Source organism: Rutidosis leptorrhynchoides, chromosome 8, assembly GCF_046630445.1.
Source record: "Rutidosis leptorrhynchoides isolate AG116_Rl617_1_P2 chromosome 8, CSIRO_AGI_Rlap_v1, whole genome shotgun sequence".
Classification (NCBI taxonomy): Eukaryota; Viridiplantae; Streptophyta; class Magnoliopsida; order Asterales; family Asteraceae; genus Rutidosis; species Rutidosis leptorrhynchoides.
This window is the reverse complement of record NC_092340.1, coordinates 294,974,922-295,035,869: the sequence shown is the minus strand read 5'-3', so window position 1 is coordinate 295,035,869 and position 60,948 is coordinate 294,974,922. Positions and strand designations below refer to the sequence as shown.

General features: G+C 33.4%; 4 protein-coding genes across 8 annotated transcripts; 2 read left to right on the top strand and 2 right to left on the bottom strand.

Moving 5' to 3' along the window:
• Positions 1-2,155: 2,155 nt before the first annotated feature.
• LOC139862953 (uncharacterized) lies at positions 2,156-6,845 on the bottom strand. Of its 3 annotated transcripts, none has more exons than XR_011764335.1 (4): positions 6,663-6,845; positions 5,988-6,070; positions 5,626-5,722; positions 2,156-2,502 (listed from the first exon to the last, which is right to left on the bottom strand). XR_011764335.1 is itself a non-coding variant. In XM_071851582.1 (3 exons), exons 1-3 carry the CDS (start codon positions 6,739-6,741, stop codon positions 5,690-5,692), a joined length of 195 nt encoding a protein of 64 aa, XP_071707683.1. In that variant the 5' UTR covers positions 6,742-6,845; the 3' UTR covers positions 5,549-5,689. The 3 variants fall into 3 exon arrangements, 1 of the variants encoding a protein (XP_071707683.1); XR_011764334.1 differs by lacking the exon at positions 2,156-2,502 and adding an exon at positions 4,026-5,537; XM_071851582.1 differs by lacking the exon at positions 2,156-2,502 and having other exon boundaries at positions 5,549-5,722.
• LOC139864322 (phospholipase A(1) DAD1, chloroplastic-like) lies at positions 2,717-3,958 on the top strand. Its single transcript, XM_071852902.1, has one exon. The coding sequence runs from the start codon at positions 2,717-2,719 to the stop codon at positions 3,956-3,958; it is 1,242 nt and encodes a 413-aa protein (XP_071709003.1).
• Positions 6,846-21,843: 14,998 nt separating the features above from the next.
• LOC139863035 (large ribosomal subunit protein P1-like) lies at positions 21,844-22,965 on the bottom strand. Of its 3 annotated transcripts, XM_071851683.1 has the most exons (4): positions 22,893-22,965; positions 22,110-22,265; positions 22,063-22,073; positions 21,918-21,971 (listed from the first exon to the last, which is right to left on the bottom strand). In XM_071851683.1, exons 1-4 carry the CDS (start codon positions 22,963-22,965, stop codon positions 21,918-21,920), a joined length of 294 nt encoding a protein of 97 aa, XP_071707784.1. The 3 variants fall into 3 exon arrangements, with proteins under 3 accessions (XP_071707782.1, XP_071707783.1, XP_071707784.1); XM_071851681.1 differs by having other exon boundaries at positions 21,844-21,971; positions 22,063-22,271; XM_071851682.1 differs by having other exon boundaries at positions 21,844-21,971; positions 22,063-22,265.
• A 7,156-nt stretch (positions 22,966-30,121) lies between these two features.
• Positions 30,122-31,051, top strand: LOC139864321 (uncharacterized). Its single transcript, XM_071852901.1, has one exon. It carries the CDS (start codon positions 30,122-30,124, stop codon positions 31,049-31,051), a length of 930 nt encoding a protein of 309 aa, XP_071709002.1.
• Positions 31,052-60,948: the final 29,897 nt, after the last annotated feature.

Sequence of the window (60,948 nt, the reverse complement as noted above, 5' to 3'; positions counted from 1 at the left end):
TATTACCTTTATTGTCAGATTGAATAACTCATGTTATTTTTTTGAACCATTTACCCTAATAATTAACAATAACAATAATAACAATAATAATATAATTGATGTTATTAAAAGATAAATATTTTAACTAAGATTATCCTCGGAAACAAGAGCATTTTAAGAAGAAAAAAAATCCAGTTTTATTACTTTATATAACAATTTCTTGACGCATATTTTATCATCTTCTTTCTATAAAAAAGAATTAAGGATTTATAAATTGTGCTCAAAGTACGAGAAGAGTTTATACAATAATTAGTGTATAAACTGTAAATCATATCTTGTTAAGAAATTCGACAATTATTCTTAGTACTACACATATTCTACACACAATGCCTTACATGATGTTTGAACTCAGAAATCAGAATCTGATCTAATAAAAAACATTCAGAACCTACAAGTTACCGAATTAATCATATACCACTAAAATGTATTTAGTCGTTCATTTCACGTCTAATTCATCGTATCTTCGTTTAATGAGTATCCCAATGCTATGTTTGTACTAATACTGCCGTTCATAAAAAATGTGTACTAATACTGCATGTAGAGTCTAGTTAAAAAAATTTATAACATAATCTGAATGTTCATCTGATGAATCAATACCATTAAAAAGCGAACGAATAAATTATGTGAAAAAATATATGTATAACAAGTAATAAATGTAAATTATTTTAAAATTACATTTAAAGTGAGTGAAGCAAACCTTGTTAATTAGAGGGGATGAAATAATATAATAGGAATTACAGCAAACAATATAGCATGGTGGGATCATAAGCATATGACAATATTAACTTAATTTTGTCACTTACCTTGTTTCAAGTATCAAAATAGATATTTTACACAATGTTCCTAAGGGTGATGTTTTTAGTACTAGTTATATTGCTTTGCTTTTTAATCATTCTCTTACTTTGCAAATTGTTGAAAGTTGTCCAAGTTTTCTTCTAATATTATAGTACTACTACAAGTGTCTAATATTATAGTACTACTACAAGTGTCTATCTTAAAACAGCATCATCATCATAATAATTGATGATTTAAACTCCAGAATGTTATGTCTATCTATAATATCTAAACCATTGGCTTTAGATCTTTGTTATTAAGAAGTACTATTAAAGTGTTTTGGCCAGAAACGGTCATGAGATAATTCGATAAGACCGCGTACATATTAGTAATAATTAATGATCACCCTCCCCGAGTAACTTTAATGCTGAAAACATCATATGTTGACCTGTATGCAAAAACCTCAAATAGATTTAATGAAGAGGCACAATGTTTAACAAGTGGTTTGAATGCATATGATGTATCATTGTTAATACACAAATGACTACAAATTGGAAATAATATAAGCTCTAGCTCTGAATGTCTATAAAGGTTAACACATGCTTAACCAAGTGATAACTTTGTGTGATTAGAGATCTAAGTTTAATTAACAAACGTGATTAAATCATATGCCCTTTTGAGGGATTTGGATTAGGTAATGTGATCAAGCTGCCATGTTTGAACATTGGTTAAAGGTTGGGTGAATGCACTCCACAAATGTAAGTTTTATTGGCACCCTAGACTCATGTGTGGGCTCTGTATGACAACTTACAAATAGCACGTTGCTTATGCAATTAGGCTCTCACATACTTAAGTCATGCTAACCTTCTTGTTGTTATATGAGTAGGAGAAAAGTATTCTACTTGCCCACATAGCCCAAAATTATGTGCACTGACCACATTGCACTAAATATGTTTATAAATGTTAAACCATATTGCACTAAAACATCTGCATTGATCATTTATATGTTTTCAGGTATATAAACTTCTAATCCACATGACTTATTATTAACACACAATGACTGATATTTTTTCCCTACTTTATTTTAAAATATGTTATTTTAGTCTACATGGAATATTATCTTTTAATGCTTGTAGGAATAGGAAGTGGACAATAACTTACAGTAAAAAAAATAGGAATTTGATGTGTCAAATGCTTATGAAAAATAAATAAATAATATGCCTTTCATAGCAACTTCGTGTTTGATCTCTTCCATCGTGGTCTCGCTCCTTGTCAAGCGTAAAATGCTTATTAATAATATATAATAATCTTTCATAGCAAGTTCAAGTCTGTAGAGTAGTAACAAGTTAATAGTTCAGTGGTACTCGTCACCTTATGAGCTGAGGCCCATGTTTGGAAGCCTTTGCCAAAATGGGTGCAAATTCGATCCCCTTATACATCGGGAATTCACAACTCTTCTCACTCTCGAGATTTCAAGCTATTGACTTACCACTCATGGGGTATTCGGTGGACATGTTTCGCAAGCATTCGACTCTTACGAGGTAGGTTTGGTGGGTTGCCAAAGGCTACACATGGTTGAGTGTCATTGTCGATCTACACTTTTTGTTGCCAATACCGTAGATTGTTCATTGTTTGTGTAAAACTTGTGTGCCACAAGGGTTTATGCCCCATTTGCCTACTTATATGACCCTTATCATCATAAAAAAAATAATTAGACATATGGACTTGCATCTCATTATTAAAATGGAAAAACATGCATAACGTATCAAGGACAACTTCGAAAGGCAGGCCAATATTGGTGTTTTTTTGGAGTAACACACAGTTCACCACCATATATAATCTGCACAATATTTCATTCACATCACGACCTTCAAATTTAAGCTTGATTTTATAAACCAACACTATGAGACTTGGTATCAAATCAGTTCAACCACTCACACCCATTGCAAACACCACATTCGAACCATCGTGTCAATGGCATTGTGCTGTTGCCGTGGAAACAGCGCAAAAAAGTAAGAGTACTCGAGCCCCAAGTAAATGCAAAAGATTGGTGGTTGATACGAAAGAAGATTGTCATAAACGGCCATTGAGTCGACTCAGTAAAAGGTGGAAGGAGTATCATGGGTCAAAAGGCTGGGAAGGCTTATTGGATCCACTAGATGACGGTTTACGCAGTGAGATTATGCGATATGGGAGCTTTGTTGATGCGGCATACCAAAGCTTCGATTTTGACCCATCATCACCGACTTATGCTACATGCCGATACGCAAGAAATTCAATTTTGGAAAGAGCCGGTATTAATGGGAGCGGGTATCGTGTCACAAAAAGTTTACACGCCACATCATCGATTCCAATGCCACATTGGATAGGTAAAATGGGAGTGCGGTCTAGTTGGATTGGTTATGTGGCAGTCTGCGAGGATAAAGACGAGATTTCTAGACTTGGTAGACGGGATATAGTGATTTCATTGCGTGGGACTGCAACTTGCTTAGAGTGGCTCGAGAACCTACGAGGCACCCTGACAAGTTGTCCATTTAGCAATGCGGATGATGTGACGGAAGAAAATAATGATTCAATGGTCGAAAGTGGAGTTTTAAGTTTGTACACCTCGAGCACATCAACATGCGCAAGCTTGCAACAATCATTAAAAGACGAAATCTTAAGAATAGTTCAGAAATACAATGGTGAGCCCTTGAGTATCACAATCACGGGTCATTCATTAGGAGCTTCGTTAGCTATTTTAGCAGCTTACGATATTAAAACTACCATCAAACACGATCTACATCTGTCAGTTATCTCGTTTGGAGGTCCTAGGGTTGGAAACCGAAGTTTCAGACATAACTTAGAGCTACAAGGAACAAAGATTCTACGTATAGTAAATTCAGATGACCTGATTACAAAAGTACCTGGCATTTTAGTCGAAGACCATGATGACATGGCACATGGAAAGAGAGCTCGTGTAGCGCATCTACCACGTTGGGTACAACATCATGTTAAGGACAACCAATGGGTGTATGCTAACATAGGCCACGAGCTAAGATTGAGCAGTCGAACCTCATTAAATTTAAATAGTATGAACGTAGCCACATGTCATGATCTAAAGACGTACTTACATCTAGTAAACGGATTTGTTACAGTTAATTAAGAAAAATTTAAAGGCATGCACATTTTGATCGCATAATACTATTACATATAATTGTTTTATTAACATTAGACACTAGGAACTAGGGTCGTGACCATTTTAATACATCGGTACATTGCTAGATGTTAACAGGATGTTAAGTACGTCATAAATGCAAGTTTTAATCAAATTTAGGAACTATTGGAAACCATAAGTAATTATATCTGATTTCATTACAATAGCCACATGCTAAAAAACATGAATAAAAGGCCAAACTTATGAATCCCCTAAACACAAAATCCCACATGCATAAAAGGGAGAATAAACATTACAATGGCGTTTACATGTAGCCAGACATATTGATGCATCACGTCATACTAGAGTTGAACAATAAGAATGTGGCTTCTAACACTTTATAGTAATATAAGGAAACAAATCGAAGCTAGAGCTTTGTACCTGATGACATGTAAGACCTAATCTTCTTACTCAAGTCGATAATAATAACGTGAGTGTGTATTGCCAAAAAGGCATCAATGCTTCTTAATAGTTTTGGTCATCAACAATATAAGATGATAACTTCTTCAATGAATATACTCCCTTGTTCTAAATAAAACGCCTTAACAAAGAATATTATGACATAGCGTTGTCCTTTTTCTTGACAACCTTTTTCTAAAGGACTAGTTATTGTTTTAAATTTTGAAACTTGACGATGAAAAACATATAATAAGATACTGCATAACAACATTAAAATTTATAGCTAATTAGGATGTAGAAAATTACCAGCTAAAACATATATTTTTGAAATCCCACTAATGAAAACCAATGCAACGAATAACTTCTAGGTGAGGATAATTTTGACATGGGATGCCGTACATTAGTCACCAAGTTTCTCAACTTTCCAATGCGACAAATCGAAAAATACTTCTAGATAATCTTATGATTCAACAAAGCTAGATTTTAAGTGACTATGACCAGTGATTGTGTCTAGACTACATAAATCTTGATCCTGGGTTTTTAAATAACTTAAACCCGATGTATAATATACATATCGTATGTTGAGGTGAATAAGACAACATAAGACAGCCCATGATTTTAAGTAACGGTATTCATAAACATGGAAGGTAATATCATGGAGGATAGTTTCTAACTCACTACTCAATGGTCGTATTAAGTTATGTTTTATCTGAAATGGGCCAAAATCGTATGGGAAAATGTGTAGTTCAAAAGGAAATGGATCAGAAGGATCAAACAAGTAGAAAGCCACCAGAATTGTATTTTTCATTTATACAATCTCCTAAACCGTATAACATAACACGCTCACGCACTTGTAATTCTAAAGTTTCTGTGACCATGTTTATATAATAAAGGGACAAAATGTTCTAATGAGACTGCCCCAAAGAGTAAGTATTTACTCATTTGGCACATTAGCGAAACCACTTGACCCACTCATTGTGCCACCTCCACCTCAAAACCTAATAAGGCACCCAAATCGGCTCAAAATACATGTTTGGCTGAAACTAGTAGAACATCTAAGTATGGGACTCAGGAAGCCTTACATCAAAGCATAAGTAGAGAATGCTAGCAATTGAAGTGTAACCAACAGCTTTATTTCGCATTGACCCCAATAAATTGAAATTTCATTAACTGTATGTACAACAAAACAAATTAGAAGAACATATACTAATATCTACCTGGAATAATGGTGCATTTGGTTGTTTTAGAGGACATGAGGATGAAATTATACCCTTCAAACCATCACTGTTTTTTACCGTTCATACCTGCAACCACCTGCAATAATTTTGTCAACTATTGATTATATTAAAGTTAGACTATAGATAAAGTCATTATATGGCTAATTACCCACCAACACTAGCACCGCCGTTGATAAGGTAAAAACTTGTTATTATATGATTCATTTGTCACACACATGTTAGTATGCGCATGCGTGTACAATCATTACATATGTATGTATATAGACATGCATGTAAGTGTGTGTTATAAATACATAATATTGACACATGACCGTATTTATAAACGAATATGTAGTACTCACATTGTTTAAATCAGGTTGACGAACTTGCGTGGATGGTTCAAACGAGTCCAGCATGGGTTTCGCCACAGCTGGAAGGAAAAGGCCTAAACATCGCATTTCACAATTAGGTACAGGACATCATATTCAAAATATCAGCACTTAAATGGTCGTACCAAATTCACGGATATACGTCCATAATCAAACATGATTCAGCCGATGCCAAAACACAGCGTTAAATCGTAAACATGATGCCAATTTGGTCCACCATTTTACTTTAAATTAATCATATACAACATAACCATCAATTTAGCATATGCAACCTGTTAAGTGGTCACTCGAAATCTTACGATTACGCGTAAAGCAGCGTAACTCAAAGTTCAGTGCAGGCGTGCAGGATCATACATAAACTTGTTCCTCAGGTTAATACGCATAATTCAAACATCTAACATGTATATTGAGGCGAATGTGATGGTACTAATCAACGAAAATACAACATAATATAAGAATAATGAATATCATGATATCAAGTTTTCACATAAAATGCGAGTTAATTGGATAAGGATCGGAGTATATTGACAGGCTAATCATGAATTGCGGTACATTAATAGAGTTTGATTTGATGGAAAATTAAAAATTAATGGATAAAATCACAAAAATTAAATTAGGGTTTGTGGAAAACAGAAGAAGAAATGGTACCAACGCCGCCGATGAGACATGAAGCTGCAACAATTGGGTGTTGAGCAACAAACGTCTTTAATTTATCCATCACCGCCATTTGTGATTGTATCTATATCTCTCTTGAAATTTTTGTATCTATCTCTCGGCGTATCTAATTTGGTGGAATTTGGTGGAGGGCAGTTTCTTGTTGGGACACAATTGGATCGGGTCGTGTTGAATTAACGATTAACGATAAACATATCTATCTATACATTCTATTATTATCTATACATTCTATTCTATTATATTGCTAAAATAATAATATGTCACAAAAAAAAGTTTATCAAAGGAAAAAATAATTCAAAAATAAAGAAAGAATCTAAGTCATCCAATACTAACCTATTATTGAGGCGTCTGTGAAGAAATGATGAAGAAATCGTCTAATTATTGAAGCGTTTGTTTGGGATTGAATGATGAAGAAATCGTCTGGATGATGAAGAATTGGTCTGGCTATTGTTGCAAGTTCTTTTAGGGTTTGAATGTATCTAACGCGTTTTAGGGCAAAACTCATAATCTGCTTTTGGTCTGGTTAGTAATGCGTTCGATTTTATTTTTACAAGGATCGAAAATAAATACGGGTGTTTTTTAAAAAAAAAATTAATTAATTAGTGTTAATGATATTATGAATATGACTTAGATTTTTTTCTTTTTATTTTTGAATTATTTTTTTCTTTGATAAACCTTTTTTTATGACATCATCATTTTAACAATATAATAGAATCTATAGATAGTCGATTTGCACTAATTTATATTTTTGTTCATGATGATTATGTTAAACTAGGGTTTTAAAATTAGGTTTTTTGCTAAAACCAACCTTTTTATGTGAGCTTCTTTGGTACATTAGGGTGTATACATACACATTGATTGCATATATTACATGTTCAGTTACCATCCACAAATTGAACTTCTTTGGCACATCAGGGTTTATACATAGACATTGAATTTAGGCTCGATCAGTATCCATCTTTTTTTTTTTACATCATAAGTTTTGAATTTAGATTTTAGATTTAAGTTTAATTAAATTTGCTTCAGATGTTGATTAAATCATGTTTGAAATTAACATTTATATGTATTTTGAATTCAGTCAACTTGAACAATCTATAAGTACATGGACTATATATTGCAGGTTCTTCTTTCTGATTTTTCTACTTTTCTATGGTCTCTCTTATAGGTGTTAATCCTTTTATGTAGTGTATTATTGAAGATTTTTTACTTTGGTCAGGAATTGGAAGTGTCGGGGTACCTTTCACTCTTGAGCTTCGTATATTGTAACAAGACGAGGACTTGCTTAACAAAGTTGAAACTTTCTATTACCACGAGATCTTTTTAAGGTGATATCGGGACAAGGTTTGTTTGGAATTGCTATTATATGTCTATAAATATGGTAGAAATTTGAACCCATTTGAACTGTTACTTATATATTACGGCTTAATATGCAAATAAAACAACTTAATTTTGCCTGAAGAGCTTTAGGAAATACAGAGATATTGTAAAAACAAGAGTCCTCTTATAATCTATCTACGATTGATGATAGTTGATTGGAGTAACAATGTTAATCTGACCCATTTAATAACTATTAGCAGCATGTAGTGTCATTTGACTTTCATTTGCTCATGCACATGTCAATGTGAAGCCATTTAGTTATGATATATTAACTTAAAGTCAGCACCCGAACTGCTACTCAAGGTAAATAATTTCTATTATGACTGCACATTTCTATCTATAGCGTACTGTTTGTTTTTATAAGACATCCCATTGTTTTAAATTTCGTATTTTATATATTTTTCATGCTTCACTTTGATTTATTGAGATAGTTGATTCGAGCCCATTTTTAGGAGATGTTTTTGTTGTGTGAAGCAAGCCACTTTAATCCTTTCTTATAGTTGGGCAGTGATGTTCCATTACTTTTGCAGTGTCATATCTTCCAAATTCAACAAGGATCATTTACAATGGTATCACTCTTCTTCACTATCATCATTTGTCCTCGCTTACTTATGTGCGAAAGTACAAAATTATATTAGAACCCACAAGAACATTTATATTATGCAAGGTTGGATGCAACAATTTTTTGACGCATATGAACGTAAGCTTAGTTTTGATAAGGTAATACAAATAAGGACTCAAGGAGTCGAAGTCATGTATAAGGTACTTCTATTATCCAAATCATACACTTTTTTTCTTCTTTATTATAGATACGTTACTTTTTGTTTATGTCAAACAAATTTAGTACAGTAATGAAAGGACTTTGATTTTGATAATATAGCAATTACTGCCTTTAGGTTTCTATGCACACCAACAAATTATTTAAGGTGCTAATGTCAGTATGCTTTCTATTTATATCAAGTCATTTAAAAGAAATTATAGCAATCAGGCTTAGGATACGTATTTACATACATAAAATGATTTTTTGTACTCCGTAACAATTATGGTGATCAATGATGCTTCTATAAATCAACTGAAGAAATAAATGCAATAAGATGGATTTTGTTCATTGGGTCATGGCTAAATGGTTAATTTGGTTTAAAATGTTTAGTGAAGTTAGAATATGCTTACCTTAAGAATATTAAAATACTAGAAATGAGAAGTTACTAATTATACATGCAAAGAATTAGACAATATTATATCATACTGTGTATATTAATTTGTATGAATTGTTATAGAATGAAACCCCGTAATCATAACTTTATTATAACGCGGTATTTATAGGATACATAAACCCTAAAACTACATAAACCCTAATGGACCCTAAGCCCACATACGGACTCGGGCCTTATTATTTAATCCGTCTAACACTCCCCCGCAGTCCGAACGGCGAAATCGCGAAAGTTCGGACAGGAAGAAAACGCTAATATTAAAAAAAATAAAAATAAAAACATAACATTTTTTTCTCTTATTTGTTGCACCAAATTGACTGATAATCGCTGATTAGTTTCGTTGCTTGACTGCGTTTCCTTTTCCGTAACGTTTTTTTTTTTACGTCGTGACTTGCTTTGCTTAGCCTAAGGATTGAGCAGGACTTAGGCTTGGAACTTTTATCATCGATATAATCTTCATCAACGCTGCAAATAAGATTTTTGACAAAATATTCCTCTTTTTTTTCCGGGGTTTGGAACCTAGTCAAGCTAGGCGGCTCAGCCCCACGCCGATTATTAATTTATACTCAGTAATAACTAAATAACTAATAATAAACAAAACATTTGCGTGGCCGTAGAGGCCTCTGACCACCGTATGCAATTTATATGCGAATAAAATAATGGATTGGTGGTTGCCTAAATATTTATGACGGCTGGGATTTGAACGGATATGGCTTGTCAGGATTTGAACGATATTACGATAGCGAGAAGAAAAATAATTAAATTTGGTAACAAGTTTGCTTTTAGCACTTGTTTTGATTTGGATCCTCGAAGAGTTGACAAGGATTAAAATACAGCTAAGAAAAAACAAAACAAACGTTGAAGAACGATTTTTTTTTTTTTTTTGTGGGATAGTTTGAGATGGTGGATAGGAAGGTTTGACGGGGCGATATAGTGCACCGGTACAAGGCGGCCGACTAGATCTTGAGATTAAACCTAAGCTCTTGATACCATGTTATATGATGAAACCCCGTAATCATAACTTTATTATAACGCGGTATTTATAGGATACATAAACCCTAAAACTACATAAACCCTAATGGACCCTAAGCCCACATACGGACTCGGGCCTTATTATTTAATCCGTCTAACATGTATATCATCATATTAGCGTTTCCCCGATTATATGTGTATATGTGTTACGTTTAGTATATTTTGCAAAAAAGATGCATTTATTCATTTTAAGCACAACACTAACAATGTCCATGACCTATAGGAATGTTGTATTATTCTATTTACAAAATTGAAAGTGGTTCATTAATCATTAGCAATATACACATTACCTTTTTCATGTATATCATCCTCATCTTTATGTGTATTATGTGTTGGTTTAAAATGTTGGTAAGCACAACACATATATTGCCATGATCTATTAGAATGTTGTATTAATCTATTTCAAGTATTTAAAGTGATTCATTAACAGTATACATATTACCTTTTTCATTTATATCTTCCTCATTTTAATGTGTATTATGTGTGGATTTACAGGTTGGTTTTGTTACTAGATAAAGCTACTGCAAATGGATCAAGAGTGTGTGTCATAGAAAGGTTGAAGTCATTATAATTCATATTAGGTATCATATTAGTAAGATTTATATTTATAAGTTGGTTCAAGATTGTATTTTATGGATTAAACAAGCAACTTAATTTAATATCAAAGTGCTCACATAGTATAAGTCATATTGGGAAAATGTGCTTTGTTTAGAAATGTTTTAAATATTGATTGTTAGACACGATGATCATGGCGGTTTTGGAAGGATTGTTTCTTCTTTGTAGGACATAGGATGAAAGATATTGTAAGTTTGTAATATCAAAAGATGGATGTACAATGTTGTAGTTACAAACTCTAATTATTAAACTATGGTGTCGTGTGAGTAAGTGGTACTATATGCTATTGTATAGATTCTATATTTATAAATTATACAATCTTATATAGAACACCAATACTTTTATAAATTTTAAAGCATATTGTACCACATTTATATAATAATTGTATTTTAATTTTCTAAAAAAAAAATTCAAAAGACATTTATTATTATTAATACTAATTATTAAATTAATTTTAATTATTAAAAATATAAATACTCAACTTTAGCAAACTTCATTATTATTATTATTTATTTTTATTGTAATAATTATAATAATTATATTATTAATATTAAAATATGGATTCTCTTTACGAGATTAATTATGTTACATATGTATGCGAAAATACATGTCTCTATATATTTATAAAAACAACAAAAAGTTTCTTAGTTGAACGGGTCATTAAAATGAATGACTTTAACACTTACATTCACTTAATACATAAAAAAATATCATTAAATTGTTTCTTTTAAACAAACCCGTGATTTCACGTGTCATTTCACTAGTAAACATATCTAATTCTAATTGTGTCTTTAAAAAAAATTAAATTAAATTTATTTATATTTATATTTATTTAAAGGAGGTGATCCTCACACATCACTTTTTGATCCATGTACACCTAATTACATATTATACTCTTAATTGTAGTTAGAATAATACAGATTAATATAAGTTCAACTCTCTAGATTAATCTAGGAATATAGTTATGAGTTATGAGACAAAAGTGTACATGGATCAAAAAATGGCGTGTGAGGATCATCTCTCTTTATTTATATTTATATTTATATTTATATTTATATTATAGTTTTCGACTAACATGTGATTATATATATATATATATATATATATATATATATATATATATATATATATATATATATGTTATAATTCAGTAGGCTTATAACTACCTTTAATGGTTATAAGAACAAGGAGAGAAAAAGAGAGAAGAAAGAGAGAAGAAATATTGATATTGATATTTCAAGAGAAATGGTACACCTTAAATGGTTACCATACATGTCTATTTATAGTATAAAATATTACTATGCAAGAAATATAATAATAATAAAATTAACATCCAATCTAGATATTTTATAACACAATCTAGATATTTTATAACACTCCCCCTTGGATGACAATTTTATTAGAGAATAACTAGTACTGCCTCGTTAAAAACCTTGCTAAAGAAAACCCATTGGGATAAAACTTTAGCTAAGGGAAAAAGAGTGCAGCATAGAGTTGACTCCCCCTCAAGTAGGCAACGCCTGAGTTGTTACATCTTCTGAACATGCCTCATGCCAATATTATGAACGTGTGTTCTGAAAATAGCAGTTGGCAGTGCTTTGGTATAAAGATCAGCAGAGTTGTTGATTGAACGTATCTCATTTTAATCTGGTTGTCTTTTACGAGATCTTGAGTATATGAGAAGAATCTGAGGTTTTCATTTTAAACTGTATCATCTAAATCTTTTATGTACAAGTTTAGCCCCTGTGATTTGTCTACAGTCTCCTTCATGGTTTGCTCAAACCCTTGTTTCAATTCCTATTCCCTTGTAGTCTTTTCTGAGCCTTACCAATATACCATTCTTTCCCATCAAACTTATGACCGTTAAGACCATCTATGGCTTTGGCGCCTCGTCAGTATTTATATTTTGTTCAGTCACTTTTGATACTCTTCTTTCATTTGTATTATGCAAGCTGCATTATCTTCATATATAGTTGTTGGTGAAGATAGTTGTTAGTCTTTTATAGCGTTCTAGTCCACAAGAATCAATAATGATTTGTGTCATTGATCTCAACCAAACACATTTTCGAGTAGTTTCATATAATGCAATCACTTCGTCATGATTTGATGATGTTGCAACAAGTGTTTGTTTTAAGAACGCCATGATTTTGTGGTACCTCCATTTAGGAATACATATCGAGTTTGAGATTTATCTTTATGAGTATTTGATGAATGACCTGTATATACATAATCAACCAAATCTTGTTTTGAAACGTTAGAATAAAATAATTTTAAATCAGCAGTTTCTCAAGGGTATCAAAATATGTGTTTGATCCCGCTCCATTGTCATTTGAGCTGAATCTTGCCAACAAATTAACTGCAAGAGAAATGTCAGGTCTTGTACAATCTATAAGATACATAAGAACCTCAATTGCACTAAAATATGGAACTTCCGATCTGTTAAGATTTTCATGATCTTCGCAGGGATGAAATAGATCAGTGTCAATATTGAGTGATCTAATAACAATGAGTTTGTCTTTAAAAAAAATGTTTTAAAATCTTTTCGGTATAAGTTGTTTGATGTACAAGTAAATCATTAGGCATATGCTCAATTTGCAATCCAAGGTAATACTTGGTTTTTTCAAGATCTTTCATTTCAAAATAATTCTTTAGAAGTTGAATGATTTCATAGATCTCTTTATTTGTTCATATGATGTTAAGAACATTGACATAAACAACTACGATCTCATATCCGAACATTGTTTTTATAAAACATACGTGCAAAATAAGTTTATATTTATACCCTTTTTTTATCAAGTAGTCATCTAATCGGTTATACCACATACGTCCCGTTTGTATAAACCCATTTATAAATCTTTGTGATTTAATGGAATATATTCCCTTGGGTTTTACATTAGATGCTTATGATACCTTAACTCTTTAGGTATATTCATATATATCATTATTAAGTGATCCATACAGATAAGTAGTAACAACATTCATGAGATGCATTTAAATAACTACCAGGTTGATTAAGTATCTAATAAGTAATTGTATCCATTACAGGAGGATAAGTTTTCCTCCTAATTCATTTATGGTCTTTGTGGGAAATATTGAGTTACAAGTCTAGTTTTCCTTGTAACTTCATTTGCACATTTCTTTTCGGATAAAAATTCATTTGTATCCCATACGTTTCACATCTTTAAAAGTGATAACGATTGATCCGAAAACTTTTCTTTTATCGAGCGATTCTAATTCAGCTCGTATTGTTCCTTTCCATTGAGCTCAATCATGTCCATTTTGTATATTCAATGACAGATTTTAGTTCCAGATCATCATCTTTATTCATGATGTCATTGTAACATTATATGAAAATATCTCATAGAGATTTTAATTTCATTTCGGTTCCATAATATTGCATAATTTATCGCAATTTTAGTATTTACATTTATCAATATCCTCTGCAGAAGGAATATTGATTTGTGGTTCTTCTTGAACACTTTCTTTTACCTCATTATCAGCTGATTTTCTTTTTCGAGGATTTTTATCTTCGGAACCAATTGATCTTCCACGTTTGATGCGTGGCAAAGACTCAACAGTGACATTATTGCCAGCTTTTGGAATTTCAGTTCGAGCTGAAGCATTTATCGCTGGTATATATGATTTAGTCACCTTTTTTTATATCTGTAAATGCATAAAGTAATTAATTTGCAAGTTCTTGCATATGCATTATTTTTTGAACTTTCGTTTCACATTCTTTTGTGCGAGTTCAATATACCTTAATTGATGTTCACATCATGAAGCATCATTTTATTATTTTTTTTTTACTTCACCCCCTAATCTAGGGAACAATGTTTTATTAAAATGACAATCAGCAAAACGTGCTGTAAAAACATCACCCATCATGGGTTCAGTATATCTTATGATTGAAGATGTTTTATATCCAAAATATATTACCATCTTTCTTTGAAAAAAAATATTTTATTGTGTTGTGGTGATACAATTGGAACATACACTGTACAACCAATGTTCTACGGTGGAAAATATTTGGCTCTTGGCCAAAATCAAGTAGTAAGTGAAAATATTTATGACTTCCACATGGTATAATGCGAATTAATGTCGCAGCATGTAAATTTACATGTCCACATATAAATATTGATAGTTTTGTACTCATTATCAATTGTCTAGTTATTAGCTGCAAGCGTTTATCTATTGATTTAGCTAAACCAATTTTGTGTATGCACATGAGCAACTGGATGTTCAACAACAATCCCTGTAGATATATAATGATCATTAAATGCTTGAGATGTTAACTCACCAGCATTATCAAGTCTCATCCTTTTAATGGTGTAATCAGAATAATGTGTTCTCAATTTAATAATTTGTGCAAGAAACTTTGCAAATGCCATATTACGGCTTGATAACATACAAATATGAGACCATCCGCTAGATGCGTCTATTAGAACCATGAAATATCAAAATGGTTCACATGATGGATGAATTGGTTCATATATCTTACCTTGAATTCTTTCAAGAAATATTTGTGATTCTTTTTCACAATATACTTTTCATTAATCACCATATGTGTTTTCCATTAATCACCATATGTGTTTTTTTTTATTTATAAATCACCATATGTGTTTTTTTCATCATATATCCTTTTCACCATATACGCTTTTAATCATATGCGCTGTGTTTTTCACCATATGCGCTTTTAATCATATGCGCTGTGTTTTTTACCATATGCGCTTTTAATCATATGCGCTTTTCATCATATGCGATGTGCTTTTCATCATATTCGCTTTTTATCATATACGCTGCGCTTTTCATCATATGCGGTTTTCATCATATGCGCTTTTATAATATGCGTTTTTTATGTGAATAGTAAATTAATTAATTTCGTTTTACTATTCATATGAATTAATTTCGATTTACTATTTTGTTAATTGAATAATATATATACATCATATACTTGTGACTCCGAAGGCTCAAATGAATTTGACCATATAGTTATATGTTGTACCTTGCACATTAATTTTCAGTAGAAGCTTTAGATGCATATTTTTTTTTTTTTTTTTTTGATGAACTATTTGTTTCATATCTAGCTTAGGCAATTATTGTGAACATTTGATCCCTATAAGAGCATTTATCTTTTAGACTTTTAGTTGATTCGTACTTGTCACAATTAGGGATAGCACCCGCGGGTCGTGGATGCGGATCCATTGGATCCATCACCCGTACCCGTGGATTTTTTTTTTTAAATCAAATAACTGGAAATTTGGAATTTTTTTTTTTAAGAGACATCCAATTGAACCCTTGTTCGTTGAAACAATTTGACTATTTTTTTTAACTCCCCATTTATTTAACTTCGTCTCTTGACCTTGCCACATCACCAAAAAGTACATCACTTGCCTTTGATGTCACCGTCACGGTTAGAAACAGTCTAATATAATGCTTATGGCTCTTTGTATACACATAAATAATTTATGTCCATTTTCATTTCCTTACTTATTTTTTCTATTTTTGAAAGACAATTACACCGAGCAATCTTTGTCTCATTCTTTGAAACAATCTTCGTCTCATTTCTAAGATTTGAACATTATCTTCAAGGTTAGAAGGTTTGGCTCTGTACCGCCAAATCAGAGTCCCTTTTATTAGACAAGTTAGTGTCCATTTTATTATTAGACAATTAGGCATTAGAAAATAGTTTTACATTACTATGCTTTGTTTGTGTACCCTTTTTATTTGGTTTGTTTATAAGTATATATGCAGTGTTTCTTTTCTTTATACTTCTCTTTCATCTTAATTAACACATATAATCTCTCATCATAAAATAAATAGTGTGAATTCTTTTAAGAAAATGGATTATGTAAATCAAATTTGTTTAGATAGTGAACCAAATACCTATTGGAGTATGATACTAATTCAAAGCGAGCGGAAGCATTTTTTAAAACTTTATAAAATCATACTCTTCCACGGATCATTGTACAAAACTTTAGTAAACAAAACAAATTAACGAAATCGAACGAGAGAAGATTAGAATACAACCTTTGTAGCCTTTTGAAAATCGAATTTGAAAACTCAAAGAAGAGTTCCTCTAAACGGTAGACACCCAAAGTTCCAACCTTGCTTCGATCTATACCTTCTACTTAACGGATCTTTTCTTCTTCCTTATTTCCACCAAAACCGAACCCAATTATAGATTTCAAGTATTTTGGTTACTTGAAAATGAGAAAGAAAAATAGCATTTTGTGTATGTGTGTTTTGTATCTCTTTTTTTTAACTTTTAAGATTTACTTTTAATAAAAATTCAAACTACTTTTTTTTTATTTTAACTTTTAAGATTTACTTTTAATAAAAATACAAACTACTTTTTGTATTTTAACCTTTAAGATTTACTTTTAATAAAAGTACAAAATACTTTTTCTTATTTTAACTTTTAAGATTTACTTTTAATAAAAATACAAACTACTTTTTGTATTTTAACTTTTAAGATTTACTTTTAATAAAAGTACAAACTACTTTTTCTTATTTTAACTTTTAAGATTTACTTTTAATAAAAATACAAACTACCTTTTTATTTTATTTTAACTTTTAAGATTATAAATTTAAGAATAAACATTAGTATGCATGAAATAAATAATGATTAATTGCATAAGTAATCATAAATGTTAGATAACATATAAAGACCCCATCGTATTCGTATTGATCGGAATTAATCTTGACCCATGGTACCGTGTTGTCAAATGGCGTGTTGCGTACATAAAGTACCGTGTTGTCAAATGACGTGTTGCGTACAATCATGAGGTCTTATTAACATAAATATAAATGTTAGTGAAGTTAATAAGAGTTAGATTACAGAAAATATAATTCAGGTGGTATAACCGACCATATATATAACTTAAATAACATAAATATAAATGTTAGTGAAGTTAGTAAAAGTTAGATTATGGAATTATAATTCAGGTGGTATAACCGACCATATATATATAACTTAAATAACATAAATATAAATGTTAGTGAAGTTAGTAAAAGTTAGATTGCAGAAATATAATTTTACTTATGATGATAATAATATTTACCTTACTCATAGGCGGAGCCAGGAATTTCCGTTAAGGGAGGCTTCATTTACTTGATTAGTGACTTGTGCTTGCTTAGATAAACCTTGATTATATGGAGCACTTCGTGCTGATAACGTGTTATAATTCAGTAGGCTTATAACTACCTTTAATGGTTATAAGAACAAGGAGAGAAAAAGAGAGAAGAAAGAGAGAAGAAATATTGATATTGATATTTCAAGAGAAATGGTACACCTTAAATGGTTACCATACATGTCTATTTATAGTATAAAATATTACTATGCAAGAAATATAATAATAATAAAATTAACATCCAATCTAGATATTTTATAACACAATCTAGATATTTTATAACAATATATATATATATATATATATATATATATATATATATATATATATATATATATATATATATATATATATATATATATATATATATATATATATATATAATTTCAAATTAACATGTATTTTCAGGGAGATTTAATCAAGGGAGTGGCAACAGGTCCCACTAAATTTTAAATTTTGAATAAATAATTGATATCATAGTTCTTATCAACGTTTCACATATTAAATCAACTAATCAGAATCCGTATAAACGAGATATGACAAAAAATTGTGTCGCACAATATGTATTTATCAACAATTTACTTATATTTATTTTTTTCGTATATCGATCATTTTGCATCTAAAATTAATTTTAAACTAAATAAGTGACACTAAGTTCAAGAAGTTTAGTTTATCTACATATACACGTAGAATAAATATTATAGTGAGTATAGTGACTATTAGAGTAGAGTTCAGTCAAAATGTATGGTATATCAACCTTTTCGAGTGAGCCTCTAGGATCAGACTAAACGAAGAATTCTAAGAGTGGTACCAGAAATTAAAGGATAGAACCGATTCAACGGGGACTGAAGCTGACAAACGATATCTCGTTAAGTTCGTTTCAAATCTTGGATCAGAATTAATCGATAGAAGTGCTTAAGCTGGAAGTGGAAGCTAAATAGTTATGAAACATGAAAGATTCTTTTCTTTTCTACACTACATTCTGGTAAAGTCCTCCCAGGAAAGGCACGAAAAGCCAGATTCATTATGTCGATGTCCTCCTTATGTAATCTGCAAGGACTGTAGGCTAGTATTGGCCATGTCTCCAGATCTCTCGAATTTCCCTCAGCGCGCTCGATCTACATATCTTTTCGAGTTTGTTTAGTTTCGCTCTAGCTGACTCTTCCATTTAATCACTAACAAAACCTACTATTTTTAATGAGCTTCCTAGTGGAGTCATTCTAATCTTTCCATGGTTCTAACCGGACTATTATACTAGTGACTAAAATAGAAAAGGCTATATCACAACGAGATATCATTCCGTTTTCCGCTGAGATGGGGAATTTCTGACTCCATATTTAGAGTTGACCTCCAAGATGTCTTCCGCTTCCATACGGGCGAAGTCTATTTCTTCGGCGCTAGGAAAGGGCTTCGTATTTTGCTGTTTTAACATTTGTTTATCTGGAGTCGTCCCCAAAAGTGTCTTGCTTCATACGTACCTCACGTTAATACAAATTTAATATACTCGCGAGCCCAATACCCCAAACACCACTAGCTCAAAATCAATTCCACAATATCCAAACAACACCACCCCAAGCGACCCAAAAAGAAACTAATACGCAGTTGAAAAAATACATCTTATTGGTGTAGGTGTTCAAGAAACTACTAATGAAGTGTTTGGACATTGGATGTAGACTTAATTAAGCACACATGGCACGCACTGCTATAAACTGTAACAGACTGAAACCCGGGCTAGTTGTAAGTGGACTATTTTGCCCTTAGGGTTTGTGCTTAGTCTTAAGTGCTTTTATTTTAATTATTTTATTAGTGTTTTATTATAATTTTGTTGTGACCAGTTTGTGACAAGGGTCCCAGAACAGGTTTGTTTATTTTAATTGGACCTCGTTTGGGTTACCTAATCTTGTGCGAAAGATATCAGATAATTGGTAAATACCCGTGTGTGATGGGGTATTGTGTTTTAACACAAATAAAAGCTGGTGACCAGCTCCTTTCTTGAAGTTTCCTGATTTTTCCTTTCTTTCACTCACACTCTCACCTAACCTCATCTTCATCATCTCAAATAACCCTAAATCATTTGATCTCGAATTGAAGCTTGATTTTGGTGTCAAAACGTTCCTTGTGTCATTGTGATTCTAACAAGGTAAAGTTTGTAAAATTTCATGATCAAATCTGTGATTAAATGGGTTTTAAGTTAGTTTTTGTTAAAATGGGGTTTTGTGTCAAATTGGTTCAATTTGTTGTTGTTTGTGCATAAAAATTGTGGGTTTATGTTTCTAAATGTCTAATGTAAAAGATGTAACCAGTTTTGAGGTCAAAAACGTGTCCAAAGTCGAGATTTGGTGATTTTGGGTTGAAACCCGTCACTTTGCTGCTGTTGCAGCTGATGAACTTCCTTCGGCCGATGGTCGTTGACCATCGACCGATGGTGAGGACGATCAGCCGATGGACGAGACCATCGACCGATGGTGTATGATTTCTGACCAGCGGATGTAATTTTGACGATCGACCGATTGGGGGAGACCATCGACCGATGGTGTGTTGACGATCGGCCGATGGATGGGACCATCGACCGATGGTCTTAGACAGTGAAATTTTTACTAAGTGTTGAATTATAGCTGTTATGATGTCCGTGTGTTTTTATGATTTTCAGGATGTAAATTCTGAAAATGCACAAGTGTTAAGCATGAAAATTTTAGCGGATGCATTTTTTTTACTAATTTGCTATAATTCGCTGTCAGTGTGTCTAATCTTGATGGGAACACTATTCTAACTTGGTTTTTGCTGTTCTCGGGAGATAAGGACAAGGAGGAAGCTCAGAAATAATAACTGAGCAGTTGCTGGTAATTGGTGAGTGGGTCTATTTCCGGATATAGTTTAAGTAGCATATCATGCTACTGTGGTTGACTCTTTTACCATGTATAGTGTAGAAATTGCCATGTTAGATTAATATAGTATGCCTGATGTTGTATGTGAATTATGTGTACACTGTGTGAATGGCACCAGTCGGGCCTAGGGAGACTGGGGACTCGAGACCGTGCCTATGAGAGGTTAGAGTCCATATGAGGTCAACCGTGCCTAGGGGAGGTTGGGTCCATAGGCTACTAATTGTGGAGTATAGTGTGAACGATGCACCCCCTGCATCTGGATAACTATACTGTGAATTGAGTAGCAGGGACTATCGGTAGACTCAGGCCCGATCAGCTGGGAGTCGTGTGCTCGTACAAGCCGCCGATCCTCGTATTGTCTTATTGTATGCTAGTTGGTAGTTAGCAAGTGTTGTTGTTAGTATATAGCTTGTGTGTGGCTTAAGATATATCTGTTAGATAGATTCCATTCACTTAGCGGTGCGCTAATCCCCCACATGTTTCCCCCTTTGCAGGTTTAGGTACTGCTAGTCGGGATGGGTATGGATGCAGAAGACATGTTTGACAACCCTACTCTGATGTGGACTTTTGTTTAAATAATGTTTTGTAATAACGTAACACTGTTGTGTAAGCTTAAACTTAATTATACGGTTTAATGTAATGACGTGACTAATATTTTGTTTATTATTAAAGTCTTCCGCTGTGTATTAAAAAAAAAAAATGGCCGGTGTTACATAAGCAAATGACTGAACAAGGCCCTAAAAGTCGTCGTAAATATTAACAAAATCATAGACCCAATCAAGAAATGAGAGTTATCAAGTGTGGTAGAATAGGTGGCAAAACCATATGTGACTATCAGAAAAATATGCTTCTTAATGATACCAAAAAAAAAAAAAAAAAAGAAATCTAAAACATGATAAAATATGTGGTAAATCTATGATTAAGTGCTCAAAGTCAAACGAGCAAGATTGTTTTAAACTAATACATAACAGAAACCTTCTAATTAAATAAGCTGAATCCCATATCATCGTCACTCTCTTCCTTAGGCTCCTCCTACATACATTGACCAAAAAGGTATATCAATTCAACAATATACAAATAAAAAAGACTGAGTATTATAAACTAATAAAGGTAACAAATGTACCTTCTTTTCTTCTACAGCAGGTGCGGCTGCAGCTGCAGCTGCACCACCAGCAGCTGCCGGAGCAGCAACAACTAGTGCACCACCACCGGCACCAACGTTTACGATAAGATCCTCGATGTTCTTCTTCTTTACAAGTTTAGCAAATAAACTTGGCCAATAGGATTCACATTGGACATTAGCTGCTTTCAAAATAGTAGCAATCTCTTCAGCTTGTAGTAAATACATCATGAAAAAATTAAAATCACATCCCCCAATCTTCATACTTTATTATGCACACGCCCACACAATATAATCAATATTAAGTAGCATAAGTTAGTGCAGAAGTTTGTAACAGATATTAACATAATATTTGAAATGTGTAAAATGCCACAATAAAGCATTACATTAATCTCAATAAATATATCAATCCATCAAATTATGAGTCAAAATCGCCAATTAACGCAAAAAGTCAAATATAATAATTAAAACTTGCTACTACAATATATGTTATAAGTCCAATTCCATGTTATAACCTAGCCCATATTTATATAAAGTAACTTTTATATACAATTATATAAAGTAACTTTTATATGTTATAAGTCCAATTTCATTTAACATAGCAATTATATAAAGTAACTTTTATATACAACCGAACCTGGTATGTGTATATATATTGTTATATACGCGCATTTAAGTCTTTATATTCTTGATTATATACAGTATTATACAATTATATACTTTTACCTCCAAGCACTAGCTTTAAGCAGTAAAACTTAATAAAAAAAAAGATAAACAAAGATTAATAAAATAATCAAATACTTGTAAAAAAAAACTGAAGCGATATAAATTACTAACAGTGACAGGTATGCCATCGTCAAAGAGAATCAAATAGGCGTAAGTGGAAGCAAGTTCTCCGCTCGACATTTTATTATCTTCTGGAAATAAAATACAAAAGCATAAATAAATAAAATTAATATAAAATGAATATCAGTTAGTAATAAAGATCTTACGCACCTGAATGAAAATGATTCAATTTTTTATGTGCGTTGAAACCCTGGAATGTAAGAACTCTGCCGCTTGTACTATAGTGTTATCAGAGAATATGATACCCTGGCTGATTTAAATTTGAAAATTGCAAGGCCTACATGATTGGATAGTTAATGGATTGGGCCTAAGTAATACTGGTTAACAAATTTATTCAACTAATGTAACTGTAAATGGACCAAACTAACTTAATTAAGCCCATTTAGTCTTATTTCAAGAAAGCTCATTGTGAGTCTATAAAAGAAAATTGGTCAAAATGCTCTCATTTTCGAAATTGTTTAACAATATGCCCTCAAAATTTTAAAAATTGCAAAATATGCCTTCTACCCACGCATTACGCACAACACATGATGCGTGTAAGTTGATGTGTGATGCGTGTCACCGAGCACATTTGCTTTTGATGCTATTATACTAACCAACACGCACCACGCATAGCGCAACACGCACAATGCATGTTGTTCGTGTGTGGTGCGTGTTTATAAGGATATTCCGGATAAGATTTCCTAATTTGTTTCGATTATCAAGATCTTAAAAGGCAAAACTGGGGTCCAAGAATCTTACTGTTTTTTGATTATTTTTTTTTTTTTTAGTATCAACATGTTAAAAACCAAACTCGAGGTATTAAATGTATCATCAACCAACTTACTTTTGCATAACCACCACCAAAAACCTGCATGGATACCACCATCACCACCACCAACTACATCATCACCAACAGTTTAATGCCCAAATGAATCCATTCGGTGTGTATTTAAATCTTGGTGTGAGCCACCGGGTGATTACATACACACTGACTCAATTTTTTTGGCTTATGTCATCACAACAATCACCACCACCTCCCCGTTCTTCGACATTACGAAACCACCATTATCTATTAAATGCCCAAACAAAGCCATTAAGTGTGTATTCGAAGCAGGGTTTAAATTTACACTTAATACTAGTTTCGTTTGGGCATTTAGGGGACATCAATTACCGCCACCACTACCAACAACATCATCACCACTACTTCCCCGTTAATCGCCATCACCACACTGTTACCCTAATTTCAAATCCTTGTGCAACACGCACGCACGCACAAGTTTTTGTTTAGTGCGTGGTGCGTATGCGTGGTGTGTGTTGTGTGGTGTGCGGTGCACAGAAAAGTTCACGATCTTAAAACCGAAGAAAAAATATGTTTTATGAGCTTAAAACAGCTCATCAAATGAATCTTGACTTTTCAATATTACTGATAAACTTCTTTATTTTTCAGGGTGATTGATCTTGTTGACGATATCTTTAAGTTCTTGATGATCTACTAATATCGCTCAAAAAGTCGGTTACGTTTGTCGTGTAACGAGGTCGATAGAGAGGGTCTCAAGAGGTAGATAGTTGATTTTATATTTATATGTGATTGGCCTGAAATATTATTCCTTCATATGGGTTAGTAATGACACGTATACTCCTGTACCAGGCACTCGTGCGTGTCACGTGCTTGGCGCACGCTCATTTTGTTTGTTCTAAATGTGAATAAGAGCGCACAACGCGACTTTGCTTAGTGTGCACGGAATCAATCTTATCTTTTGTTTAAAATACAATCTTATCCTAATCTATTATTATCGATTATCCCATTGATACGGCCAAAACGGACGGTTTTAATTGTGCGGTGCCGTCGGGCCGCAGCACGCCAGAATCAACCACCAAGGGGGTGGTACTGTTTTAAATTTATATTTAGCGGGGCCTAAATCGTACTACTCCTTAGCATGAGTAAGGGAAATATGACCTAGAGTCGTATTTTTGAGATATCAGTAGAATCGAACCTATATGTAAGCCTAAGATAGTTATGAAGGAGTAGTGGTTACTTAATTTTGGGATTTTCTAATTTGTAAGACAGAAAAAGTAAATGCGATAAAATTCATAATTCAGATAAGGTTAAAATGAGTGCATACTATGATTTCATCAGTTATTCTGCCGAGATTATGGAATGCTGGCTCATGAATAGGCAGAGGCCTTGTATTTATTACACTGGTCCTAAACGCCCCTGTCATAAGACATGTCACTGGGTACTGCGTTAGGCTTGAAGATTCTGAATAGACAGCAACGTCCCTTACCCCCGATGCCCGTGCAGTCTGACTACAGGCATACACGTTCAGACGGCTCATCTAATTGAGCGACTCGGTTGGGTGACGTCTTAACATTCCACAATGGTCTAAACTTTCTTAAGCATAATAGAATACATGGTTTACCATATCCGAGAGACATGGTGTGTTCCAATGCTTTCGTTAATGATTGGTTTTAAATGATAGTTAGGCCCTTAAAAAGAGTTCAACTATAAAGAACACCATGGCCAAGTCAAGCTGACTTCCATGAACACGTTCGGTTATCCTAACGGTCCAATCCTTAATGTGTCTAAACAAACAGTTCCTTAATTAACTAAGAATCCCTCAAGCGGGGTGCAATGCTTGAGACCGCGTTATGGTGCAGTGTACTAATCAACACTGACCGGGTTTCATGGTCTTACTTAGCAGAGGTACAGCTTACAACAACCGCTGTGCTTCAGCATACACGTACGAAGTTTATATGCTTGGTGACTACACTAGCATGGTCTGGGACCGACAATGTACTAAGGGTCTAGTCAGATGTTTCACTACGAAAGAGTCCTCAGTCGGAATCCAAAGCTTGATAGACTTACTACAACCGGTGTGCCTCAGTCGATCTTACGTTGTATCCGATAGACTTCTCTTACCAAGGGGTAACACAGATAGTGTACTCTGAATCGGGGTTCGCGACTTCCCAATAACAGAGCCAATAACTACGTTCTATTATTTGGAAAAGCGATTGAGTTTAAAGCATAATCGGAAAGCATTTCAACAGCATACACAAACCATAACATTATTTCGGCATTATAACTGCTTACATCATAGCGTACACTAAAGATAACTACTCGCTAATCATGGCGACAATATCATAGAACATAATGATAGAAGACATTATATAAAGATAAGGGATAGAAGTACCAGTAGATTAAATGAGTTCCGAATACAAAAGTGACAACTTCAAGACTCCAGACCGCTCCTAATACAATCTTAGGCATTCTTCTCCGGGTACTAAGTTTCTCGCACGGAGTCGAAGGCCTTGAGAGTATGACTAATATTGTACAAGAGAGAGAAAGAAGTGAATTGAAGTGTGTGTTGGAATGAATGACAAAGACCCTTTAAATAAGCACAAAATTTTCCTGCAAACGGCTGGCAGGCCGTTTGGCAAGCCGTTTGCAGGGCCCGTTTGCTAAGGCAAGCCGTTTAACGAGGCCGTTTGATCTGGGCGTTTGGCAGGCCGTTTGCCACACTGGCAGACCGTTTGGCAGCCCGTTTGGCTTGCTGATTCCCTGGATCATAAATTGATTTCTTGTCTTTCACCGTTTTCGCTCTAGAATCTTCGTTTTAGCTCCGATTCTCTTGATTCTTTTTGCACCGTCTTCGTAATTACTTGTTCTTCAATTCTAACCGACGAAGTGGGTATTTTGCCGACAAAGTTCGAATCTTTCTTGTTTTTGAGCCTTAATACCGGGGTGAAAACGTGACTTTTTAGCCGATATCAAATATCCCACACTTAGACTTTGTTTGTCCTCAAGCAAACTCTCATTTCCTTAAGAATCTTTTCGGAGTTTCGGGGTGAAAACGTGACTTTTTGGGCCTTACACTTGTGGTCCGATATTAACAAAACCATTATTGATGCTCTCAACTATTTCAACAATATGTATCTCTTCTAAGTAAGCATATCACAACAATCGTGCTATTCATTAAACCATTACATTCTACTTAGTGTTACTTAATTGTTATTTGGATGAGGTCATTACATTTTTGTAATGGTTATCAATATGTAAAAACTTATATTTCATTATTTACTTCTACTTAATACTTTCATAATGATAATATCTTTATTACACATTGTAGTCTGATAACTTACGTGCTCATACGTTTAGTCGAATCCAAACAATATTATTAGCAAAGCAAATGGCGTTCTCAATCTTTACAACACGAGGCCTAAAGTTTAAGAAATTTTAAAGCATGATGTTTTTTTCGTTTATGGTTTTGTTTGTTTTGATTTTGTCAACAGTTATACAGCCTTATTATATGATTTCGTCCGTTAACTCGCAACCATTCAAATAATATCAAATATCAATTTAGGGGTTTCAAATTTATTTTTGATTAGTCTCATAAAAAAGCTCCGCGAATTCACGGGCATTAAGCTAGTTACATAATATAGTAATGGTAATAAAAGCGTTAGTTAGAGAGAGACTCCACGTAATATCTACAAGCTACTTGCAATGACTGTCTACATTAAAAATAATATTCCGTAATAAATTTATGGACACGGGTAACAAAACGGTACAAACCACGTGACAATCCATGGAGTAATTTTTTTCTTATATAATAAAAAAGTTACAGTGTAAACTTTGCTTACACCTAATATAAGTATGTCAAAAAAAATAGTGCAATTAACATCATACTTGATCTTAGATTTGTAAAAGACCAAAAAAATATATGAACTACTTAATCAATTTAAAACCTACCTGTACTAATGCATCAACTTTGAATAAAAAACTGTTAATACTCAAGGAAGTTCACTTTGCAAAACTGACCCTCAACACTCAGTCTACTATTTTGATCAATAATTAATTAAAACTTCAACCATGATTAATCTGCGGATAATTTATAGCTATATACACACAAATTAGTATTTGTGGGAAAATTCTTAATTATTCTGATATGTATCTTGTAATGGGTAAGATGGAATAGAAGATTTGTGCCACCAATCATAACTTACATTAAGTAGACATTTCTTGTAGTGTCCTTTTTTAAGTACCATACAACTTAAGTAGCATAAGGTACTTATGTTACTCTTAATTCTCTTAATTCCCTAAACAAACATAACGTACTTATGTTACTCTGAATTCCCTATACAAAGAAAACTTATTTTTGTAGCTATATTTGAAACTTAACAAAAATGTTAGGCATCTTGTTGCGGATTTGTGGCCAAGCATTTAACTCATTTGATGTCACTTATTAATACTAACAATGTTAATTAATACAAGTCTAGCTAGCATATATATATAGGCCATAATAAAAAGCTATAACTCATTTGATGTCACTTATTTTTACACTATACAAAAAATTGCCAAATTAAAACTTGTACGGGGACACCTCTAAGTCTAAAATATTTATTACTCTTTTCTTTAGTTTGTTTTTTTTTAAAATAAATAAATTATACTATATAATCAATTGAGGGATTTCATGAAAATAATAAAACTTCAAAAAACATACAACATCTTAAAATACAAACGAGGCCATCTACATCAAAATCAAAAACTAGAGCTCACAATAAAAAACAAAGGAACAAGCTACACGCAAACAACCTAATACTAAACAAACAGGGCATCTAATCAGGCAAACATCAAAATATTATGCACCATATACGTCTCGACTAACCACTAACCCGAATACCTAACGAAACATCCGAAAACAAAATCAAACGGCTTTAATAAAAATCGAGATTTGTTTCATCTCCTCTTTTGGACCGATCATTTCTTTCTTTGCTTTCAACCATTTCCGCCCATTATATTTGTTTGTTTTGATTTTTAATAGTTTTTGTTCCTATTGTTTGTATTATATAACATTGAATGAAAGCTATACCTATAAAACATATTTAAAACCCAATTTTACTAATATAATATTTATTAATTAAATATTTCATAACAAAAAAAAAATACTTAAAGTCAAAATTGAAAAATAAAGATATATATTTTTTTAACAGCCGAAAATTTTATTAGAAAAAAAATCACTCTCTAACAAGGCGTTAAGAGAGAACAAAGTTACAAAAGCATAGAAAGTCAATAGTTCCAATTAAAAATTATATGACCTCTATAATTTAGTCAACGAAAAGAAAATGATCTAATTACATCAAAAATACAATTTATGCGGTCTTCTGGCTCCGTGGCTCCTGATCTTGGTTACAAAATGACTCGTTAAAAAGAACTCCTTTACGGAATCGCCATATAACCCAAAGTAGAGTAACCACGACCGCTATGATCCGATCCTTCTTGCTCGATGAACCTTGAAACGTCTCGATCCAACTAGTGAAGTCTTCCCACGAATTAACACTCGGTATCCCGCAATCTAACCAAATTCTCACTTGACGCCAAATAGCCGATGCTAACGAACAGCTAAAAAGCGTATGTGAACTAGTCTCCACTCCATTGTTGCAAACCGGGCAAACTATGAAATTAATCTCCAATCCTTTCGCGGATAAATTTCAACGGAGCGGAAGCGAATCAAGCTTGACCCGCCAAAAGAAGACGTTAACTTTTCCGGGCAAAAATTTGAAGCACTCTGTCTTTATGTTGTTTGCACCAAACAATTCACGATCCATGTATTCCCTTGCCACTTTTACTGAGTATAAACCATCTGAGCTCAACGTGCATACCCAACTATCGTTCCGATCACTAAGATGAATGTTACTGATCGAGTTTCGAAGCTCGTTCAAACTTTACTCATTGCGACTGCCAATCAAATCACGAGACCATGTTCAACACCACTGACCATCGATCCATTTTGCAGCAACAGCGTCATCTTTTTGGGTGTCTAAATGAAAAATAAAGATATTTAAAAGTTAGGACAACACAATTATAATCGAATAAATGGAGTATTGTGACTTGTATCGGTAGGGTGGTCACGCCGTGGGGGGTGAGGTGGCATCCGGCCACGCGGTGGGGAGGGCCGTATCGGGGCGTGGGAGAGGGGCGGCCGAGGTGGCGTGGCGGTGGTGCGTGGGTGGGAGACGGAGGTGGTAACGGGAGTGGGGATTTTTGATTGGTACACTTGTCAAATTTTTAATAAATGGGGAATATATCCGTTAGTATTTTCGGGGTTTAATAAAAAAAAATTTTTAATCCAATACTATTTATCTTATATATACACATCCATTTTACTCATTCTATATACATTTATTTCCTCCAATAATACTTTTCCTTTCTTATTTACAAACACTATAAAATTTCATAATGGATAAAACATTCAAAATGCTCGAATTTATTATTGATGACGATTCGGATGATGAAAAAATATATAATTTTGTTAGTAGTTTGGCGGACGAAGATGTCGAGGGAGAAGCTTCAAGTTCACGAGTCCCTCGCCCCCGTACCTATATTCCAAGGGACCGTGAAGATGCGGCAGTGAGGTTATACAACGATTATTTTTCTGAAACTCCAAATTATACGGAAAAGAACTTTAGACGACGTTATCGAATGAGTCGTGAATTATTTCTCCGTATCATCGAAGGTATATCAAACTTTAATAGTAGCGATATTCCCGATTATTTTATGTTTTTTAGGGAACGTCCCGATGCTACTGGTCGTCAAAGTTTGACGATACTTCAAAAATGCACGGCGGCCATACGTCAAATGGCGTATGGAACTACACCTGATTTACATGACGAATACATAAAAATTGGTGAGAAAACAGCTGCTTTATGTTTAGATAATTTTTGTAGATGCGTGTTTCATTTGTTTGCTAGACAGTACTTGAGAAAACCAACAGCCGAAGATATTGCTCGGCTTTATAGTTTTCATGCCCAAAAACATGGTTTACCGGGTATGCTTGGTAGTATTGATTGTATGCATTGGGAGTGGAAGAATTGTCCAATTGCGTGGCAAGGTCAATATACTAGAGGAGATAAAAAAGGCCCGTCCATTATGCTAGAAGCAGTCGCCTCGCAAGATTTGTGGATATGGCATGCATTCTTTGGTATGGCAGGTGCGAACAACGGCATTAACGTTTTAAATTATTCACCATTGTTCAACACTATTAAAAATGGAACTGCTCCACCTTCACCATTCGATGTTAACGGGCATCACTACGAAAGAGGTTATCACCTTACTTTCGTACCGCTAATATTATTGAGTAATTTGTTATGTATTTCTAGTTACGGTTAAGATTTTTAAATTATGTAATTTTTAATTTCAGTAATTTAAATTAATGTTCTTCGTGTTTACTTATTGAGTAATGTAATATTATTTTTAAACATCACTTTTATTCAACACACAAACCGTTACATTTTTTAAACAAGAACTAAATTAAACTGAAATACAACATAAGATCTTAAAACACAACACAAATTTTGATAAATTCAGTAGAGTTCATAAAAAAAACGACCATCTGTGTCGTATTCTGGAGCCACCGGTTCTTCTTTTTCTTCTTCGTTTGCTTCATCGATGTAACGCCAACCCAACGTTTCTTCATCTTTAAAAACCACATACAGAGTAATGCGGTTACCACGATCTTCAATCGTATCTTTTATCCCGTACCATTGATCGTAGGTACGGAGATAGCTTGCCTCCATCTCATCATCAAAATCGTCTTCAAAAAACAACACATCTGTGTATTCACACGGTACATTTGCCTTCAGAAAGGCTAGCAGATCGTCTAAACCAACGTCACGCATATCGATTCCTTCGAATGAAATTTTTTTGCCAGACTTGTAGACCTTCATATGATTACGGAAACCGCCCCCGTAATGAACATCGTATGCAACAATCATTGAGGGAATTGTTTTCATTTTGACTGATTGGAAGTGTTTTGATTTTGAGTTGAGAAGTGAAGTGTGTGAAATGAGTTGGGTATGTGGGTGTATTTATAGGTGAAAAGTATCCGTTTTTGAAAAAAAAAAAAAAAAACGGTCGGATTTTATAGTCGTTTATTTTTGAATTTTAAAAATTAAATTTAAAAATATTAATACTAAATTCAAAAAAGCAATAAATAAAACAGAAAAATTAAAAATAAAATGCCACATCAGCTTTCCACTAACCCACACCACCACTACTTCACTCAAACCACCCACACGTCCTAGTCATCAAAAAGCAACACACGCCCTCAACCCACGCCCCCTACCGTTACGAATGGTATAAGTAACCACGTTTAGGTTTTTCTTGAATTACTACTTTCAATTATAAGAAAATAACAAGTGAAGTCTATTGCACACTATATCTTATATCTTATTTGTATTATTATTAATTAAATGAAACCGTGTACCACGCCATTAAATATTCGAATTTGACGAAATTATTTTTATCTAAATCTAATGGTTTTGGTTCAACAAACAGGTTAAAAATTTATGAAATATTTTAGATGAAATCGGTGTTAATAGGGTCCACAAACTAGTACAATTCATTACCTCAAGATACTAATAGCGGATTGATTTTTTCTTTTTCTTTTTTTTCACTCCAAAAATCTTTCAACTTCATAACTAAAAGAAAAACTTCATTTAAAAGATGATGTCCAACATCCAGAGTGCAACCATGCACACAAACTAAAAATAGTTGCTCACTACCTGATAGTGTATCCCACCTCTTGTTCGTACACAAAAGCTTCACAGTTTATTTCGGAGAATTTTTTTTTTTTTTTTGAGTAAGTGAGGAAACCCTCCTATGAACGAGCACATTGGCTCCCCCATAGAAGGTAAAACCTTAGGTAATCAAGCCCCCCGAGCGCGAGACCTGGTACCGGGTGAATTGCGCATTATGCGCGCCCTCTAGTCACACTCCTTTTTTGAACAATTTGGCATAGACAGAAATTGAACCCGGATGGTGTGCTTCATTGCGCAACTCGGTGGCCACTCAGGTATTGTACGAAGGAAACGTCAGCTACAATTAACGAGGTTCAGAAACCAGAGCAAGAATAGTGATCCTGGAGCCCATAAACCTCGGTCAATTACAAAGTCAAGCTAGCTGAACTATTCCTAACTCGGCTGCATGCTCGCACAACAAAGAAAAGGGACAAGGTTGCTTTCCTCTGCAGATATACGAATAAGGAAAGGTCAACTAGTATTCCAAAAGCATTGGGAACTAGCGAGCTGGTATGGGAAGCCGCTCCAATCCGCATATAAATAGAATAGAATGCAGGATACATTTGTAACGACCCAACCCAATATCCAAACGAATACGCGAAATTTTTTATTTTTTATAAAGAACAGTGCGCGGCGCGCAGCACCCTAGGGTGCGCGGCGCGAACAGGCCATTTCAGCTTTTGTCCGGTTTGGTCATTTTTCAAATAAAGATCTCCCACTTCCCGATGTATTTAGACGAAACGCTTTTCAGAACATGTTCAAATATGTAAGAATAACACATTTCAATGATAAAACAAGTTTTACGAACCCGGGCCCACATATGGCCGAAATACGAGTTTCGTACAAAATATTTAAGTTTCAACCGAATTAGTTTAAATTCCAAACGACACTAGAGCATGATGTTTGGGGGTTAAACTACCCAACTCTCGGTCAAACTTCAAAAGCTAACACATCCAAAAGCGTCCCCTATCAAAAAAAGCGAGATCTCTAATCCAATCGAACGCCCTTACCCTTGTCAACGCCCGAGCCTATAAAAAGGTAAACAACGAGAGGGTAAGCAAAACGCTTAGTGAATGCAATAATTATACACATACATATATAATATACTATCACACCCCCAGTTAGGGCCTGGGCGAAATGTGATTCAATATCATAATACATACCAACATATTATAAAATGAGAACAAATACTATATGAATAAAACCAAATTTGCAGCGGAAGGATTAATAATGTCGTTACAAGAATTATAAATTGTTCAAATGCAGAAAAATAAATATGCGATAAGTCTTTATCCTAGCCAAGTAAGTCATCACATAAGCAGTAGATATAGAGGTCCTGATCATTCAGTACCTGAGACAAACATGCTAAAAGTGTCAACCAAAAAGGTTGAGTGAAATTCATAGGTTTAACAAATATGATTGACCGTTTGTTCTTAGACCACAAGATTTGTTATAAAAGTAGATCACACAGATCCAAAAGTAGTACTGATTCGTGATATTTTAGACTAAACGTTTGTTTTGTTGCCCCGATGATAAGTTGACAGTGAAATGTCCCGTTCTTATTGATTAAAAACGTTCCATATTAATTGATTTCGTTGCGAGGTTTTGACCTCTATATGAGACGTTTTTCAAAGACTGCATTCATTTTTAAAACAAACAATAACCTTTATTTCATAAATAAAGGTTTAAAAAAAGCTTTACGTAGATTATCAAATAATGATAATCTAAAATATCCTGTTTACACACGACCATTACATAATGGTTTACAATACAAATATGTTACATCGAAATCAGTTTCTTGAATGCAGTTTTTACACAATATCATACAAATATGGACTCCAAATCTTGTCCTTATTTTAGTATGCAACAGCGGAAGCTCTTAATATTCACCTGAGAATAAACATGCTTTAAACGTCAACAAAAATGTTGGTGAGTTATAGGTTTAACCTATATATATCAAATCGTAACAATTATAACGACCCTCATTTTTCCATTCTATATTTTTCCAATATTAAAAGCCCAAACAATATAATTAAAACTTAATGATTAAACTTTAATCAACAATTGTTAAGTGTTAAGAGTTAGAAAACATATTAATTAACTTTGTACAAAAATTGACAAGTTAATAAAAGATGAAAATAATAAACTGTTAGTCGACACTCACTGCTAATTAAAATTTATGCATTTATGTAATATTATAACTAATAACCTATAAGTAATAAATAAAAAGTGACATTTATATAAATAATAAAACAATTGGGAACTAAATATATACAAGTCATGAATTAGTAAAAAGAAAATAATACTTATCATGTAGTAAATGTAAAAAAAATAATAATAATAATAATAGTAATAATAATGAGACTAAAAAAATCTTACATCCTTATGTTGACTAAAAATAAAGTGTAAACTAGTACATCCTTATGTTGACTAATTATAAACTAGTACCACCTATTGTTGACTAAAAATTATAAAACAAAATAAAATCATTAATTAGAACATCCTTATGTTGACTAACACTCTAATACTTGCACTATATAAACACCTAGTTTCTCATTCACAAATCACACCAAAATCCTCTCTCAAAAACAATCTCTCCCTCTCCCTCTCTTGTGGTATTCGGATCTTCAAGCTTGTTCTTCGTGTTCTTCAAGAATCTTCAAGGAGTTCTTCAAGATTTTCAAGGCTTTGATTTTCCATCTTCATCGTGTTCATCTTTTCTTTGTTAATTATCTTGAATCTTCAAAGGTATAACATAAACCCTAAACTATTTACATAAACTTTGATCTTTGATAATTCATATTCATATTATAAACTTGTTATTCATAAGTATATACATAAACACACCTAGATTTATATATACATATATACATGTAAAAAAAATATTTTTATATATATATATACATATATATACGAATTATATATACATATACATATTAAAACCTTAAACCCTAATTACACCTAAACTATAATTCTTAAACCCTAATTAATTAAACTCTAAACATTTATGAAACCCTAGGACATTAATTACTAAACCCTAGTTATTAATTACTACTTTAATTAACTAACCCTAATTAATGAAACCCTAATACTACTTATACTAGTACTTAACATGTATACACTATTACTATTACTAGCACCTATAACCTACTAATTATATTGTAGCACAAAAACATTTTGGGATATGTATTAGAGATGTATAGATCTTCGAACTTTCTTGACGAATGGTTTCTACGAGATTCTAGGCAGAGGGTTTGGATTTCCGATTTAAAGGGTCCTATGGCTCAAGCCCCTAGATCTAAATTAGCCATTCGAAGGGAAAGGGGTGATTGGAAGCTTATCTAATACGGCAAGTATCCTAAAATGGAAACACTCATAAAAGTAGAAACTCTCTAGTCATAGAAACTTAGTAAAATAAGAAACTTTCTAAAAATAGAAACTTTATAAAAATAGTAACTTACTAGGAATAGAAACTTAGTAAAACAAACTATACTTAAACACATACTTAAACTTAAACATGGGCAAAACACTTAACTACTCTTAAATTTCAATATGTTGACTTTCCTGCTCACTCGTTCAACTCTCTATTCCGAGGAATAACTCTCTCTACTTACTAAGGTGAATTCATAGCCCCACTCTTTATTGCTAGCAAACTTATTTAACTTATTTGGGGTGAGACACATGCTGCTTTTACTATTTACAATTTAGACACAAGTACCAACTGCTAAAACTATGCTATACCCGGCTACGTCCGACTAAGTCCCTACAGTGATATTTTTAAGTGCTGCGGCATGCTTATTTATTGGGGGTAGGCCTATCGGGAGTAACGTCCCCGATACATTTGACTCAGTCTTTGTATTACTTGATAATGAAATTTAAACCGACAAGGATAGACACAACTTGTCATGGGGCAAACTTGAACGTTTAGTCTAAATATCACGCACTGGCATAACTTTTGGATCTGCGAGATCTACTTTTTGATCCTGCGGGAGATCAACTTTACAACTAAATCTTGTGGTCTAAAAACAACGATAACTACTTTTGTTAAACCTATGAACTTCACTCAACCTTTTTGGTTGACACTTTAGCATGTTTTGTCTCAGGTGCTGTTTGATTCAAGCTTTCTTATCTACTACTTATGTGATACTACATGGACTTAGGATCAAGAGATATCGCATTTATTACTTCTGCATATGAACAATTACTTTATCGTTATTTCCATTATTGTAACGACATTTCATTTTCCGCTGCGTACTCAATAAAGTTAAATTTTCTCATTTAGTATTGTTCTCGTATTATAATATGTTGGTTTATTTGATATTAGTAACGTTTCTTCCAGACCCTATTGGGAGGACGTTACAGATTGGTATCAGAGCATAACCAGGCTGTTATAGAGAACCAGGATTGCAATTTTATGTGTGCCTTACTTGCTAGCTAGGGTGCCTTAGCAATCTAGGAAACTATAACCTTTCCTGCCTTACACTTAAAGCACTTAGGATTGCCTTATAATCTTAACAATCATGCTTTACCAAACTTGACTTAAAGATTCTAATCAAAGTCTCTTTCCTAATGTAGGACTACAACTTTTCTTGACCATAGTGCCTTTAATTGTTGCCTTTAACTGTTAAATGCTACACTATACTTTAGAAACTTTACTTATCTTAGAATGCCGAGCTAATCTAAGAACTCTGCTCACTTTCCTGAGTACTATCCAATTACACCACCGCATCTAAATGCGACACAATGATTTCAGAAATTCTTAACATTCATAAGTCATCTATCATGGTTATGTGTATTACATATGTATTACATGAAATATTATCCATGATTTTGAAACTCTTATAATTGTTACTACTCACACACAAACATATATAACTCCCTGTTATATCACGTACCTATATGCCTTATGCCTTTATGCATCGGTTTGTGAATCGAAAAATGTCATTGGGTTATCACAGTATACGAATTGAAAGTCTTTAATCAAAAGATTATTAGATTACATACTTATCACTTTATGATCTTGACACGTCATACTGCCATTATTAAAGTATAGACACATCATATCTTATTATATCTTATCGTATCTATCCCAATAGATTTTGTCTAACACTTTTCCTAAATTCCCTCCGTAAATTACGGAAATCTTTTTGCTATATACACGTATTCGAGGAGACGAATATATCATCCAGTATTCAACACTAATCTCATATCAAAAACCCTAATTCCAAACACATAATATGGATTCCTCAAACTCTTCGAGCTCCAATGGCAGCGTAACCGGAATGAACCAACCAATCAGCCATCATCTATTTTGGATGAATTGGGGATGGGTTCGTAGTAAACTTAATCAATGGAGACAAGAAGAAGGTGATCCCTTCCACCAACCGAATTCACCTCTTGGTGAAGAACCTGAAGCACTTACTGGCGAACCCGTTCGGAACACTATTTTCACCCTCATTTCCAGGATATCCAGTCACGAATATATAATATCTAAAATTTTAGATCTTATTCATCCACTTGTCCGAACCGCCAATCATCCCGGAATAATAGAAGAAGTCAACGAGCTTCGCGCTCGAGTAGTGGCTCTGGAGAATATGGTGCGAAACCTACGAACACCAGCAGCAGCACCAGCAGCATAACCAGTACCACCAGTACCATCGGCATCACCACCAACATCACCACCAACATCACCAGCTTCACCAACGACAACATCCGCATTCCACGCCTCGACATCACACTCAGTACCTCAAACATCAACATCATACGCCCCATAGATACCAAGGAATATTATTAATAATGAGTTAAGATGTATTGACTCATTCTTCCTGAAGAATTACATATGTATACTTTATATATATGGATTGGAACAATAATAAATCTTTTCGTACTAAGCTATTACGTGTGAATCTTAACTAGTATGTACTACATGGTTAATTCATATCACAATATGCTATGATGTACATGTTTTGTTAATAACTTAACAATCGTTAATCATTGCTTTAATACAATAAACTCCATTTCGTAATAAACCAGTGTATTACTCAAATACATGATTGATTGTATACTTTAATTTTCGATTTACTCGAAACTTTCTAGAAAATATCATTAGTGCCTTATGAATTTCACAAGAATTCCAAGAGCACCAACATCATATACTGAAGTATATCAATAACAATGAATGATGAAGTATTAATTCATAACTTCATTAGCGAAATATTTCACGACAATTATGAAATCTCTAAGGTTTTGGAGATTATTTATTCTCGTTTCAACAGCAAATCAAATGAGTTTAATATTATATTAGCTCATTAAAACCATGATTACATCTGAAGAATACATATATGAACGTATATCTTCTCTTTTGTACAAACTGTTAATTGTAAAAAATATTTTAACGGGTAGGTAAAACCCGAGAGATATTCATATCTCATATAAATATGTTACATTGTACATTCTTCCATTCTGATTCAGCAGTTGTTAACTATACTACTTACATTCACATGATATATGTATATGTTCACCAAAGAATAACCATTTTCATACAAATTCAGTTACATACTCTGATTTTGACATATCGGAACTTAAGTAAAGCTTTAGCAAGTGTTATCTTCCTAAAGATCACTACATTCATGAACTATATTCATTCGTATTCTATGATGAATTATCAAATCAAACCACCGAACTTACCATTCCTTACTTTTGAAAATCACAACATTTCTTCGTCAACCGTTAGATCCATTGATGGATGCATCTTACGCTTAAACACTTCAAATTTAAAATTCTTGAAAACATCCTTTGAATCTTGACGATCGCAATCAGCGTTTAATCATCTAAAAATGAAATTTCTTGAAACCATTTCGGATTGATAACCGATGATTCAAATATGGCTGCATTAAATGCAGAGGAAACAGAAAAATTGTAGATGGTCTTAAGGGCCAACAGTTTGATAATAAAGAATGGTACGTTGGAAAAGCTCAAAAGAAAATTTGGAACTGAAAAACGGATTGAGCTAACCATGGAGGAGACCAAGGACAAACACAAGGGCCAAACCCTATATTCAAAGAATCCAGGTAATTTTGGATCCGGTGAAATCTTTATAGAATATCTTGCTCCGAAGTCATGTTAAAAGCTTGCGGAAAATTTTTCTTCATCAACTTTCGAACTTAGAAATTCCAAAATATCATCATAAATATCCTCTATATTTCGAAAGATATCTTCATAACGATTCATGTCCGCAATTAAGTATCTCCTTGCGATATCTTTATAAAGGAAACTGTTTTAGTTTCTATATTCTGTAAAATTCGAGTTTAAATTATAAATGCTTTGAAGAAGTGTTGGGAATTGAAGCATGAGTTAGTATAATATAATGACGTCAGGCCAACGTGATTATATTACAGTAAGTCATGCTAAGTTTTTAATGGAAGATGATGATTCATAGATTTTATAATCATCATTTTCCATGTTACACGACTCTTACATTCTATTTAACCTCTAAATATATCAAGAAAATATTTTTCTTGATGATTCGGTCTTTTCCGGATATTCTGGTAATATGACAAATCAAATCGTGCTATTACCTTTCCTTTCTACTTTATATATTATGATCATTCAAAACTTCATACCTATGAATTCTGGACCATTACTCGCTTGACTTGAAGTCGGGAAGAAGAAACAAAAGCATAAAGCTCCGACATATAAGGGAAAATATAAAGCCCGATAACGACTCCAAAATTACAAACCGTGTATATCAATGCGTATAGCAATATAAAGACACGGGATAATTAAAAACACTATAACCCCAAGAGCATAGTAGAAGTAAACAGATTCCTCTGGCGGTAAAAGAAAAAGAAGAATGACTGCATAGATGGTCAATATAATAACCAGGATCAGAACTGGATTAAGCATTTTCTTAATCTTTTGGAAGTTTGAATTGAGAAAGAAAGTATAGAAGTGGTGAAGATAATGAAACGAAAGAAGCTAATTTATAGCAAAATTCCAAACACATCAATCGAGGCAAATCACCGCATTTAATCAAACAAATCTCAAAATTTCGTAAATACCGGAGAATCAAATCTTATAGATTACGAAGATTTCCTTTAATTCCTTGAATTCCGGAAATCAATCGTGACTACGTCAAAAGTTAAGGCGAACATTTAATTTTCTCATTTCACTCTTTTATGATAGCTTCATTTATACTCTTCCTATAAACGAATCGTTTTATCCATATTATTCAATAGTGATAAAACTTTATTTTTCAACTTATATTCATCATTAAAATATTCTTGTTGTAAACAATGAAGATCTCTATCAAATTTCATGACTGTGATTTTCACGAACTCCTCTTTGTTTGTCTGCCCTAATATTGTGGCATAAAATGCTCAAGGTTTTAAATGAGCTCAATACTATTCATAACACATTTCATGTATCCAATTTACTGAAATGACTTGTATAACATCATCATTTTGAATGATCTTCGCATTAATGATAAAATGCACTTCGTTGAATAACCTATAGAAATCATGGAAGGAGAGGTCAAACAAACGCGTAAAAGCAATATACCTATCGTTAAAGTCCGTTGGAATTCGCGTAGAGGCCCCGAATATACCTGGGAACGCAAAGACCATATGAAACAGAAATATCCCCATCTCTTCTCAACTGCTGATGCAAACGAGGAAACTACCTAAAAACTTCGGGACGAAGTTTTCAATAACGGGGAGGTACTATAACGACCCTCATTTTTCCATTCTATATTTTTCCAATATTAAAAGCCCAAACAATATAATTAAAACTTAATGATTAAACTTTAATCAACAATTGTTAAGTGTTAAGAGTTAGAAAACATATTAATTAACTTTGTACAAAAATTGACAAGTTAATAAAAGATGAAAATAATAAACTGTTAGTCGACACTCACTGCTAATTAAAATTTATGCATTTATGTAATATTATAACTAATAACCTATAAGTAATAAATAAAAAGTGACATTTATATAAATAATAAAACAATTGGGAACTAAATATATACAAGTCATGAATTAGTAAAAAGAAAATAATACTTATCATGTAGTAAATGTAAAAAAAAAATAATAATAATAGTAATAATAATGAGACTAAAAAAATCTTACATCCTTATGTTGACTAAAAATAAAGTGTAAACTAGTACATCCTTATGTTGACTAATTATAAACTAGTACCACCTATTGTTGACTAAAAATTATAAAATAAAATAAAATCATTAATTAGAACATCCTTATGTTGACTAACACTCTAATACTTGCACTATATAAACACCTAGTTTCTCATTCACAAATCACACCAAAATCCTCTCTCAAAAACAATCTCTCCCTCTCCCTCTCTTGTGGTATTCGGATCTTCAAGCTTGTTCTTCGTGTTCTTCAAGAATCTTCAAGGAGTTCTTCAAGATTTTCAAGGCTTTGATCTTCCATCTTCATCGTGTTCATCTTTTCTTTGTTAATTATCTTGAATCTTCAAAGGTATAACATAAACCCTAAACTATTTACATAAACTTTGATCTTTGATAATTCATATTCATATTATAAACTTGTTATTCATAAGTATATACATAAACACACCTAGATTTATATATACATATATACATGTAAAAAAAATATTTTTATATATATATACATATATATACGAATTATATATACATATACATATTAAAACCTTAAACCCTAATTACACCTAAACTATAATTCTTAAACCCTAATTAATTAAACTCTAAACATTTATGAAACCCTAGGACATTAATTACTAAACCCTAGTTATTAATTACTACTTTAATTAACTAACCCTAATTAATGAAACCCTAATACTACTTATACTAGTACTTAACATGTATACACTATTACTATTACTAGCACCTATAACCTACTAATTATATTGTAGCACAAAAACATTTTGGGATATGTATTAGAGATGTATAGATCTTCGAACTTTCTTGACGAATGGTTTCTACGAGATTCTAGGCAGAGGGTTTGGATTTCCGATTTAAAGGGTCCTATGGCTCAAGCCCCTAGATCTAAATTAGCCATTCGAAGGGAAAGGGGTGATTGGAAGCTTATCTAATACGGCAAGTATCCTAAAATGGAAACACTCATAAAAGTAGAAACTCTCTAGTCATAGAAACTTAGTAAAATAAGAAACTTTCTAAAAATAGAAACTTTATAAAAATAGTAACTTACTAGGAATAGAAACTTAGTAAAACAAACTATACTTAAACACATACTTAAACTTAAACATGGGCAAAACACTTAACTACTCTTAAATTTCAATATGTTGACTTTCCTGCTCACTCGTTCAACTCTCTATTCCGAGGAATAACTCTCTCTACTTACTAAGGTGAATTCATAGCCCCACTCTTTATTGCTAGCAAACTTATTTAACTTATTTGGGGTGAGACACATGCTGCTTTTACTATTTACAATTTAGACACAAGTACCAACTGCTAAAACTATGCTATACCCGGCTACGTCCGACTAAGTCCCTACAGTGATATTTTTAAGTGCTGCGGCATGCTTATTTATTGGGGGTAGGCCTATCGGGAGTAACGTCCCCGATACATTTGACTCAGTCTTTGTATTACTTGATAATGAAATTTAAACCGACAAGGATAGACACAACTTGTCATGGGGCAAACTTGAACGTTTAGTCTAAATATCACGCACTGACATAACTTTTGGATCTGCGAGATCTACTTTTTGATCCTGCGGGAGATCAACTTTACAACTAAATCTTGTGGTCTAAAAACAACGATAACTACTTTTGTTAAACCTATGAACTTCACTCAACCTTTTTGGTTGACACTTTAGCATGTTTTGTCTCAGGTGCTGTTTGATTCAAGCTTTCTTATCTACTACTTATGTGATACTACATGGACTTAGGATCAAGAGATATCGCATTTATTACTTCTGCATATGAACAATTACTTTATCGTTATTTCCATTATTGTAACGACATTTCATTTTCCGCTGCGTACTCAATAAAGTTAAATTTTCTCATTTAGTATTGTTCTCGTATTATAATATGTTGGTTTATTTGATATTAGTAACGTTTCTTCCAGACCCTATTGGGAGGACGTTACAACAATAGACCACAAGATTTCATATTTCAATACACATCCCATACATAGAGATAAAAATCATTCATATGGTGAACACCTGGTAACCGACATTAACAAGATGCATATATAAGAATATCCCCATCATTCCGGGACACCCTTCGGATATGATATAAATTTCGAAGTACTAAAGCATCCGATACTTTGGATGGGGTTTGTTAGGCCCAATAGATCTATCTTTAGGATTCGCGTCAATTAGGGTGTCTGTTCCCTAATTCTTAGATTACCAGACTTAATAAAAAAGGGGCATATTCGATTTCGATAATTCAACCATAGAATGTAGTTTCACGTACTTGTGTCTATTTTGTAAATCATTTATAAAACCTGCATGTATTCTCATCCCAAAAATATTAGATTTTAAAAGTGGGACTATAACTCACTTTCACAGATTTTTACTTCGTCGGGAAGTAAGACTTGGCCACTGGTTGATTCACGAACCTATAACAATATATACATATATATCAAAGTATGTTCAAAATATATTTACAACACTTTTAATATATTTTGATGTTTTAAGTTTATTAAGTCAGCTGTCCTCGTTAGTAACCTACAACTAGTTGTCCACAGTTAGATGTACAGAAATAAATCGATAAATATTATCTTGAATCAATCCACGACCCAGTGTATACGTATCTCAGTATTGATCACAACTCAAACTATATATATTTTGGAATCAACCTCAACCCTGTATAGCTAACTCCAACATTCACATATAGAGTGTCTATGGTTGTTCCGAAATATATATAGATGTGTCGACATGATAGGTCGAAACATTGTATACGTGTCTATGGTATCTCAAGATTACATAATATACAATACAAGTTGATTAAGTTATGGTTGGAATAGATTTGTTACCAATTTTCACGTAGCTAAAATGAGAAAAATTATCCAATCTTGTTTTACCCATAACTTCTTCATTTTAAATCCGTTTTGAGTGAATCAAATTACTATGATTTCATATTGAACTCTATTTTATGAATCTAAACAGACAAGTATAGGTTTATAGTCGGAAAAATAAGTTACAAGTCATTTTTGTAAAGGTAGCCATTTCAGTCGAAAGAACGACGTCTAGATGACCATTTTAGAAAACATACTTCCACTTTGAGTTTAATCATAATTTTTGGATATAGTTTCATGTTCATAATAAAAATCATTTTCTCAGAATAACAACTTTTAAATCAAAGTTTATCATAGTTTTTAATTAACTAACCCAAAACAGCCCGCGGTGTTACTATGACGGCGTAAATCCGGTTTTACGGTGTTTTTCGTGTTTCCAGGTTTTAAATCATTAAGTTAGCATATCATATAGATATAGAACATGTGTTTAGTTGATTTTAAAAGTCAAGTTAGAAGGATTAACTTTTGTTTGCGAACAAGTTTATAATTAACTAAACTATGTTCTAGTGATTACAAGTTTAAACCTTCGAATAAGATAGCTTTATATGTATGAATCGAATGATGTTATGAACATCATTACTACCTTAATTTCCTTGGATAAACCTACTGGAAAAGAGAAAAATGGATCTAGCTTCAATGGATCCTTGGATGGCTCGAAGTTCTTGAAGCAGAATCATGACACGAAAACAAGTTCAAGTAAGATCATCACTTGAAATAAGATTGTTATAGTTATAGAAATTGAACCAAAGTTTGAATATGATTATTACCTTGTATTAGAATGATAACCTACTGTAAGAAACAAATATTTCTTGAGGTTGGATGATCACCTTACAAGATTGGAAGTGAGCTAGCAAACTTGAAAGTATTCTTGATTTTATGAAACTAGAACTTTTGGAATTTATGAAGAACACTTAGAACTTGAAGATAGAACTTGAGAGAGATCAATTAAATGAAGAAAATTGAAGAATGAAAGTGTTTGTAGGTGTTTTTGGTCGTTTGTGTATGGATTAGATATAAAGGATATGTAATTTTGTTTTCATGTAAATAAGTCATGAATGATTACTCATATTTTTGTAATTTTATGAGATATTTCATGCTAGTTGCCAAATGATGGTTCCCACATGTGTTAGGTGACTCACATGGGCTGCTAAGAGCTGATAATTGGAGTGTATATACCAATAGTACATACATCTAAAAGCTGTGTATTGTACGAGTACGAATACGGGTGCATACGAGTAGAATTGTTGATGAAACTGAACGAGGATGTAATTGTAAGCATTTTTGTTAAGTGGAAGTATTTTGATAAGTGTATTGAAGTCTTTCAAAAGTGTATAAATACATATTAAAACACTACATGTATATACATTTTAACTGAGTCGTTAAGTCATCGTTAGTCGTTACATGTAAGTGTTGTTTTGAAACCTTTAGGTTAACGATCTTGTTAAATGTTGTTAACCCAATGTTTATAATATCAAATGAGATTTTAAATTATTATATTATCATGATATTATCATGTATGAATATCTCTTAATATGATATATATACATTAAATGTCTTTACAACGATAATCGTTACATATATGTCTCGTTTAATAATCATTAAGTTAGTAGTCTTGTTTTTACATATGTAGTTCATTGTTAATATACTTTATGATATGTTTTCTTATCATAGTATCATGTTAACTATATATATATCCATATATATGTCATCATATAGTTTTTACAAGTTTTAACGTTCGTGAATCACCGATCAACTTGGGTGGTCAATTGTCTATATGAAACATATTTCAATTAATCAAGTCTTAACAAGTTTGATTGCTTAACATGTTGGAAACATTTAATCATGTAAATATCAATCTCAATTAATATATATAAACATGGAAAAGTTCGGGTCACTACAGTACCTACCCGTTAAATAAATTTCGTCCCGAAATTTTAAGCTGTTGAAGGTGTTGACGAATCTTCTGGAAATAGATGCGGGTATTTCTTCTTCATCTGATCTTCACGCTCCCAGGTGAACTCGGGTCCTCTATGAGCATTCCATCGAACCTTAACAATTGGTATCTTGTTTTGCTTAAGTCTTTTAACCTCACGATCCATTATTTCGACGGGTTCTTCGATGAATTGAAGTTTTTCGTTGATTTGGATTTCATCTAACGGAATAGTGAGATCTTCTTTAGCAAAACATTTCTTTAAATTCGAGACGTGGAAAGTGTTATGTACAGCCGCGAGTTGTTGAGGTAACTCTAGTCGGTAAGCTACTGGTCCGACACGATCAATAATCTTGAATGGTCCAATATACCTTGGATTTAATTTCCCTCGTTTACCAAATCGAACAACGCCTTTCCAAGGTGAAACTTTAAGCATGACCATCTCTCCAATTTCAAATTCTATATCTTTTCTTTTAATGTCAGCGTAGCTCTTTTGTCGACTTTGGGCGGTTTTCAACCGTTGTTGAATTTGGATGATCTTCTCGGTAGTTTCTTGTATAATCTCCGGACCCGTAATCTGTCTATCCCCCACTTCACTCCAACAAATCGGAGACCTGCACTTTCTACCATAAAGTGCTTCAAACGGCGCCATCTCAATGCTTGAATGGTAGCTGTTGTTGTAGGAAAATTCTGCTAACGGTAGATGTCGATCCCAACTGTTTCCGAAATCAATAACACATGCTCGTAGCATGTCTTCAAGCGTTTGTATCGTCCTTTCGCTCTGCCCATCAGTTTGTGGATGATAGGCAGTACTCATGTCTAGACGAGTTCCTAATGCTTGCTGTAATGTCTGCCAGAATCTTGAAATAAATCTGCCATCCCTATCAGAGATAATAGAGATTGGTATTCCATGTCTGGAGATGACTTCCTTCAAATACAGTCGTGCTAACTTCTCCATCTTGTCATCTTCTCTTATTGGCAAGAAGTGTGCTGATTTGGTGAGACGGTCAACTATTACCCAAATAGTATCAAAACCACTTGCAGTCCTTGGCAATTTAGTGATGAAATCCATGGTAATGTTTTCCCATTTCCATTCCGGGATTTCGGGTTGTTGAAGTAGACCTGATGGTTTCTGATGCTCAGCTTTGACCTTAGAACACGTCAAACATTCTCCTACGTATTTAGCAACATCGGCTTTCATACCCGGCCACCAAAAATGTTTCTTGAGATCCTTGTACATCTTCCCCGTTCCAGGATGTATTGAGTATCTGGTTTTATGAGCTTCTCTAAGTACCATTTCTCTCATATCTCCAAATTTTGGTACCCAAATCCTTTCAGCCCTATACCGGGTTCTGTCTTCCCGAATATTAAGATGCTTCTCCGATCCTTTGGGTATTTCATCCTTTAAATTTCCCTCTTTTAAAACTCCTTGTTGCGCCTCCTTTATTTGAGTAGTAATGTTATTATGAATCATTATATTCATAGATTTTACTCGAATGGGTTCTCTGTCCTTCCTGCTCAAGGCATCGGCTACCACATTTGCCTTCCCCGGGTGGTAACGAATCTCAAAGTCGTAATCATTCAATAATTCAATCCACCTACGCTGCCTCATATTCAGTTGTTTCTGATTAAATATGTGTTGAAGACTTTTGTGGTCGGTATATATAATACTTTTGACCCCATATAAGTAGTCCCTCCAAGTCTTTAATGCAAAAACAACCGCGCCTAATTCCAAATCATGCGTCGTATAATTTTGTTCGTGAATCTTCAATTGTCTAGACGCATAAGCAATCACCTTTCTTTTGTTGCATTAATACACAACCGAGACCTTGCTTTGATGCATCACAATAAATTACAAAATCATCATTCCCTTCAGGCAATGACAATATAGGTGCCGTAGTTAGCTTTTTCTTCAATAACTGAAACGCTTTCTCTTGTTCATCATTCCATTCAAATTTCTTCCCTTTATGCGTTAATGCAGTCAAGGGTTTTGCTATTCTGGAAAAGTCTTGGATGAACCTTCTGTAGTAACCAGCTAGTCCTAAAAACTGGCGTATGTGTTTCGGAGTTTTCGGGGTTTCCCACTTTTCAACAGTTTCTATCTTTGCCGGATTCACCTTAATACCTTCTTTGTTCACTATGTGACCGAGGAATTGAACTTCTTCCAACCAAAATGCACACTTTGAAAACTTAGCGTACAATTCTTCCTTCCTCAATACTTCTAACACCTTTCTCAAATGTTCACCGTGTTCTTGGTCATTCTTTGAGTAAATAAGTATGTCATCAATGAAAACAATGACAAACTTGTCAAGGTATGGTCCACACACTCGGTTCATAAGGTCCATGAACACAGCTGGTGCATTAGTTAAACCAAACGGCATGACCATAAACTCGTAATGACCGTAACGTGTTCTGAAAGCAGTCTTTGGAATATCATCTTCTTTCACCCGCATTTGATGATACCCGGAACGTAAGTCAATCTTTGAATAAACAGACGAGCCTTGTAGTTGATCAAATAAGTCATCGATTCTCGGTAGTGGGTAGCGGTTCTTGATGGTAAGTTTGTTCAACTCTCGGTAGTCGATACACAACCTGAATGTACCATCTTTCTTCTTGACAAACAAAACAGGAGCTCCCCACGGTGATGTGCTTGGTCGAATGAAACCACGCTCTAAAAGTTCTTGTAATTGGCTTTGTAGTTCTTTCATCTCACTGGGTGCGAGTCTGTAAGGAGCACGAGCTATTGGTGCAGCTCCTGGTACAAGATCTATTTGAAATTCAACGGATCGATGTGGGGGTAATCCCGGTAATTCTTTCGGAAATACATCAGGAAATTCTTTTGCGACGGGAACATCATTGATGCTCTTTTCTTCAGTTTGTATTTTCTCGACGTGTGCTAGAACAGCATAGCAACCTTTTCTTATTAGTTTTTGTGCCTTCAAATTACTAATAAGATGTAGCTTCGTGTTGCCCTTTTCTCCGTACACCATTAAGGGTTTTCCTTTTTCTCGTATAATGCAAATTGCATTTTTGTAACAAACGATCTCCGCTTTCACTTCTTTCAACCAGTCCATACCGATTATCACATCAAAACTCCCTAACTCTACTGGTATCAAATCAATCTTAAATGTTTCGCTAACCAGTTTAATTTCTCGATTCCGACATATATTATCTGCTGAAATTAATTTACCATTTGCTAATTCGAGTAAAAATTTACTATCCAAAGGCGTCAATGGACAACTTAATTTAGCACAAAAATCTCTACTCATATAGCTTCTATCCGCACCCGAATCAAATAAAACGTAAGCAGATTTATTGTCAATAAGAAACGTACCCGTAACAAGCTACGGGTCTTCCTGTGCCTCTGCCGCATTAATATTGAAAACTCTTCCACGGCCTTGTCCATTCGTGTTCTCCTGGTTCGGGCAATTTCTAATAATGTGGCCTGGTTTTCCACATTTATAACAAACTACATTGGCATAACTTGCTCCGACACTACTTGCTCCGCCATTACTCGTTCCGACACCATTTGTTCCTTTCGTTCTATTAACCCCTGGTCTGTAGACCTCACACTTCGCCGCGCTATGACCATTTCTTTTACACTTGTTGCAAAATTTGGTGCAGAACCCCGAGTGATTCTTTTCACACCTTTGGCATAGCTGCTTCTGATTGTTGTTGTTGTTGTTGCGGTTATTATTGTTGTTGGGATGATTGTTGTAGTTGCTGCTGTTGTTGTTGTTGTTGTTGTTGGGCCGTTTGTTGTAGTTGCGATTGATGTTGCGATTGTTGGGATAATTGTTGCGATTATTGTTGTAATTGTTGTTGTTGTTGTATTGGTGATTCTTATCACCGTTTTCCTCCCACTTTCTTTTGACTTGCTTCACATTGGCCTCTTCAGCAGTCTGTTCTTTAATTCTTTCTTCAATTTGGTTCACGAGTTTGTGAGCCATTCTACATGCCTGTTGTATGGAGGCGGGCTCGTGTGAACTTATATCTTCTTGGATTCTTTCCGGTAATCCTTTCACAAACGCGTCGATCTTCTCTTCCTCATCTTCGAATGCTCCCGGACACAATAGGCACAATTCTGTGAATCGTCTTTCGTACGTGGTAATATCAAATCCTTGGGTTCGTAACCCTCTAAGTTCTGTCTTGAGCTTATTGACCTCGGTTCTGGGACGGTACTTCTCGTTCATCAAGTGCTTGAATGCTGACCACGGTAGTGCGTACGCATCGTCTTGTCCCACTTGCTCGAGATAGGTATTCCACCATGTTAACGCAGAACCTGTGAAGGTATGCGTAGCGTACTTTACTTTGTCCTCTTCAGTACACTTACTTATGGCAAACACCGATTCGACCTTCTCGGTCCACCGTTTCAATCCGATCGGTCCTTCGGTTCCATCAAATTCCAAAGGTTTGCAGGCAGTGAATTCTTTGTAGGTGCATCCTACACGATTTCCTGTACTGCTAGATCCAAGGTTATTGTTGGCATGTAGCGCAGCCTGTACTGCGGCTATGTTTGAAGCTAGAAAAGTACGGAATTCCTCTTCATTCATATTCACGGTGTGTCGAGTAGTCGGTGCCATTTCCTTCAAAATAGTTAAATGGAACAAGTTAATCATACAGAATATTAAGAGTAGTTAATAGTATTTCGTAGCATAATATGAACTCATTTATAAAAGCTTTTTTCTTCATATTAGCGTTTTATAAGTTTAAATTCGGGTAGTACCTACCCGTTAAGTTCATACTTAGTAGCTAATATACAATTCAACTACTACAATTCTATATGAAAAACTGATTATAATAATATTTCGCGTTCAAACTTTTATACAATATTTTACAAACTTACAATACCGCTTATTTTACATAAAGCATGAAATATAGCACACAATAACTTTGATACAAGATAGTTGTGAAGACAATTCTAGCTAGTACACAAGTCGTTCAGCAAAGGCAATAAAGACACGTAATTCATAGGTCCAGAAACAAGTCATGCATTCTGGTTTTACTAGGACTACTTCCCATCCTTGGTCTTGTGCAACATAACCGTTATGGCCGTTGATAAGACAGCGTGTTGTAACGTCATCAAAGGGACGAGGGTTACGTAATGTCCAACAGTCCCGTAATAATCTAAAAACCTCATTTCTTACCCCAATTACCGACTCCGTCACTTGTGGAAACGTTTTGTTTAATAGTTGTAGCCCGATGTTCTTGTTCTCACTTTGGTGAGAAGCGAACATTACTAATCTGTAAGCATAACATGCTTCTTTATGTTGCATGTTAGCCGCTTTTTCTAAATCACGAAGTCCAATATTCGGATATATTGAGTCAAAATAATTTCTTAACCCGTTGCGTAAAATAGCATTTGGGTTCCCCGCAATATATGCGTCAAAGTAAACACATCGTAACTTATGGGTTTCCCAATGTGATATCCCCCATCTTTCAAACGAAAGTCTCTTATAAACCAAGACATTCTTGGAACGTTCTTCGAATGTCTTACAAACTGATCTCGCCTTAAATAGTTGTGCCGAAGAATTCTGGCCGACTCTAGACAAGATTTCATCAATCATGTCTCCGGGTAGGTCTCTTAAAATATTGGGTTGTCTATCCATTTTGTGTTTTTAAACTGTAAAATAGACAAGAGTTAGATTCATAAAAAAATACTTATTAATACAAGCAATTTTTACATATATCATAAAGCATAAGAACACTATATTACATATATTACACCACACGAATACAACTATCTTATTCCGACTCGCTCGTTTCTTCTTCTTCGGTTTTGGTTCGTTTTGCCAAGTTTCTAGGGATATATGATGTTCCCCTAATACGAGCCGTCGTTGTCCACATTGGTTTAGAAAAACCTGGTGGTTTAGAGGTTCCCGGGTCATTGTTACAACTTAAGGACTTCGGGCGTTGACGATACATATAAAGTTCATCGGGGTTGGAATTAGATTTCTCTATTTTTATGCCCTTTCCCTTATTATTTTCTTTTGCCTTTTTAAATTCAGTTGTGGTAATTTCTATAACATCATCGGAATTCTCGTCGGAATCCGATTCATCGGAGAATTGGTAATCCTCCTGATAAGGCTAAAAAGAAACATATATTTCATAGCATTATCCCCCAAGAAAGACAAGATTTTAGTTGCAATTGTTCCATTTTCAAGTGATATTCGTTTATATTAAATAAGTGCGAAGACAAAAGGCAGATTCGACAAATTGAAGACAAAAAGGTCCAAAAAGCTCAAAAGTACAAGATACAATTAAAAAGGTTCAATTTATTGATGAGAAACGTCTAAAAATGACAAGAGTACAAGACGCAAAACATAAAGTACACGATATAAAATAGTACGAAAGAGCGTTCGAAAATCCGAAACCGAGGCATGAACCAACTTTCAACGCTCGACGCAACGGAGCTGAAAGTACAAGTCAACTATGCACAAGAATATAATATAATATTTAAATAATTCATAATAAGAATAATATTAAATAATAAAAAGTTGTTAATTGAGCATAGTTCAGGGGTCATAAGTGAAAATTTCAATTTATCATTTGCCTATAAAAGGCCATCTAAATCGATGATTTAGATACACCTTTTTCCAATCTTCTTTCTTTCTTATGTAATTTATATTTATATTTATAATATTAAGTTTAATTTAAGATTAATAATAATTGGGTTATTGTATGAAATGTTTTACGGGTTTTAAAGTAGGAACTCTGTCCGTGTAACGCTACGCGATTAATAATCACTGTAAGTTATGTTCTTCCTTTTTAAATTAATGTCTCGTAACTAAGTTATTATTATGCTTATTTAAGCCGAAGTAATCGTGATGTTTGACTAAATATTAAGACGGGGTTATTGGATTTTGTACCATAATTAAGGTTTGGGCAAAAGACCGACACTTGTGAAAATTGGACTATTGACTATTAATAGATGGGGGGTATTGTCTAATTGAGTGACAACTCATTGGAGTCTGTCGAACCTATCTTCAAATTAATTATCCTAATAATTAATAATGATTATGGTTGTCCTATTTAGTGACGTTCATATGGAATCTATTATAATCATTTAATTAATTATTCGGGTTGGGTAATTGATTATTCAAACTGATCAAGTGGGTAAATTAATATTCATATCTTATCAAAACAGGGGTAGATTACATACAGTGATAACTGGTGTAATTGTTGACAGAAGTGATAACTGCGTCACAGTTTAAATCCTTAATTAGTTGGAATATTTGACTTCGGGTATAAGGGTAATTTGACGAGGACACTCGCACTTTATATTTACGACCGATGGACTATTATGGATAAAAACCAGATAGGTATCAAATAAACCATGACAAAGGACAATTAACCCGAGTAACAATTAATTAAAATCAAAACGTTAAACATCATGATTACGGAAGTTTAAATAAGCATAATTGTTTTATTGTATTTTTCATCGCACTTTTATTTTCTGTCATTTTATTTTCTGTCATTTTATTTATCGCAATTTATTTTACGCACTTTAATTTTTGTCATTTATTTTTACGCTTAAAATCGACAAACCGGTCATTAAACGGTAAAACCCCCATTTTATAATAATACTACTACTTATTTATATATATATTTTTACAAATAAACTTAATAATATAGCGTTAACTTCACCAGCTCCCTGTGGAACGAACCGGACTTACTAAAAACTACACTACTCTACGATTAGGTACACTGCCTATAAGTGTTGTAGCAATGTTTAGGTATATCCACTCGATAAATAAATAAATAAAACTTGTGTAATATTTCGTCGCATTTTGTAGTAAAAATTAATACTATTTCGTACACCCCGCTGCACACATCAAGTTTTTGGCGCCGCTGCCGGGGAGCGCTAAAACGCTATATTTTTAATTATAATAATATTGAAATAAAATATAATAATATAATAATATTGAAATAGAATATAATAATATAATAATATTGAAATAGAATATAATAATATAATAATATTTTAGAATCAATTACGTAAAGTTTTAAAAAGTCATATTTATTAAATACTTCAGGGGTATATTATGTAACTTGTAATTAATAATTTATATTATATCGCTTTCATGTGAATAGTAAATTAATTAATTTCTTTTCATTTACTATTCATGAATAGTAAATGAATTAAAAAAAAAGTTTTGAAAAAAAAATTATAATTATAAAAAAATTATTAATTTGTAAAAAAAAATCGTTTTTAAAAAAAAAAAATCATTTTTTTTAAGAAAAAAAAATTCGTTTTTTAAAAAAAAAAAAAAAAAAATATTGTAAAAAAATCGTTTTTTTTAAAAAAAATTTAAAAAAAAAAAAAAGTTTTAAAAAAATTTATATAAAAAAAAAAATTTTAAAATCCTTAAAAAACGAAATATATAAAAAAAAAATTAAAAAAAAAAGTTTTTTTTTTATTACTTTTAGATTTTTAGACTATTGTTACAATTTTTAGTATTAAGTTTAGTTTTGCATAGTTATTTTTATTTCTAGAATTTTTAGGCTTTGCCGTAAAATCCCTTAAGTGCTTATTCCTTAGACTAAATTTTAGGTGCTTTAGAATTTTACGACGCCGTATTTCGCACTACTTTCTTATTTTTATTTTTCGACGCCTATTTTTCGACCTTTTTATTTTTCAACATTTTTCGACGCGCAATCTATTTCTTCCTTATTTCTCGATACTCTAGTTTTTAGGACTTAGGATTTTCTATACTTCTTATCTAAATCTTAAAACGGAATGAAAAATTATTTAAGCGGTTAAATTAATAGACGTTGACATTTTTCTGGTTCGTAGTAATAGTTGGATTTGTTAGTGGCTAGTTGTGGGCTTCCGATTTAAAGGGTCCTGGCTACCTGCTACATCTTTTGGCTATTCGAAACGTGGGCAAAATCAGAAAAGTCTATTAATTGGACAACTTATATAAGTTTTTCTTATTTTTATAACTAATAGGATATTCTGTGAATGCACCGAGCAAAACGTTCACCACCTTTCATACGTTCACCACCTGTAACTCGATCAAGACATCTAGCAAATATTGTCGCCGTTGATTTTTCTTTAGAATCGTCATCTAGTCGAACAAGAACTCCAACTCAAATTTCCGATAATCCATCTTTTGAACCCGACTTCACAATTAAGAACCCGGAGCATATTCAAGGACAATTCCAAGATCTTGAACCACTAATTATTCCTCCTGAGCCACAAACCATTAAATCAGAATCCTCTAGTGATTCGTATTCAACAAATTCAATTATGGAAGTAACGGAACCTCTAAGTATGGAAGATCGAATGAGAGCCACACGCACGGGCCAAGGTCACGCCATTATTAAGCCAGAAGTTAATGCGCCAGATTATGAAATCAAAGGACAAATTCTACACATGGTAACTAACCAATGCCAATTCAGTGGTGCACCGAATGAAGATCCTAACGAACACCTTCGTACGTTTAAAAGAATTTGTACACTATTCAAAATCCGAGAAGTGGAAGATGAGCAGATCTATCTCATGTTGTTTCCCTGGACTTTAAAGGGAGAAGCCAAAGATTGGTTAGAATCGTTACCTGAAGGGGCGATTGACACATGGGATGTTTTAGTTGAAAAATTTCTTAAACAATTCTTTCCGGCATCTAAAGCCGTGAGACTTCAAGGAGAAATTGTTACGTTCGCGCAAAAGCCAAATGAAACATTATATGAGGCGTGGACAAGATTCGGAAGGATGTTGAGAGGATGTCCTCAACACGGTTTAGACACTTACCAAATAGTACAAATATTCTACCAAGGTGTCAACGTTGCTACACGAAAAGACATCGACATAACAGCTGGTGGTTCCATTATGAAGAAAACCGCAACTGAAGCTTACAAAATTATTGATAACACAGCCTCCCACTCGCATGAGTGGCACCAAGAAAAAGATATTTTTCGTTCATCTCAAGTGGCTAGAGCCGATTCTAGCCATGACTTTGATTCCGTTTCAGCAAAAATAGATGCTTTCGAAAGACGAATGGAAAAGATGAATAAAGATATTCACACAATACGAATCAGTTGTGAGCTATGCGGTGGACCACACTTATTGAAAGATTGTCACATTGAACCAACATTGGAACAACGAGAGAATGTTTCCTATATGAACCAAATGCCTGGAAATAATTATCAAAATAATTATCAACCGCCAAAGCTAAACTTCAATCGAAATCAAAACATTCTTTACAATCCAAAAGGACCCGAAAATAACTGGTATAACCAACAAGGTCCGAATAACCAACCAACTCAAAACAACACTTTCAATCAACAAAGACCTGGCTTATATAAACCACAACAACAAACCGAAGAGAAAAAGTCAAATATGGAAGACGTGGTATTCAAGCTAGTTGAATCTCAAACACAATTTTTTGAAACTCAAACCCAAACGAACGAGAGATTTGATCAGTCATTAAGAACTCAACAAGCTTCCATTTTGAATCTAGAAAAACACGTAGGTACTCTTGCTAGCATGATAAGTGAGAGGGAACAAGGAAAGCTACCAAGTAATCCTGAAGTAAATCCTCGGAATGAGAATATTAACATGGTTTCAACGAATTCTGAAAAACCAGCACCAGAAGATGGGAAGGTTTTAGATGAGAGTAACAATGAAGAAGTTACACCACCACCACCCGAGTATGTAAAGCCAGTGGTGGCACCATATAAACCACCCATCCCGTTTCCAAGAAAAGGAGTTGAGTATGAGCAAGTGATAGGTAATAAAGATTGTGATATATCTGGAAAGAAGAAGAAGAAAAAGAATAAGAAAGTACAAGAAACAAAAACCGTAAAGATAAACCCGGTGAATACAGTTCCACCAAAACCTCCACCTAGGGTAGGTGATCCGGGTGAATTTATTGTTCCTTGTCTACTTAGTGATTGTGTCATGTATGATGCACTAGCAGATTTAGGTGCAAGTGTAAGTGTTATGCCTCTTTCCTTATATAAGAGATTAGGTGTAGGTAAGTTAACTCCAACGGATATGAGTGTTCGACTCTTTGATCAAACCATTAAGCACCCAGTTGGAATTGCTGACAACCTACCCATTCAAGTGGGTAATTTAACCTTTCTAGTCGAATTCATTGTCATTGACATAGAAGAGGACCCAAACATTCCTATAATTTTAGGTCGACCATTCTTTGCGTCCACCGGGGCGTTATTTGATGTAGGAAATGGAAGAATGACACTTAAAAGTGGTGACAAATCGATCACCTTTATGATTCGAAAGTCTAAATCTCCACCAACCAAAACCGTTGAACCAGTAAAAACAATTGGTAATAACCATGTTGTTTTACCAACTCCAACGGTAGTGCTTAACAATAATAAAACGCCTAAGTGTGGGGAAGATGAAGTAACACCTAATGATGACTTGATAACAAAGAACCCCGTTGTTGATACGAAATTAAATGACCCCATTATTAACAGTTCAATGAAGAAACTTTTTAAACGGGCTATCGATGCTAGAAGTAAGGGGAACTTTAAGTTATGTAATCGGTTAGTATCCAATCTGTCGTCTAAAGAAAAAGCGAAACTAGTTGAATTATGGGATTTCACAGAAGAAGCTAGGCAATGGCTTAAAGAAAAAGTCACAGATATTCAAGTTGATTATGGACCAAGAGAAATTGACAATGAAGTTAATCACAATTTCGACACCACAACTACCTAAGTGTGGGGAGATTCAAATGTTCTAACAAGAAAATGCTATCTAGAGTTAGTTGTTCTGTTCTCGTGTAGTTCCGAGAATGGAATCCGATTGGTCTTTTCCACTAGCAGACACTAAAGAACTAGTTTTCTCCCTCCATTCTGAATTTTTGTCTTGTAGGTTTTATATAAATTTTTATGCTTTTTAAATTTAAGTTTTGTGTGTTTTTAAAATAAAAATTTACTTTATTTCTTTAAGTTGAAAAAAAAAAAAGATTTCTAAAATTTGTCGTGAGTTAAAGACTAGGTCGTTGAGCCGAAATTGCTTTACCCGAGGGCGGGGCGACAAATTTTGTTATCGTTTAATTTTATTGATCTAAAGTATGCAAAAAAAAAAAAAAAAAATATTATATTAATTTTTGAACGTAGGGGTTATATACCAAACTTCAAAAATATGTATATATGTTTGTATTTTATGTTATGTACACAACAGGGTAAAACAGCGCACTTTCAAAGACTGTCATTAAGTTCAACAAAAAGCTACTAATTTTGATGACAAGGCGCAAAATATCAAATGTGATGTAAAATAATATGCTTACAAACTGGGTATTTTTAATCACTTTTCTACACTAAACACCCTCATGAATTTATAATTATAGTCTGATTTCATGCAAATGAGGGCATTGCATGATCTCAAGTGTGGGGAAGGGTTATAAATTCTCTCGGGTTTACACTTAGTTTATTTGCCAAATTTTGTGAAAATTTGAAAAATTTTCAATTAAATGAAATCAAAATCATGTTTATATATATTTATGAACGATGAAAACTAGGTGTTAATACCGAAATTATTGTTACCTCAAAAAGGACATAAATTGAGAAACAACCCAAAACGCTTGAATTCATTTAAAATGGAATAAAGGAGAATAAAAAGGCAAAGAAAGAAACTAAGTGTGGGGAGAATATACCAAGTTATTCAATTAAAAACTATCTATCACATGTTTGTGTAAAGTTTATTGCAGGTGCTTTTGTTTTGGACTAAATTAACTGTTTTACCCGATTTATTGTAATACTTTTGAAAGAAGAGATGGATCTACACGATGAATCAATTCCATCATTAAAAGGAAGTAAAGTCTTCCGAAAAAGACACGCGCTTCTTGATTTAGGTCAAGAAGTTGTCGTCCAGACCAGCTGTAGGTTGACGAAAAATCTAGAAAAGTCATCTCTAAAATCAGCAGGAAATCCACGGACCTCAGCATCAAACAGGGTCGCCAAGTGGTCAGATTTATCCTAACCATGAGAAGGATTTATCTCGTACAATGGGGAGGCACCGTGCAAATTAGCTTGATAAGACTAATGAATCAGATCCCCAGAAAAGGATAATCTCCTTAAAGATTAAAAATCAGCTTTTAAGACTGATAATACTCAATCCTAGATATTGACCTTAAAGATTGAGAATTCAAACTCATGGAATTCAATGATATCTAAACTCGAGCTTGAACGAGAAAATATTTTGATCAAAAATACAAACCGATTTGTTTTCTGAAAACCCATTTTCAATGCGTTCATCACCATTGAACGTAAAATCCTAGGAATTCACCTGGAATTCATTAGGTCACCTAAACTAAATCGGGTATCAACCGTAAGAACGGTGGTTGCATAGCATGGTCGGAGACAGGTGTAACGACCCGGAAATTTCCGACCAAATTTAAACTCTAATCTCTATATGGTTCCGACACGATAAGCAAAAACCCTAAAGTTGACCCGCACTTTTTCGATCGTTCTATACTTATAAGATTAATATTTACATAAATTAAACCTTACCAACATGATAAGCAATCCAAATTGTTGAGACTTATGTTTTCGAAAAGAGTTTTACACAACGTTTGACCGTCTAGTTTGACCGATGATATCACGAACTATATAACATATGATAATTATACGTTTGTGTATATATATGTATATATACATATTTAACATGGTTTATGGATGTTTTAATATCTCATTTTGTATTAATAACAATAAGTTATAAGTATATTTTGAAACTACTAACTTAAGTTTTCAAAACAATAACCATACATAACGTTATTTGATATAAATACTTATGACTTATAATGTTTATACATATAACGTATAAGTAATGTATTTAATCACTTTTAAGGACTTAAATACATAAAACAATATAAGTATATTCACAAAAGATAGCTATATTTGAATCCTCGTTCCGTTTTCTCAAAGATTTCTACACGTATATTTAGGGTATATGTACCCGTATCATACGCAGCTTCTAGATGTATTTACTATTGGTATATACCAATAAAAATCTGCTCCATAGCAGCCTTAAATGATTAAGAAACATGTGGAACCAACCATTTGTCAAGTAGCATGAATTATTTAGCAAGAAAACAAAGTTAGGTATCATTTTTTTTCTTTATATACTAAAAACGTTTTTATGCATGCACACCATTTCTTCACCCCATTTTCTCATACTTACACTCCCATTTCTCTCTCAAAATACTCTTAACTTCATACTTGATCATCTACAAGCATTTTTCCCATAATTTAGCTTCAAAAACCTTACTTAATCACCATAAGAAAACCATACAAAAACACTTCAAGAAATCCTTCCAAGAACACAAACTTACTTCCAATCTTTCATCCACTTCCATCACCCTTTTGGTTCTAGGTTCTTACTCCTCTTTTACAGCAACCTTGTCCAAGGAACTTGAGGTAGTAACTATGTTCATAACCTTATTCGATTCATATATATATAGCTATCTTATTTTGTGGTATAAAATTTTAACAACAAGAACATAGTTTGAAAGTTTTCAAACTTGTTTGAAAACTAAATAGATCCTTCTAACTT

Coding starts and splice junctions, on each gene's coding strand:
- LOC139864321 (XM_071852901.1), top strand. CDS start 30,122: ATGGATAAAACATTCAAAATGCTCGAATTTATTATTGATGACGATTCG.
- LOC139862953 (XM_071851582.1), bottom strand. CDS start 6,741: ATGGCGGTGATGGATAAATTAAAGACGTTTGTTGCTCAACACCCAATT. Junction 6,071..6,662: donor ATGTCTCATCGGCGGCGTTG/GTACCATTTCTT, acceptor TGCGATGTTTAG/GCCTTTTCCTTCCAGCTGTG. Junction 5,723..5,987: donor GTCAACCTGATTTAAACAAT/GTGAGTACTACA, acceptor AAATTATTGCAG/GTGGTTGCAGGTATGAACGG.
- LOC139863035 (XM_071851681.1), bottom strand. CDS start 22,965: ATGTCGAGCGGAGAACTTGCTTCCACTTACGCCTATTTGATTCTCTTT. Junction 22,272..22,892: donor TGGCATACCTGTCACTGTTA/GTAATTTATATC, acceptor ATTTACTACAAG/CTGAAGAGATTGCTACTATT. Junction 21,972..22,062: donor CTGCTGTAGAAGAAAAGAAG/GTACATTTGTTA, acceptor CAATGTATGTAG/GAGGAGCCTAAGGAAGAGAG.
- LOC139864322 (XM_071852902.1), top strand. CDS start 2,717: ATGAGACTTGGTATCAAATCAGTTCAACCACTCACACCCATTGCAAAC.